This window comes from Chrysemys picta, chromosome 1 (genome assembly GCF_011386835.1).
Source record: "Chrysemys picta bellii isolate R12L10 chromosome 1, ASM1138683v2, whole genome shotgun sequence".
In the NCBI taxonomy this organism is placed as follows: Eukaryota; Metazoa; Chordata; order Testudines; family Emydidae; genus Chrysemys; species Chrysemys picta.
In genome coordinates, this window is record NC_088791.1 from 133,918,836 (window position 1) to 133,990,924 (window position 72,089).

Genomic DNA, 72,089 nt, shown 5'->3' on the forward strand with positions numbered 1-72,089 from the left:
ACAGCACAATTAGATGGTTTCTGCATTACAAGAAGTTCACCAACAGCTACATGCATACACAGACCAGGGCGACTGGTGCCTCAGAAATACCTAAAATAGAAATCTGAATAAGGACCATTCAAATGTTGAATATTTTTAAGCTATTAGGCTAGGCTGAAAGAAATGCAGCAATGTTTACAAAGTTTAGTGGAGACTGATTTACTTGGAGATGAAATGAGATCAGTTTAATTTGCAATGTCCAGCAAGATTTATGGGGGCAGCGGAGGGTTATAAAAGCTTGCAAATAGTGGCCCTAATCCTGCAATTCTGACACAAGCAAAATTCCCATTGGCTTAAATCAGCTCTTATTGCACCATTCCTACCATTCGGGGGTGAAATACTGCAAGGACAGTTCATGAGATTTCAGTGCTGTCAAATCCAAACCTGCCTCAAACCCAAACCCTGAACTTTACCCTAAACCTAATCCCAATCTGAATCCATATCCAAACACTGCACCTCTGTACCCCAGCTGCAGTGTCAGGGAGGGGCATCTGCTAAACCAGCTCATTGGTCATGTTCTGCAGGTGCTGTCACAACCACAAAGCTAACCTTTGTGCATGAGAACCCTACAAACATGGGCAGACAGCTATATGGACCCCACCGCCCCCGGACAGAATCACAATGTATGCCAGGAGCAATTGACCCAGCGATTGCAAAAGGAAGTTAGGACCATGCAATAGTTGTTTATTTTCTTCTTGACACCAATGACTATGAAATGTCAAAGTTAGACTCAGGACTCAGTTTGTCAGACCACTCTGTTTTATTAGCATAGCGCTCTGCTAATGACACTCAGATAATGTGAGCACCATGCAAGATTCAAACAGTCTTATTTATAGAGATAAAAGGGTGCGAACTAAACAAAGGGACAGAGAGAGCAAAATTGTAAAATTTGCCTGGGGAACAATATGCATATCCTGCTTCCTTATTAACTCTTATCGATCTAAGGCTAATGCTTCACCAATCACCCTTAAGTGGAGCAATTGATTAACAGTTAATGTCTGCTTTCCTGACAGCTGGATTGCAGCATTTCTCATTTCTACTTAAAGGTACATACAGCATTTTTAATTTGTTCTATTTCTTTAATATAATTCATTTCACTTTCACAGAAACCATGGGCCAGATTCACAAGTATGCCCTAATTGCTTTGCGCCACTCTGGTGTCACAAAATTGGCTCAGCTGGCCACTTAACCTGGCTTTACAGCTGTTTTGCATCAACAGAGCAGCAAAAACCAGGCGAAGAACATCAATGTTTATGGACCCAAGTTTCCAGACACATGCTGAAGCAGAAGGAAACAGGGGCACACTCACTGCCCACTACCATACATTGGGGGAAATGAGGTTAATTCAGCTGCTGTTTACATAGAGGTGCTGCTGTAGCCCACTGGCCACACACACACACAGCACAAATAGGACAATTCTACACATGCAGCACAGCAGACACATTGCTGCAGGAGAATGGAATTCAAAGAGTGGGAATGGCACTTTAAGGACAGTGCTGCTGTTCCATGCCCATGTGGTCATTCATTCCCAACTGTTTTTATGCAGCATGCCTGAGTGCAGCTCATTCAAGTCACTTAACCTCTCCGGTGGAGGAGGAAGTTCAACAACATTGGAAGAGCAATAGCAGCTCCACTCATCTGTTAAGAGCTGGACAATCCACCAGGAGAGCCTGGCCTTCCCTTTTCCCTGATCTCCTGCCTCAGTTCTATGGCTTTATCAGACACAGAGTGTTTCCAGACCAGTGGTCCTGCCTTGGCCATGTCTAAGCCAGAAGGCATGGCAATGCCCTCCATGGATCAACAGTAACATTCAGTGGTACTAGTGCAGCTTGTGCAACAGCACTATTGCAAAATGAGTCAGTGACATCTCCAGTGAACTGTGGAAGGTTAATCTTTCTGAGATCTGGGTCTTCAAAGGCTAGCAGGCTTGACAGCAGCTCCTCTTGGTGAGCCCTTAAGGAGACATGCACACTTGTAAGGTTCTTCTTCAGTTGCTGTTTGTGTTGGCAGGTATCAGTCAAGCTATGTGCATTCAACACATGAAAGTCACCCACAGCAGCATGATCACCTTCCTGGTGGTGTCTCTCAGCTTACCAGGCCCTAATTATTAGGTTTGTCTCCCAGAAGTTAGACCTTGTAGTCACAGTGCTGCTGTTAGCAGAGTGCCATGTGTCCCCATCACAACCAGATCACTTCTTCCTCTCCCTGATCATCAGACCTAATGTTGCTGCCAGGGCTCTTGCACTCCTTGGTGGAGCAAGTTGTGCCATCGGTCTGGTACAATTCCAAGGAGACATCATCAATGGTGCCAGCACTATTCCTGCCATCAAAGATGTTACCCCAAACCTTATCTTCACTCAGCACAAGTGTTGTAGGTCTGATCCCTCCTATAAAGCATGTGTCCCTATAATGCTACCAAGGAGATCAGATCCCATATTGGCCTACATGGATAATGACACCCACTAACACTATCATGGAACAGCACTCAGGTTATTGCTGTCAGGGCTATTGACCCTGATATTTTTGCTGGCATGACCTGAAGGCAAGGTGTGAGAAGTAGCATGCATAGTAGGGCATCCCTCAAGGCAGATGAAGACATGGCACTTCTTTTGTAAGAATCATTCCAAGTGGATTCATCATTCTACCCTTGGATTATTACTTACTATTAAAAGCAGATCTAACAATGGAACTCTACAATGTCTGGACACCCTACTGTATTAACCAATTGAGAACTCTGAGTATGAGAGCCATATGCAGGAGCATAAAGGTGAGACATGGTCATACTAGGCATGTTTCTACCAACTATCTCAATACAAGTTGTCCCACCTGATTCCTTCTCTGCCATCAGCACTGGATGGTGTCACTTGCAAGAGGAGGCTTTCATAGTTCTGGTGATCTCTCCTCTGGCATCCAGAAGACTGTGTTGAAATGGACATGAGACAACAGCTGGATGTAGCTCATGGACCAGTCACAGCATGAGTATCACCTAGATGAGAAACACAAATTAAATGCAATGCTTCAGAAGAAATGATTGGAGTACTGGGTGTCATAGGATTCTGGGAGCTTCAGGGGACACATTTACCACATATAGACACTGAACTGCAGGCCAGATTGCAGGAAACATGCAAATACCTTGCTGTTCCCCAGCACTCCCATCATGCAGCAATGGATTATGGATATACAACGAAAGGGAGTTAATACAGTACGGATGAATCTAAGGCCATATCATACCACTATGAGAGTGAGGTCAGAGTACACCATAAGAAGAAGTCATGTTAACCATAGCAGCCCCATGTAACTAGTGGTCAGAAACAAAATAAGTGGCAGCGTGCAGGACAGATAGTGCATCTTGACAACAGTATAAGGGAGGTAGAGCTGCATTACATGTGTAGCTATCTGTACATGGCCACTCAGTGAATGGAAAGGACATCACCGGTGACAAGTCTTTACTCACCAGACAGTGTTTCCAGGCCACAGAGGACTCCCACTATGCCAGGCTGCTTCATGACAATTGCCCCCTTGCGAGATGTCAGTGGTTGGCGTGGAATTGGTCTCTCACAAGTTACTTCTAAGTCCTTATAAGAGTTGGCCAAACCTTTTTCTTCACAAACCAGCTTGTGCTTCAGCAGAGTGGTCACAACCACCAAAGGCATTCATAGCTGCACAGGTCTCCTTCCATTTCCTCCTCTTTGCAGCCTGGCCCCTTTGTCTCTCACCCATTCTGTGCATGTGGCATTGTAAGATATCGCTATTTGGTTTCCTTCTTCAAGACGATTCACTGCTAAATCCCTAATAGATCTACCTCTGCCTGACTTGGGGTTGAGTGTAGATGGGGCTGGGGACACTTGGGGGCTGGGCTGCTATTGGAAATGATCCAAAACTCCTCTCCCTTTTCCTAGCCTGCTGCTGTTCACACTGGCCCTTGCACTTGCACCTACCTTTCAGCAGTTGCTTTCCCTGGAGACATGGGACTTGATTTTACTATGACTTTCTCTAGTGAGAACCAGGACTAACTCACACAAATCTGGAATTACGCCAGTGTTAGCCAGCGTGAAAGGAGAATCAATCCCAATGGAGAGAACATGCTCTGTAGACAGGGCACCTATCACTGCTCCATTGTATGTCTCACTTGGACCTCAACTGAAAGACCAAGATGAACTTACTATTTCTGGGCAAGGGTAGCAGTCAGTTAGAATGTAGGACATTAGCCTGTGATACCAACCATTCCATTCCCATACACCAGACCTTTCAGTGTTGCTTGAACTGCTGATCCAGACATTCCGAAAACACTTCATTCCCATTTTAGGCCTGATCTTCAGAGGTGCTGAGCCCCTGCAACTCCAAATAGATTCAATTGGAGTTTTGAAGGGCGAGCACTTTGGAAAAGTCGGGCTATATAGGCATACAGCCATACATTGCATCACAAAAAAGAGATTGTGGAGCACATAGCATCCTGAGTCCACACTCATGCCAGTGGCTTGAGTTGTGCATAGTTCACCATGATTGATCTTGGAGCAGATGCAAAAAAAAATTTGATTTCAGTAAAAATTATCCCTAGCATCATATGCTCAAGGTATGGTCAAACCATGTGCAGAGACACATATTCTCCTCTGACATGACTGAGTTGCATCAGGACTGCTTCTCCCAGTCTATGTATCAATTACAGCATCCACAGTGGTCTACACAAATGTGTGATTGTGTGTGCTTAGCATAGTATGTGTCAGGATGTGTGAACGGGGATAGGGGAAGTGTGTGTGGTGATGTGGGTAGAGGCAATGGACTTGTGGGTGTTGTGAGAAGATGGTTGCAGGCATGAGTGTGCATTTGAGGGGATTGTGCTTGTGGGTGAAATACTGGGGGTTGTTTATAGTACAAGTCTTAATAACTACAGTGGCAGGGCAGGGCTGTGCCTGTAGCTTGGTTGGCCTTGATGCCAACTAAAAAGGTTTCCTGTATGTATTCACATTGTATGTACTCATCTAGTTTTGTGACAGTGTGCAGCACAAGTGGAGCAAATACCCCGTGGTTAGCACTGAGACTTGGGCGGTGCCCCTGGTGTTGGGGGGTTGTTTTTACCAATGAGAGCAGGTTGAAATTTTTCAGTCAGAACTTCAGTTTGATGGAAAATGACTTTCGACAAAATGGCAATGTCCAGGAAGACAGAAACTTTTTTTTAAATATTGGATTTTCATTTTTAAAAAGCCCCCAAACTGAAAACTTTTTGGTTTCCAGTTATTTGACAAACTCCCCCCTTGCAAAATTGGATGAAAACAAAAATAACCTCAATTTTGTATCCAAAGTTTTGGCAGAGGAAAGAAAAAACCCCCACACAAAACCATATATTTCTTGACCAGCTCTGCCTAGACTATATCGGCCAGTGAGTTGCTCCCTGGTAACCAGCCTGTTTCTGTGCCTAAGTCCAGTATTTCACCAGCACTGATGTGGTGTCTGTAGCAGGGATGTAATCAGTGCTATGAATTTATGTGATTATTGATTGAACTCCATTCCTTCCTAACTGCAGAAGGTATTTGGGGCGTTGATCACATATTGCTTATGCAGCTTGCCACATGTGCATTCTGGGGGGTGATTTTTTTGCCTTGCTGGATTTTTTGCAAAAGAAGAGACATTCAGGCCCACGGACTATAAAAGAGAAGGAGGGGGTGGGGAGATGAGGGGGGTGGGAAGGAAGATTTGTAGTTTGAAGTAGAAATAGTGCTCTAGTTCTGCAACTGAAAGAATGAGGGCTTTGTAAGAGAGAGGGAGGGGACGTGTGAACCAGCCGCAGCGTGAGAAAAAAGTAGAGGCCAGACTTAAAGCAAGGGAGATATTGCCAAGATTTCATGCAAAGAGAATGAAGTGTGAGGCCTGGAGCAGAGACAAACTTTGGGTAGTGAGGGGGAATTGGGAGAAGAGAGGAATGCTGGATCAACACACAGATGATGGAATCCTGGCAAGACAGCTGTGTCAAGCATCCAGCTCCAGGAAATCTGACCTTACTTATCGCACAGCACATTTAAAATCGCCTTTGCTTTATTTCTTCCAAATTATAAACTAATCTATTTAGCGAGGGAAAGGGGCCCCTAATCTCTCCCCTTTTGTGGCCTCTTCACTGCATTCCAGCAGCATGAAGAGGCCATAAAGGAGGCAGAATGGCCCCCTGGGAATAAACCCCTGGGAGCATGAGGCTACATCTTGCATCATGTCGCTTTGCAGCCCTCAGTTCAGGATTAGGCATGTGTGTGAAGGGGCTGACTCACCACTAGCACCTCCTTGTGGCCAGGTATGGCTAGGCAGCTCTCTCTTTGTCAGGTATCTCTAGCCAATGCTTGCTCCACGCCTGCAGTTGTCTGCCTCTTCCTTTGACTTGGCCCTCCAACCAAATCACTTTAAAGTCTTTCCCCTCCCGCGGTAGTCAACAAACAAAAAACAAGAGGAATTAATGGAAATGAACTGAGTTTACAGGTAATAGTGGGGAATGGGTCTCTTGCAAGGTGCATGAGCATCCGGACATCCCTTTCTTCAGGGAGGGGGCATCAGTCAACTGGGGAGAGGACACCTTCAGCCAGTCCTCTCTTCAGGAGCTGAAGGTTAACAATCTGCTCCCCTCCCTGGTCTACCACCCACTGAGCTGGGGGGGTCTCCCTCTTAAGCTCCTCCCTCTAAGCCTGACACTGCTCACAGGTGCAAGGATGCACAGCCATCTGAGCCTACATTAGCTCATTAACCCCATATTGTCCCATCTGGGGTTTCTATATCCCATCTCAGAGTGGGAGAGTTGCATTCCAGCTAGCCTAGGCTAGTGAAGTAACCCAGAGATGAATGTCGGAAGCTGGTGTAATTTAGAGCTGTCCCTGAGGTGGCTTTAAATTGTGCCAGAGGCAAGACAGGTCTCCAGCAGGACCCGGACGATGCAAAAGTGGCTTAAAGGTACCTCACACTGTCCACCCCACGTGAGTTGAGCCCCCTGAGAGAGAGAACTCAGAATTGGTGCGGAGGCCTGAATTGAATATTCAGTGATTTTTTTTCACTTAAAAAAACAATGATTTCTGAAGAAATGCCTTCTGTGATTGCCAAATAAATAGTCCCTGAACTATTTCAAGCCTTGGTGAAAAGCTCTCTAGGGTTTTCAAGTTCCATAGGGTTACAGTCTAGTGTTGGACGGAGCTGGCAGAAGGAAGGGGTGAGCTCCTGCAGGTAAGTGGGCACGAGCAGACCACCATAGCAATATACTGTTCCTCAACTCCACTGTTGCCTCCACGTGGTCACTGCAGCCTAACATAAGTTAAAGCAGCCATCCTGCTACCCTAGCACAGTACAGAGGGAGTAACCAGACAGCCCCAGGAGCAGGGAAATACCCAAGTGAGATTTAAACCCCTCCCCTGACAGGTACTCTGTGCAGTATGGCATCAATGCAGCAGTTGGCCCCTCAGTGGGAAGTTTTTCCTCTGCAAAAAACTTGGCACTTTCCTAAGGAAGCTGCATCACAGTACCAAGGATAGAGCAAGTGTTTCCCATGCATATTATTAACTTCAGGAGCCCAGCCCATCTTTTGATAGAAAGATATCCATGATACTTTAAAATATATCATTTTATTCATATGTCCAGCCCATTTAACAGTGGATAAACTGACAAGAGAAATTCACAGATAGCCCACAACTGAGTTAATCGGCCCCAGGCTTGTGTGAGGTTGTGTTTTGATGAGGCACGTAGTTCAGAACATATAGGAGGATATATCGAGTGTGATTGTACAAAGCTTGGGCAAATCCCACGCCCTCACTGGAGCCCACCACTCCAATATCCTGCTCCCCCAACATGCGTGGAACTCCCTGCTGCGAGAGCTGGATTTCAGAACCAAGCTCTGAGTGCAGAAATTTGCCCCTCCCAGTGTACCATTAGCCTAAATTCCTGCCCTTTAAAGATAAATGCAATTAAAACATCTAGACACTTATCAACTATACTGGGCTGGATCCTTAGCTGGTATAAGTCAGTGTAGTTCCGATGACCGCAGGGAGCTATATTTATACCAACAGAGGATCTGGCCCACCACATTTCTCTAAAATCCTGACTTATAAGGCACCCTTGCAATAACATCTAGGAGCAAGATATCTGTTCTATCGGTACAAGCCAGGGAGATTCCAAGAGCCTTTTTGACTCCACCGCCCCAAATCTCTCTGGGCTCCATCCCTAGAGATGCTATGTACCAGATGCTCCAATTGAAGTCAGAGGGAGCTGAGTGTCCTCAGCACCTCTGAGGACTGAGTCTTCAGTCAGCAACCACTGGAGAAAGCTACAGGCAGGGAGTTATGCCTTTAAGTTGGCCTTTCCTCCACCCCTGCTCCCAAGATTCTGGATTGCTAGTCCCCTTAAATGTCCATCACATAAAGCTGTGGGGTGGGATTTATAAAGGGACCTATGGTAGTTAGGTGCTCAGCTCCTAGTAAGGTTCAATGGGAGTTTGAGACCTAATTCCCTTAGGTTCCATTGAAAATCCTAGCCATAATGCCTTAATCATTTTTTAAAAAAGCATAAAAAGCCCCGAAGAGCGCAAAGCCCTGCATTGGCAAAGGAAACTACCTTTCCCACTTGCCCCCTCACTCAACTTCCCCATATAAATCCACATACCCTCTTACCCACTCACACCCACCTCTACTGACACAGAACATTCATACCAGCCTTGGCCAGAAACCTTTAGTTGTATGGCTACATAGAGGAGTTTGCAATTGCCAAAGAACAGAGCACTATGGACGAGAGGCTCACTTTCCATCCTAGTCCTTTTAGTGCTATTTGGATTTTCTAAGTGGGCTCAACCTGCCGTATAATCACAGTCTTGACACTTTGTGACTCCTGGGGTTTGAAAAGCCATGACAGCATTCATCTCAGCTGAGCAATGAAAGGAGGTTCCTAGTAGTTCCCAGATGGACTGCATGTAATTAAATTACTTTTGTAAAGTATTTGGATAGTGTGCTTTCAAGGTGTGCAATAAATGGTGTTATATCAGTGGAACTCTCCAAATTCACTGAAGCCCACTATAACCCACCTCCTTTGAAACAGGCACTGGACTACACATATATAATGGGCATGGACTTCACATAGAGTGAGACAACTTGTAGAAGGGGTGTGAAATGTCTGTACATTGTACACAGCCCCTAGATATCATAGCTATTCATCACAGTTTTAAAACAATTTATAGGATACTAATACTTCATGGTTTTTGTTACCATTTAACTGAGTTATGAAAACATAGTTTATAAATGCACAGTGATCCAAGAGAGAGAGAAAGAGAAAGAGAAAGACTTAGGCTGATTGGCCAGTTTTCTAGAGAACAGCTGTACTATTGTTCTTCTTATGGCTGACCTTAAGCATTTGCCAGCCCTGGGCTCTTCACTTCAAGGAGGGCTTAAGAGAAGGGTAGTTATCAGAGTCTTGTGGTGATGAAGGAGTGTCTGTTTCAATGGTCCCAGTTGGATTTTAGACCCCAGTCTGAACAGCCTACAAGTTGCCACTGTTCTCAGATCTCATTACTAGAATTTGAGTGTTGTTCTGGTTGGTTTTCTTGTGCATCACATCCAATTTGTACTGAAATCTTGCCGATTTCTAAAGGATTTTTTCGCACATATTTTGCTCCGGTTTCCTGGAATCCAAGAAAAAGAAATGCACTAGAGCAACCTTTTTAAAAACAAAAAACAAAAAACACCCCAACAAAGTAAAAGCCTGTTCCCATCATTAAGTGCTGCATTCATGCTGCATACAGTAAAACCACACCCACTCTATACTGATAGGCTGCAACAAAACCCACTGCAGGATAAGGATTCTGACACAGCAGCCTTGCAGCGGCTAAGAACCAGCATCCAGCACCCCTTCTAGCGAGAAAAAAGTGGTAAGTGTTTAAAAAAAAACACCAAAGAAAATGTTTTATTTTCATGAATCAACTGCATAGCTGTGATGTGTTGACTTACAGGCTTCTTATAAAAATGTTTGCATAGTGTGGAATCATGAATGCCTAGCCAATGTAACTCTGCAACTGGCTCTATCTGATTTGTACTCAGATTAACTGGAAAGCGTTACTTACTATTCCTTACCTGAACACCTACTGGCATTTGTTTGTCAACGTTTGGGGGCAAGCGGCATCTTTCCTTACATCTGCTGATACTTACCACAGATCACTTGTGAAAGGTGAATTCTGCATGTTTTAGTGATGCATAGTTTGGCAGGGTACTTTCCAGCATTATATTGCTATAGAGGATTCTGATTCTTCGAAGCTCAGAATGAACAAGGGCATTGACAGACTGAGAGTAAATATAATCAGGGCCCAGGGCTTTTAATCACTTACTTTTCATCTATTTTCTATCCCTTCTAAATTAAGTTCTGTTTTTGACAACAGGCATTCTCCTTTGAGCAGGAATATCTGTCAGAGCTGGTGGTACTTTTGATCAGAACTGAAAACATGTTTAGGAGAATAAACTTGAAGAAGGGACAAGTAAATATCTTTGGTCCCAGTACAAGTGAGGAGACTCTTAAGTGCTCTTCTTCACCCAGAAGACATCTATATTTTTGCATGCTGATGCAGTCACCTCTAACTGCACAGGTTACGGAGCAGGTCATGTGCCTCAGTTCCACAGACAAATTTTAAAGAACCATTTCCATGATTTCAAAAATATTTCCAGTGACTAGTTACAAATGAAAGGACCAGCACAAAGTGAACAGACTGAAAGCAGCGTTTCTGACACTTTGTTACCTCTTAATTGGATCAGAGATTTCAATCTGAAGAGCCTCAAAAAAGTCACGCGTAAAGCAAAAAGCAAATGGTGCTGTTATTGCATACTGCAAGTACATGATATGTAACTTGATTTCTATGAGTCTAGCATGCACCTAGAATTTATCTTACTGAACTATCCCTTATGTTGGAGGGGGTCTGTATTAGGTATGGTCCATGACTGCTCAACTGTGATGTTAAATTAATAGATTTGGGGCTCAATACTGCAAGATTATGAACACCCCAACCCTGATCTAGCAAAACTCTTAGGCCTATACTTAACTTTAAACACATCAATAGTCCTATTGAGCCAATGGGACTGCTCACATGCTTGAAGTTAAGCATGTGCTTAAGAGCTTTTCTGGATTAGAGATTCAGTTTGTAGATAATTTGCACATTTTTTATTTTTACATATTTTTCAACCAGATTGTCCTACTTCCATATTGTTCACCAATTATAAGCAGTTTGGAGTAGCATACACCACTGTGCAAAACACCCAGTTCCAGACCCTCAAGCTCCCTCGACCAGTATTGCTCCAGGTGATCCATCTGGCCAGTTAAGGAACAGCAGCAGTGAGCTATGGAGAGTATGATGGTGAATCCACCTGGCCCAGGAAGATGGCTCCAACATTGACATAATCAACAAAGGAGAAGGCAGTGCAGGAGAACTCAGAGGTGAGAGAAAACCGGCTTCCAAGCCCATGCTGGGAGAGGGGGAGGAGATGGAAATTAGGGGCTACATTTTTTAAATTATTGATGTAACAATTTTAAAATGCATTTACACCTCAAACAACTCTCTAGAAAAATGTAATTGTCCAATCACACATAGTTGTGTGTGCAACACCTCGAGCCAGTTCCTCAGCTACTGAAAAACAATGTAATGGAGCTAGGTGAATTTACCCCTCCAGAAGCTCTATCCCACTCTCTTCTCTGGCTTTCAGTTTACCCAACTGACTCAGAGCTCTGATCTTGTGGGTTGAACTTCTGCTGACTCCCAGGAAACAATATGGGACAATTTCCATAAGGTTCCCCTCACTGAGTTTTCCTTCCCATAGGTCCCTTCCTGCAACTTTTTCAGAGGGAAGGGGAAATCTGGCCCAGGAATCTCACAGAGTAAACTGAGACTAGAGAGACCCACACTGACTTTTTTATGTTCCTACAATTCAAGAGATAATCATAAGATACAAGTGATTTCCCAGAGTTTGGCCAGTCAAAGAACCCATATCAGGCATTTCACAGCTTTCAGTTTATTTCAGGGAGGGAGGCGGGGGGGAGGGGAGAAGACAAAAAACCCAGAAGACCCACAGTAAGTGGACTGAGTGATTGGGGACTGCATTTCACTATTCAGTAAGAAGTAGGAGGTTATAGTTTGATCATGAGCCTGATGCTGCGGTCACTTTTAAAATGGTGTAAATCAGGAATACCCCCACTGAAATCAATAGAATTCCACCAGTGTAAAAGTAATGTAAGTTAGAGGAAGATCAGATCCTACATATTAGCTACCTGGCATCTCCTTTTCAATACTATATATTAATAACCCCCCAAATAATTTTTTTAAATAGTAAAATATACTAAACAATTATGGGCCTAATCCTGTAATCTGAACTGAGGGTGACCCCCATGCACCAATATGGAGCCCCACTTACTTCAATGAGATTCCACACCAGCATAAAGGTTCACTTGCATGGAGCAGATTTCAGGAGTGTTTTCTATCTGTAGGGCCAAAATTCAGAGGTGCAAATATTAATAGGAATGTTCGCATTAATTACACATAAAATCCAGTGAAAACAGTTTTTGTTAGGTTGTTTTAGTCTTGTAAACATTTAACTGTTTTCAAACCAAAGCGCCCAAAGGGGGTCTCTTCTTGACTTTGATCAGAGTTTTGCATAAAGCATGATTGCAGGACTGATCTCAGACCTTTCACGTGGCAAATTCCCACCATGTATGTTCTCTGATTTGCCTCCTAGGTTTAAATACCTAAGGCCCTATTCTAAGACAGCAGAAGATGAATAAACTCTCACTGATTTCAGTGGGGAAGATTACGTGCATCCTCTAACAAGAGAACAGGAAGCCTGCCATCAGGTCTTCAACTGGTGTAAATCAGTGTATCTCTACTGAAGTCACTTTTAAAGAACCATTATAAACAAGGGGCTAGATCCTTAGCTGGTGCAAATCAGTGTAGCAACAGAGTTATGCTGATTAACACCTGCCTACGATCTTGGTTTTTTAAAAGTTGCAGTGGAATGTTACACCCAACAATGCAATGGAATATATTTGGATGGGGTCGGGGAGAATGAATAACGGACTGTACCAACTAAAAGGATTTTTCTATCTCTGACCTCTGTGATTCCATAAGAAGTAAAAGATCTAAAAAGGTCTGTCTAGTAAGAAAGCTACTGCTGAGACATGAGACACAGGAAAAAATGAACGTGCTGTTTGTGAGTGTTTTGGCTGACATAGATTCATAGATTCATAGATTATAGGACTGGAAGGGACCTCGAGAGGTCATCGAGTCCAGTCCCCTGCCCGCATGGCAGGACCAAATACTGTCTAGACCATCCCTGATAGACATTTATCTAACCTACTCTTAAATATCTCCAGAGACGGAGATTCCACAACCTCCCCAGGCAATTTGTTCCAGTGTTTAACCACCCTGACAGTTAGGAACTTTTTCCTAATGTCCAACCTAGACCTCCCTTGATGCAGTTTAAACCCATTGTTTCTGGTTCTATCCTTAGAGGCTAAGGTGAACAAGTTCTCTCCCTCCTCCTTATGACACCCTTTTAGATACCTGAAAACTGCTGTCATGTCCCCTCTCAGTCTTCTCTTTTCCAAACTAAACAAACCCAATTCTTTCAGCCTTCCTTCATAGGTCATGTTCTCAAGACCTTTAATCATTCTTGTTGCTCTTCTTTGGACCCTTTCCAATTTCTCCACATCTTTTTTAAAATGCGGCGCCCAGAACTGGACACAATACTCCAGCTGAGGCCTAACCAGAGCAGAGTAGAGCGGAAGAATGACTTCTCGTGTCTTGCTCACAACACACCTGTTAATACATCCCAGAATCATGTTTGCTTTTTTTGCAACAGCATCACACTGTTGACTCATATTTAGCTTGTGGTCCACTATAACCCCTAGATCCCTTTCTGCCGTACTCCTTCCTAGACAGTCTTTTCCCATTCTGTATGTGTGAAATTGATTTTTCCTTCCTAAGTGGAGCACTTTGCATTTGTCTTTGTTAAACTTCATCCTGTTTAACTCAGACCATTTCTCCAATTTGTCCAGATCATTTTGAATTATGACCCTGTCCTCCAAAGTAGTTGCAATCCCTCCCAGTTTGGTATCATCCGCAAACTTAATAAGCGTACTTTCTATGCCAATATCTAAGTCGTCGATGAAGATATTGAACAGAGCCGGTCCCAAAACAGACCCCTGCGGTACCCCACTCGTTACGCCTTTCCAGCAGGATTGGGAACCATTAATAACAACTCTCTGAGTACGGTTATCCAGCCAGTTATGCACCCACCTCATAGTAGCCCCATCTAAATTGTATTTGCCTAGTTTATCGATAAGAATATCATGCGAGACCGTATCAAATGCCTTACTAAAGTCTAGGTATACCACATCCACCGCTTCACCCTTATCCACAAGGCTCGTTATCCTATCAAAGAAAGCTATCAGATTGGTTTGACATGATTTGTTCTTCACAAATCCATGCTGGCTGTTCCCTATCACCTTACCACCTTCCAAGTGTTTGCAGATGATTTCCTTAATTACTTGCTCCATTATCTTCCCTGGCACAGAAGTTAAACTAACTGGTCTGTAGTTTCCTGGGTTGTTTTTATTTCCCTTTTTATAGATGGGCACTATATTTGCCCTTTTCCAGTCTTCTGGAATCTCTCCCGTCTCCCATGACTTTCCAAAGATAATAGCTAGAGGCTCAGATACCTCCTCTATTAGCTCCTTGAGTATTCTAGGATGCATTTCATCAGGCCCGGGTGACTTGCAGGCATCTAACTTTTCTAAGTGATTTTTAACTTGTTCTTTTTTTTATTTTATCCGCTAAACCTACCCCCTTCCCATTAGTATTCACTATGTTAGGCATTCCTTCAGACTTCTCGGTGAAGACCGAAACAAAGAAGTCATTAAGCATCTCTCCCATTTCCAAGTTTCCTGTTACTGTTTCTCCCTCTTCACTAAGCAGTGGGCCTACCCTGTCTTTGGTCTTCCTCTTGCTTCTAATGTATTGATAAAAAGTCTTCTTGTTTCCTTTTATTCCCGTAGCTAGTTTGAGCTCATTTCGTGCCTTTGCCTTTCTCATCTTGCCCCTGCATTCCTGTGTTGTTTGCCTATATTCATCCTTTGTAATCTGTCCTAGTTTCCATTTTTTATATGACTCCTTTTTATTTTTTAGATCGTGCAAGATCTCGTGGTTAAGCCAAGGTGGTCTTTTGCCACATTTTCTATCTTTCCTAACCAGCGGAATAGCTTGCTTTTGGGCCCTTAATAGTGTCCCTTTGAAAAACTGCCAACTCTCCTCAGTTGTTTTCCCCCTCAGTCTTGATTCCCATGGGACCTTACCTATCAGCTCTCTGAGCTTCCCAAAATCTGCCTTCCTGAAATCCATTGTCTCTATTTTGCTGTTCTCCCTTCTACCCTTCCTTAGAATTGCAAACTCTATGATTTCATGATCACTTTCACCCAGGCTGCCTTCTACTTTCACATTCTCAACGAGTTCCTCCCTATTTGTTAAAATCAAGTCTAGAACAGCTTCCCCCCAGTAGCTTTTTCAACCTTCTGAAATAAAAAGTTGTCTCCAATGCAGTCCAAGAATTTGTTGGATAGTCTGTGCCCCGCTGTGTTATTTTCCCAACATATATCCGGATAGTTGAAGTCCCCCATCACCACCAAATCTTGGGCTTTGGATGATTTTGTTCGTTTCTTGAAAAAAGCCTCATCCACCTCTTCCACCTGGTTAGGTGGCCTGTAGTAGACTCCTAGCATGACATCTCCCTTGTTTTTTGCCCCTTTTAGCCTAACCCAGAGACTCTCAACACTTCCATCTCCTATGTCCATCTCTACCTCAGTCCAAGTGTGTACATTTTTAATATATAAGGCAACACCTCCTCCCTTTTTCCCCTGTCTATCCTTCCTGAGCAAGCTGTACCCATCCACACCAACATTCCAATCATGTGTATTATCCCACCAAGTTTCAGTGATGCCAACAATGTCATAGTTGTATTTATTTATTAGCACTTCCAGTTCTTCCTGCTTATTCCCCATACTTCTCGCATTTGTATATAGGCATCTAAGATACTGGTTTGATCTTTCCTCCCAGTTTTGTCCTGACTCTCCTTTCTCTCTGCCAATATAGCCCACACTCCCTCTCGTTTCCGACCCATCTCCCCGGTCTCCATGTTCCCCACTTACCTGTGGGCTTTGCTCACCTGTCCCCGTCGAACCTAGTTTAAAGCCCTCCTCACTAGGTTAGCCAGTCTGTGTAATAGGGTCTTTCCTCTCCTCGAAAGGTGAACGCCATCTCTGCCTAGCAGTCCTTCCTCAAATAGCATCCCGTGGTGTAGGAAGCCAAAGCCCTCCTGGCGACACCATCTTCGCAGCCAGGCATTCACCTCCATGATGCATCTGTCTCTGCCCGGGCCCCTACCCTTGACATCCTAGCCACTGTTTTATACATAATGTTTAATGAAACATAAAAAATTAGGCCAAGATTCTTAAAAATGGCCCGTGGTTTGGGATGCCTGAGTTTTTGGGTGCCTAACTTGAGAGGTTTTAAGGGGGCTCCTTTAAGGTGTCTCAGAGTGCGTACCCAAAGCCACTGGCCACTTCTGAAAATTTTGGCAGACATTTCAAAAATGAATTGGAGATGAAGTCTGAACTGTGGCCAAACTGGTCCAAGGATTCCATGTCATGTGAAGGGTATGATGTCATGTGTATTGGTAGGTCACACCATATTCATATTGTATTACATCCAGCATGTGGGCAGTTACCTTAATATTTTTGCTCTCCTATATCAAGAGATATATATCCTATAATACGCTACAAAGTTAAACGTAGCTTTTGGAATTAGCAAACATAAATCCTGTCAAAGACAAGATACATGACTGACCTGCCTTTGATACAAGTTTAGGAGATGGCTTCACCTCACGCCTATTAGTACCTGGAATGCTGTGTCCAAAACATCAGAAGGGTGCATCATGTTATCAGAGAAACAAGTTGAAGTTGGTTGGTTGAATCTTAAATGATGTATAAAGGGTTTTAGCTTGTAAACATCCCTATTATAAATAGAGGTGATTTTTAGGGTGCACCTTGGAAGCTCACTTACTGTGTAAGGTGAACATGCTGCAAGATAAGAATTGCTTCTCAAAAGGAGGGGTATCCATGTCTCTTTTTCGTATCATACAGTTTTTTTCTTTAGGCAGTAAATTGGCTATGCTTGGTTATTTGGTCTCTTGCACAATTTTAATAACAAACCATGAGTGTAATGAAGTACTTGGCTACACTTATAGAAAAAGTATGTAGCTTTTTGTGTATGTAGCAATCCAAAATCCCAGTTCTGAAAGGATGAGGGGACAATTTTTTAAACTGGGCTGCCTAACATTAGATACTTAAATCTGTATACACCTAACAATGGGGAGAAAATGGATTGACCTTCCCCATTTTCCTCAAGCAGAAGGGAGATTAAGGTGGCTCCTAACATCTTTGAATATCAGAAAAGGTTCATTTCAGGTGTCGATGGAGTTTGGGAATTGTACATGTGCATGTGTGGGAGACAGAGAATTAATTTTTCTGAACTGATTTGTCTGTCACTTCTGCTGTGATCATTGCTTATATGAGTTTGGGGGTTATTATTTAGGGTCATATTCTGACTCCCTCACTCACACTGAGGTCTGGTCAACACTACAAAGTTAGGTTGATGTAATCCACCTTGCATCGACCTATTTGTGCACATATCTACACTCAAATTTGTCTCCGGATGCCTATTACAGCAATACAGTAAAACCACCTCCCCAAATGGCATTGAGCCATGGTTGACCTACTGAGGTCAACACAGACACTGTGTGACCTATGTTGATCCTAAAAGTCCTCCAGCAGCTGTCCCACAATGCCTTGTTTACTGTTCTGGTCACAATTTTAAACTCCGGACTCCTGCCTGAAGTACTCAGAAGGTACTGGATCTCCTGGGCCTTTGGGGAGAAAAGGTTGAGCAGACACAGCTATGGACCAGCTGTAGAAACGTGGACATCTATGAAAAGATTGCACAGGGGATGCAAGCGAAGGGGTATGGCAGGGATCAGCAGTGGTACCGCATTAAAGCAAAGAAACTGTGGTGGACATACGACAAGGCCAACAATGGATCTGGTGCTGAGTCGTAGACCTGCCGCTTTTACAACGAGATTCATGTCATACGTGGTGTAGACTCCACCAGCCTGTGCAGTCCACTGTGGATACCTTGAAGGAGCCTAAGAAAGAGACCTTAGGTAAGCCTGTGTATGTATTTTTCCTTACAATGTTTAAATGTAAAGCTGGCACTCGGCCCATCCCTAAATTAACAGGACACAGGTATTGACTTTTCATTGTTTTACTTATCAAACACAAGAACCGGGGTAGAGTTGTTATCTGCTTTTCATTCCCCTGTAGGATTAGGTGGAGGTGACAGCACATGGGGAGCAGTTTGTTTATGTGCATAAGGATGTCCCTTCTACCCTCTTAAGAGATCTTGATGAAACTTTCGTGGAGATATTCTGCAGTCCTCTCCTGAAGGTCTCTAGGGGTGGCAGCCTTATTTTCCCCCCACAATAGGACATTTCCCATACCAGTCTTTGGCAGGCACCATTGCAGTCAACAGGCTAGTGGCATATGGGCATGGATGGCTTTAGGATGCCAGCAGTACCTATGCTCTCTGTGCCTTTGTTACCCTCAGAAGTGAGATATGAGCTAAAATCATCACTGGTTGTAGAAAATAGTGCCAGTATTCAGTGCCATTGCCCCATACTCATACCCATGCAAATAGGAGGCAAAGTTTTGTTGTGTCATACAACCAAAAATCTTAATTCTCTCCTCTTCCCCCATCCCTCTCCCACCCCCCGCCTGTGGCAGGCCATAGTCACCATGGCTTGGGCTGGAGAGTGGTGATCTGCAGAGGCACTCCAAAGCTGAAGTGCCAATAAGCATGTCTCATTAGAAAATGCTATGGGAATAAGGCCATGTCTACACTAGCGAACTTACAGCGGCACAGCTGTACTGATGCAGCTGTGCCGCTGTAAGGTCTCCTGTGTAGCCACTCTATGCCGGTGGGAGAGAGCTCTCCTGGCGACATAATTAAACCACCTCCAACGAGTGGTGGTAGTTGTCCACATGGGCGCTTCTGTCGGTGCAACTTATTTTGCTCGGGGGAAGGAGGAGAGGGTTCACACCCCTGAGCAACATAAGTTATACCGACAAAAGTGCTAATGTAGACATGGCCTAAGACAGTGCTTCTCAAAGTTGGGCCGCTGCTTGATCAGGGAAAGCCCCTGGTGGTCCGGGCTGGTTTGTTTACCTGCCGCCAGGGCCTGCTCTAACTTTTTTGCTGCCCCAAGCAGCAAAAAAAAAAGGCCCCCCCCCGCGCCGCCCCCCCGCCGAGCGCTGCGCCGCCAGAGCCCGCCCCCCCCCCCGAGCGCCGCCGGAACACCCCCCCCCCCCGAGCGCCGCCGGAACACCCCCTCCCAGCGCTGAGCCCCGCGCCGCCCCCCTGCCGAGCTCCGCGCCGCCGGAGCCCGCCCCCGCCCCCCCCGCCGAGCGCCGCCAGAACCCCTCTCCCCCAGCGCCGCCTCCCCCCGCCGAGCCGCCGGAGTCCGCCCCCCACCCCCCGCCGAGCGCCGCCCCTTACTAGGTGCCGCCCCAAGCATGTACTTGGTTGCCTGGTGCCTGGAGCCGGCCCTGCCTGCCGCGTCCACAGGTTCAGCCGATCGCGGCTCCCACTAGCCGCAGTTTGCTGCTTCAGGCCAATGGGGGCTGCAGGAAGCGGCACAGGCCGAGGGATGTGCTGGCCGCTCTGCCCGCACTGGCCTAAGAGAAAGGAGTTTTGAAACCTCTCTCTCCCTTTCTATTGTGACTGTAAATCCAATGATACACCCATCTGTTTTATCTGTAGATGCTGCTATTAAGCCCTCCATGCCTACAGAATGCCTGACCCTGAGAAGGAGAAAAAAGAGGACTCAGTGTGACATGTTCAGTGAGATCCTGCAAGCCAGTGCTACATCGGACCTTGAACAAAGGGCCTGGAGGATCAATATGGCAGACAGCATGGAGAAGGAAAGAGCAGACAGGAGAAAGGTCAAAAAGACCCAACAGGAAACAGAGACGGAGGTGCACCAGGATATAATGGGGCTTCTCAGGCAGCAAACACAAATGCTGCAGACACGTTTTGACCTACAGGTCCAACAAGCACAGATTCACCATTCTTCTCAGTCACTGGAAAACTCCCGTGTAACAGCTCCCTATACTCCCCAACATTCTACATGTCCTCATGGGCCACGTCCCTCCCCCTACCACTTCATGCCAGAGGACTGCACGGAAAACCACACCTTCACATATGCTAACCTGTGAGAGCCACGGCTGGTGTGTGTGTAGCCAAAATGGACTCCATTTGTCCACTGAAATAGACAGAAAACATTCCTGTCTGTCTAATATTAAAGGTCCGTTCCATTAATTTTCGTTAGAAGATTGTACTGTATGGACTTTTTTTTATTTACACATTGGTTTCCTCACTGTTTTTGCTATGCAATTTTTTTTTTAAATAAACTCATCGTTATTAGTTCACAACACATGCTGCACAATGCATAGTGGTACTCAAAGCACCCACTCCTTGTAATTGTACGGGACCACAGAACTCAGAGGTTCAGTGAAACACACATTGTAACGATTATAAATATACAGCAAGCAACGCATACTTCATAGCTTCATCAAAAGACACCAGGGTAATATCTATACATGTACAAGTAGCACTGTACTACAATATTCCTAACAGCCCCCAAAACGTCAGAGCAAGAGCACAGCCCAGCCCAGCACATTAGTGGGACTGACTTGAGAAGTGCTCTTTCAAGGCTTCCCTCATCTGCATAGCTCCATATAGAGCTCTTGTAATGGCCCCTGTGTCTGGCTGTTCAAAGTCAGCAGACAGCCGCTCCGACCCTGCCCACTACCCTGGCGGTAACTTTCCCCCCTTTGCCTCACAGATAGTATGCAGGACACAACAGGCAGCTATTTTTCTGAGATCCAGTTTTGTTCATAAACACTGCCAATGTCTCGTCAATGTACCAAAAGCACATTCAAATGTCATTCTATACCTGCTAAGATGGTAGTTGAGGCTTTCCTTGGTGCTGTTGAGATGGCTGGTATATGGCCTCATGAGCCAGGGAAGCAGTGGTAGGCTGGGTCCTCCAGAATCATTATTGGCATTTCATATCGCCAATGGTAATCCGCTGGTCAGGAAAGAATTTCCCTCCCGAAAGATGAGAGTGTCATGCACTTTCCCTGACCAGCTCACACTGATGTCAGTGAAGCATCTCCAGTGATCCACCAACACTTACATAACCATAGAAAAGTAGCCAGTCTATTGATTTACTCTGTGGCAAGATAGGCTGGTGCCACAATAGGGATGTGTGTCTATTGTCCCATCTCAGTTCAGGAACCCCACTGCAGAAAATCCATCCAATATGTCCTACACATTGCCAAGAGTCACAGTCCTGCATAGCAGGATATGATTAATGGCCCTACACGCTTGCATGGCAACATGCCCCACTGTGGATTTTCCAGCTCCAAAAGGATTTCCCACTGACCGGTGTAGTCCAGCGTTGCAAACTTCCATAGTGTGATCGCCACTTGCTTCTCTACTGTCAGTATAGCTCTCATTCTGGTGTCCCTGCGCTGGAGAACCGGGGTGAGCTCAGCACACAGATCCAGAAACATGGCCTTTCACATCCAAAAGTTCCGCAGCTGCTACTCATCATCCCAAACCTGCAATACGATGCAATCTCACCAGTCAGTGCTTGTTTCTCAGGCCCAGAAGTGGCACTCAACTGTCTGCAGCCATCCTTTGAATGCCACCAACAACCTTGAATTGTTTTTCGCTATGTACATCAGCAATGTGTCCTCAAAGAAGTTGTCACGTCCCGTTGTTGCAGTTTTTCAAATACCAGAGGATTGTGCATCCAGTATTTGCAATATTCATGACAATAGCGCTGATCTCTGTGGGCACCACATTTCTATCAGAGATGGTAGACAGAGAAAAGTGCCATGTGAGTTTATGGGATTTTAAAAAAGGCACAAAAATTATGGGATATGGATGGCATCATGGGGTGGAGAGAGTTGCATGATGGGAACTTGACCCCTTACTCCCAGTCATCCCTAAGCAACACATTTCTACCCCACAATGCATTGTGAAAGTTTCCCAAAAGCCGCTGCACCGGATGGTGATGCATGGCACACTGGAAAAACCTACCCATGGCGCACTGCACTTTGCATTGACACAAGCACTGCTGGTGAGTACGTGTAGCGCCAACACAAGCGGCCAAGTATGCCTGTGCACAGCTGATATACTAACTGCGGCAGTCATAGACAGGCATCACTTACGTCAACCAAAGCTTGTAAATGAAGACATGGGCTTGAGTGGATCCTTATTCCTCAAGAAGTCTCTCTGAAATCAGGGGGGGCTCTAGATGGAGGAAGGTACTGTTCCACATGAGCAAGGGCTCTTCAATCTGGCCCTTAGTCTGCAGTGATCTTTGGAATAACACTAAAAAAATCAAGCACATTCTACGTTTACGAAGAGCAACCTTAAAAATGTAAAATGTTCTTCAGAGCTTAAAGGAGCTACTTCTTCCTGACCGCAGGAAGAGCCATGAGTCACTCAGAAAGATGTTATGTTGAGTCACTTTCAAACAGTTCAGCTACGTGGTAAGTCTACAGATAAGAAGTCACTTGGGAGTGAGGAAATTTAAGGCACTGAGGCCTGGATACACAAAGGGATTTATGTTGCAACACTCAGCATCACAGCGCCTGACTTTTAGGCACCTAGAAAATCACAGGAACAAAACTGTGACCCACAAAGCCTGAGTGAGGCACCTAGGTTCCCTATACAATCAATGGGGGAAAACAGGCACCTTAGAATGAGATCCACAAAAGCCAGCTAGCTAGGGAGATGCTGATGAGAGAGATGTGTCCGAAGCCCTGCCCCCTCACAGAGATAGGCATCTAAGTCTGGGCTGCAGGGAGGAGCCTATTTCTGCTTAGTTAGCCGGGAAGGAGAATCCCTTTCTTGGAATCAGGTGGCTCAGGCACCTAAGGTGTTTCTTGCAGGAATGAGTTAGGCGCCTGCCTCATTCCACCCAAAAATGGCCAGAGGAGTAGGTGGTGCTGCACATCTTATAACTTGTAGCCCAGTGGTTAAAGCACTTTTCTAGGATGTGGGAGGCCCAGTTACAATTCCCCTTTATCTACCAGAGGGGGAGAAGGGATTTGAACAGGGTTCTACCACCTCTCAGGAGAATGCTCTTATTACTGGGATAAAAATTATAAGGTGGGCACCACCACTGCCTCCTCCACCTATGGTGATCAGATGTCCGATTTTATAGGGACAGTCCCGATATTTGGGGCTTTGTCTTATATAGGCACCTATTGCCCCCCCCCACCCCCTGTCCCCAATTTTTCACCCTTGCTATCTGGTCACCCTACCTCCACCTCTGGCTGGATGGATTCTGAATGGAACCTGATGTGGTATGCAATCCCTGACCATGCCTACCAGATCAGGTCCCACACATGACTTAGGAGGATGAATGCCATCTTCTCCCAGTTCATGAATCATTCTGGGATTTAGGCAGGAGACAGGTGTTTGGAGGCCTACAGTGAGGAATCTGCATGCACACCCAGATGCAGAAATACAGACACATACAGGGTCCAGCAGGAGTTCTGTAGATCAAACTGGGACATAAGTGCCTAACCCAAGACTTAGGCACCTGAATACCTTTGTGGATCAGGGCCTGAATAAATATTCATAGCTGAAGAATACTGGAAAGAATGAAGAGAAGTTACATGAACTGTGCTGAAAACAAAAGTCTTCATGGTAAATTTTAATTCTTCCATCTAACATAAAAAGGTGCAAATGTGACAGCTAGTCTGCTATAGTGTGAGAGAATGAAAGAGCAGTGATCAGATAGATGGATCAGATCTAGCTTTCTGATCGCGTCTAATATGTCAGATAGCTAGAAAGATATCAATCCAAGAATGGCTCCTGTTGTCTTCAGATTAAAAAGAGTGATGCAATTTTTGGATGATTAACTCTGTCTCAAATGAGTTTATGAAGCTGTAAATCCCTCTACCGCTTTTCCATTGGTGGCTGGCATAGGCAGAGTGAAACTAATAGGAATGGGGAATCTGTGGACATGACATTATAGCACAAATGTCCAACGGCAGTCTTGCCCAGAGAAGGGATGGTAGGTTTTGTCAGATTGGGTGAATAACAATCTGGGGGGAAGACCCTACTATGCCATGTGCCTTCCTGAATTTAACTTCCCTAGGTGGCCACATTCTGTCCTCAGCTGTGCTTGTGTGGCTCCCTCTGACCTTCATGGGAGCCCTGTGTAGTACTCTTGAGGAAGCAAAGAATCTTTGGTTTCAGTAAGAGATTTTATTTAATTGTTACCACAGCAATTAAATGGATGTGACTGGATGCAACGTCTTATTCGGAGAGGGCTTACACTGCCCCTTTCTCCTTCTCTCTCTCACTCACTAGATATCTACATGGTCCACAAGATGGCATTATGCCACCCCCAACAAAGCCATCTCCAGCCTTTGGCAGTGTGTTCTGCCCATACTGGGATGAGATGCACTCTGTCAGCATCAAAAACAACAAGGAGTCTGGTGGCACCTTAAAGACTAACAGATTTACTTGGGCATAAGCTTTTGTGGGTAAAAAAAAAACACTTCTACAGATAGATGCATCTGTAGAAGTGTTTTTTTACCCATGAAAGCTTATGCCCAAATAAATCTGTTAGTCTTTAAGGTGCCACCAGACTCCTTGTTGTTTTGTGGATACAGAGTAACACGGCTACCCCCGATACTTTTTGTCAGCATCAGAGAAATTCCTCAGTAGTTTAGTTGAGTCACATTTTCTCCTTTGTTTAAATTACCATTCAACTGAATTCTGCATGTTCTCCCTGTTCCCTTTTACATAACTCCTGATTCTGCTGTCTGCATTCCTGGAGGAAAAAACACTAATTTCTATGAGTATTTTGATTGAATATGCACGGTAGGATGTGGACGAGTCTCGCTAAAAAGGGTTAAGATGGTAGTTACCGTGGAGTATATGGAGTGACTGTGTCTTTGTATTGCTAAGAAATTACAGCTGGTAGGTCTCAAACTAATTAATAATACTTATCATTTATAAAGGGCTTTTTATGTTCTAAATGTTGTATAAACAATAATTAATCTAATTAATGATCTTACTAATTAGCTAATTACCATATCACTTGCATTCTATTTTAGAAGATTAAAATAATTCATTTAACTACAGCTACATGGTACAGATGGACCCAAGCCTTAAAATTCACATCTGGTTTGTGCTGCAGATTTTGAAGCCCTCCCATCAGAGTTTGTAGTTGCTTGGCTACGGGGTTCAGGTTCACCCCAATATTACATAGTACCCTGTCTTTACCTAATATGGAACTCCTTTAAGCCAAGATTCACAAGGTACTGCATAGATGATAAATTGTAAACTACAACAATACAGAAACATCAAAGATGTAACAAAATATTAGTCAGACTGGAGGGCTGTCATAAATTTCACAAGAAAAAACCTTTGAAAGTGGAATATTTTCCCCAAAATGGGGAGAGGTCGATGGAGGTAGGACACTATAGGATGGTGAAGTTCCACACACCAAGAGGCACCAGTGTAACCATGTTCTGCAGAATGGGGGCCTGATCCAAAGCCCACTGAAGTCAATGAAAAAACTCCCATGGACTTCAGTAAGTCCTGGATCGGGCCCCAACTACCAGCTGATGGGGATGAGGGCAGTCTAGCCTAGTGGCTGGAACAGCCATTAGGACTAGTGGCTGGAGCAGGCATCAGGAACCAGAGACTAGGGTCTGAGCTGGATTCAGTAGTCTGAAGCCAAAGGTCAGGAGCTAGATACCAGAGCTGAGCATCAAGCTGCTGGAGCCAGCAGTCAGAAGTCAAAGCTTCAGGTCAAGTAGAAGGTCAGGAATTGGAGTGAGCAGGGTAGCAGGGCAAGGAGAGGTTCAAGGTAGAGGCAGGACAGAAGCAAGGCAGCAGCAAGAGGGTCAAGGAAATTCAGGTGGGAATGACAACAGAGCAGCCAATCAGGTGGCATGGCCAATTAGACAGCTTGCTGCGGGCCCTGACTCCTGACAGTACTCCCCTCATCGAGGGCTCTGTCTTGGGACCTCAGAGGCAGGTTTCTCAAGGTAAGTGTGGTGAAAGGCACACACATGATCTGGCACATGAACATGGTCTGCAGGTAGCTTTGAACGTTACCCATCTCAGTCAATTAGATATTGTAGTTTTCCTCAGACCCAACAAGAATCTAAAATCTGCTGAACCACATATTCTTTTTGGCCCCAAGCAATGATAAGCAGAGGAAGGGGAGTAGTATGGAGTGGGAAGGGATTCTTGACTGATGGTTCCAGAAGAGACACATGGAAGACTGGGTGGATCTTGAGAGAGTCTGGTAGCTGTAACTTGAATGTGAATAGGTTAATCTGTTTCATGATCTGGAAAGGTCCCAGGTACTGATGGTTCAGCTTCACAGAGGGCCAAGTTGATTGCAGATTCTGGGAATACAACCACACCTTATCCCCTCCCCCAAAGCCAAGTGTTGGCTGGCAGGACTGGACAGTGAACCATTTGTAGGTTGCTTTGGCAACTTCTAACTGCCTCTGGAATTCTTGGTGTACCTGCTGGATGTGGGCTGTGAGTTCAGTAACAGCAAACATCAATAATTCAGAGGGGATCTCTGGATGAGCACAAAGATAGAAGCTATAGTTAGCAAAGAAAGGAGTCTGCTTGGCAGAGGCATGTGGCAGTCTTGTAAGCAAACTCAGAATGAAGGATCAGGGACAGCCAATCATCTTGAGGACAGTTTAGAAAGCAATATAGGTACTGTTCAAGAACCGAACTGACCCATTCCGCCTGCCTATTGGTGCTTGGGTGATAGGTTGTTGAGGTTAGGGCATCAATACTCAGATGGCATAGAAATTCTCACCAGAAGTAGAAAATAAACTCAGATCCTTGGTCAGATACCACGCCTGAAGGCAAGCTGTGGAGACGAAAGATGTTGCTCACAAACAAGCCATCTCCTGAGCAGAGGAAAGTGTCTGGCATGGAACAAAGTGTGCCATCTTGGTTAAGTGGTCAACCACCACTAGAATGGTACTATGGCCTTGGAGGTTGGTAATTCATAAGACAATAAGAAGGGCCATACTGGGTAAGATCCATCTTCCCCAGTATCCCGTCTTCTGACAGTGACCAATGCCAAGTGCTTCAGAGGGAATGAACAGAACAGATAATCATCAAGTGATCCGTCCCGTCACCCATTCCTAGCTTCTGGCAAACAGAGGCTAGGGCTACTCATTTCTACAATAAAGTCCATGGCAATGATGAACCAAGTCCGAGGCTGAGTGGGTAAAGGCTAGAGGAGACCCAGCAGTCTTGAACGGGGCATCTTGGCCTGTGCACAAAGATCACAGGAATCTATGTAGGATGCAACAGAGGTGCGTATGGCAGATCACCAAAAGTTCCTGGAAACTAGGTCTTGGAATGACTGAAGTGACCATTCTTCAAAGGGTGCTTTCATGGTCACAGTTCTTTATCCAAAATTTCATAATTCATCTCAGCAAGAGTGAGCCTTTTGCAAGTAAAAAGCATGCAGATGAAGGTGATCATCAGGAGCAGTGGGTTGGGACAAAATTTGAAGTCTCCGCCTCTACCGTAAATGGTCTGGTGGGGTCTGGGTGGATAAAAGTGGGAGTTGTGATGAATATCTGTTTCAAATTATCAAAGGCAGCCTGTGCTTCTGGGAACCATAAAAAACAGACTCCTTTTCACAGCAAAGCTGGCTGAGAGAACTGACTAAAGCAGAGAATCCTGGAGTAAATACTCTATAAAAAACAGCAAAGTCAAGAAGCGTTCGATTCCAGAGACATCCTTTGGTGCCACCCAATCCATGATGGCCACTTTGTTGGGATCCATTGCCAGTCCCTTGGGTGAGATGACATATCCAAGAAATTCAAGAGAGTGTTCTGGGCAAACTTGCATATCTCTGGCTTGACATATAGATGATTCTGGCATAGTCTTTCAAGAATGCTACACACATGCTGGTCATGAAGAGCTGAGTCTTCAGAGAAAAGCAGAATGTCATTAAGGTAAATAATGACCAAGTAGTCCAGCATATCACTGAATATACCATTCATAACATGTTGAAAGGTTGCTGGAGCATTGCATAGACTGAATGGCATGACTAGATGGCCATATGAAAGGTAGTCTTCTATTTGTCTCCCTCATGCCAGCACACCAGATGACAGGCTATGCACAGATCCAACTTTGTGAAAATACAGGGTGTAGGTAGGCGGTTTAAGAGCTCACTGATTAAGGGAACCAGGGAGCTCTACACCTCTACAGTCATCTTGTTCATGGCTTGATAGTCAATACATGGCCAGAAAGAGCTGTCCTCCTTCTTGACAAAAAGATGAGAGGGCCTGCTGGGGACGTGGCTGAAACCCTTCTGAAGGTTCCCTTGCAAGCACAGGTGTACAGCCTGAAGTTCAGGTTCAGAGAGGGTGTATATCTGATGGAATGGGATCTTGGTTTCAATCTGGAGATCAATCAGACAATCGTAAGTCCTATACTGGGGCAGGATATCTGCCTTCACTTTGTCAAATATATCAGTGCAGTCACAGTATTTGTGGGGGATCTTGGACAAAGCACACAGAGCTGTGGGGAACACTGAGGGTCCTGGTCTTTCAGTGGGTGGTGTGAACCTCAGAGTGAACCAGATCGTGGGAGGCAGGATCCTGGGAGCCAGAATAGCTGGCAATACCAGGAGTTAAAATGTAGGTTCCCCTCTGCCAGTGAATTTGGGAGTCATGGGTGGTAAGAGAGGGCATACCTAAAATGACAGGAGCATGAAGGGCCCAGATTAATCCAAATTGGAGGGTTTTCTGGTACCCTTGAGAGTAATAAATATAACTGGCAAGGTCTGGTGGGTTACTGCTCCCAAGAAGAAGAGAAGAGACCCATCAATAGTGTCGACCAGATCTGGAAAGTCCTTGCATATGGTGGTAACTGTGTAGGTCTTAGCAAAGTTCAAGTCCATAAAGTTAGCTGAGGCCCCAGAGTCGACTAGGGCCTTTAGGTGAATTTTACTGGTAGTTAAATCAATAGAGGTATTCAGAATTCCACTGGTAGCTCACTCAGGGGTCCTGCTGTGATGACTGTGGTCCATAAGTGCTGGGAACTCCCAGCTGGAGGAGATTACCAGCTCTTCCCAGAATCACTCCTACAGGCTATGGACCAGGTATTTCCCAGCTCCAGTTCTGCCCACATCTTCACTGGACATGTCAAGGCAACACGACCGGTTTCCCCACAATATAAGCATAAGCCTAACTCCCGGCATCAGTATTTCTCTGAATCAGAGAGGTGCAGGTGAACCTGGTTGGCTTGCAAGAGCCAGGGAAGACCTGTGCATTTGGGGTGTCATGAGCAGGGTAAATGACGGCCTCTGGAAAATCAAGGTACACTCATGATGACAATCCATGAGGCGATCATCAATTCTGATACACAAGTCAATCAGATTGTTCAAAATGGACACAGGCTCCATGCATGCAAGCTCATCCTTTATACCCTCATTTAACCCCCAGTAGAAATGTTGCTGTGCTGCCTCATTCCACCTGGTCAGAAGCCAAAACAATGAAATTCAGCAGTGTATTTGGCCACATCCTTTCAGTAAGGCCTGAAGGATTATCTCACTGTTCCACACCCGGCTAAGGTCATCAAAGGTGATGGACATCGTTTGAATGAATTCCTCTAATTGTCGCAAAAGGAGGCTGTACTATTCCAGGAGCAGGGAAGCCAAGGCCAAGACCTCCCCAGGCAACAAACAAGCTAAGCACCAGACAGGCCTGGTCCACTGGGAATGATTGAGGGCATAGGAGGAACAGGAGCTGACATTGGTTCAGGAACCCCCAAAACTTGTCCCCATCTTTGTCAAATTTGTCAGGCAGAAGAATCTGTGGCTCTGGGGAAGATGAAGTAGGAGGAGCCAGCAGAGCAACCTGCATCTGCAAGGCTGCATTTTGCGATTGCACAGCAGTTACTTGCACCTGAAGGTTCTGGATGCCATCCATTACTTCAACTAGGACCTTAGTAGGGTCCATGCTAGCCCTGAGGACCCCGGGCACTAATTTTAAGGTCTGCTCAATCTCTCAGCTGACTGGGATGAAGGTGGTTTCCTTCATCTTAGATTTCCAGAAAGACTTTGACAAGGTCCCTCACCAAAGGCTCTTATGTAAATTAAGTTGTCATGGGAAAAGAGGGAAGATCCTTTCATGGATTGAGAACTGGTTAAAAGACAGGGAACAAAGGGTAGGAATAAATGGTAAATTTTCAGAATGGAGAGGGGTAACTAGTGGTGTTCCCCAAGGGTCAGTCCTAGGACCAATCTTATTCAACTTATTCATAAATGATCGGGAGAAAAGGGTAAACAGTGAGGTGGCAAAGTTTGCAGATGATACTAAACTGCTCAAGATAGTTAAGACCAAAGGAGATTGTGAAGAACTTCAAAAAGATCTCACAAAACTAAGTGATTGGGCAACAAAATGGCAAATGAAATTTAATGTGGATAAATGTAAAGTAATACACATTGGAAAAAAATAACCCTAACTATACATACAATACGATGGGGGCTAATTTAGCTACAACTAATCAGGAAAGAGATCTTGGAGTCATCATGGATAGTTCTCTGAAGACGTCCACGCAGTGTGCAGCGGCAGTCAAAAAAGCAAACAGGATGTTAGGAATCATTAAAAAAGGGATAGAGAATAAAACGGATAACAACTTATTGCCCTTATATAAATCCATGGTACGTCCACATCTTGAATACTTCATACAGATGTGGTCTCCTCATCTCAAAAAAGATAACTGGCATTAGAAAAGATTCAGAGAAGGGCAACTAAAATGATTAGGGGTTTGGAACGGGTCCCATATGAGGAGAGATTAAAGAGGCTAGGACTTTTCAGCTTGGAAAAGAGGAGACTAAGGGGGGATGTGATAGAGGTATATAAAATCATGAGTGGTGTGGAGAAAATAAATAAGGAAAAGTTATTTACTTGTTCCCATAATATAAGAACTAGGGGCCACTAAATGAAATTAATGGGCAGCAGGTTTAAAACAAATAAAAGGAAGTTCTTCTTCACACAGCGCACAGTCAACCTGTGGAACTCTTTGCCTGAGGAGGTTGTGAAGGCTAGGACTATAACAGGGTTTAAAAGAGAACTAGATAAATTCATGGAGGTTAAGTGCATTAATGGCTACTAGCCATGATGGGTAAGGAATGGTGTCCCTAGCCTCTGTTTGTCAGAGGGTGAAGATGGATGGCAGGAGAGAGAGCACTTGATCATTACCTGTTAGGTTCACTCCCTCTGGGGCACCTGGCATTGGCCACTGTCGGTAGACAGGATACTGGGCTGAATGGACTTTTGATCTGACCCAGTATGGCCATTTGTAAGCAGGCGCAGACTCACCCGGCAGCTCCTCCTGCTGGTCGTCCGTGGGAATTAGCTCACCAGCCCTCTGGAGCGCCCTCTTCAGGCTGGTGTCTTGCCATGACTGCTGGCCCCCATGTCCCTCCCAGGTCCCCGGTGCCCCTTTAACTGGGTGCTGCCCCCTGGCAGTACCGCCACAGTTCTGGGTCTCCTCCTCCCAGGGGAACTCCCACCCACTATCCCCACTTCGCCTCAGTCTTGGCTACTGCCGAGTCTCCATCTAGCCCCCGTTCACTGGGGCAGACTGCTGTATAAGCCATTCATCGCAGGCAAAGGGGTTCGGACCTGCTGCCTCTGCCTACCCATGGGCTGCTCCGTTGTAACCCTGCACCTATTCAGCCTATAGTCAGGCCTGCAAACTGGGGCTTTCCAGGCCGGAGCTCCCAGCTCCCCTGGCCTTTCCCCAGCCCTGCTCCCAATCTAGGTGTCTTGCTTAGGTCCCTGCAGCCAGGCCCTTCGCCCTCTACAAGCAGAGGGAGACTTACTGGGCCCTGGCTCCCAGCCTCTTAGAGGGGCCAGCTGAGCCTACTTTCCCCAATCAGCCCAGGCTTCTTACCCCAGCCACATCCCTCTCCTGGGCTGTTTCAAGCCCCGCAGGGCAGGAGCAGGTAACCACCCCGCTACACCGTTCTTATGTATGTTCTTATGGTCTAGTCTATTGGTTGGAGCAGGCATCAGGCCTAGTGGCCAGAGCTGCCATCAGGAACCAAAGACCAGGGACAGAGCCAGAGTCAGGAGTCGGAATCTGGTGCCAAGGATCAAGGGTCAGGAGCTAGATACAAGAGCTGAGGGTCAAGCTGGAGTCAGTAGTTAAGACGGAGGGCAGGAACTGGAGTGAGCACGGTAGCAGTTGCAGGCAAAGCTGGGTGCAAGGCAGGAGCAGCAGGAACCAGGTAATGCAGGAGCAGACACAGTGCTGGGGCACTGAGCAGCCAGTGAGCTGCTGCTGCCTATGGCTTAAGAGCCAGCCTGCTGGTCCCTGCAGCCAATCAGGTGGCATGGCCAATCAGACAGTCTGCTGCAGGCCAGCTTTAGTGAGGAGACTGCCTGGATATTAGCTCTGCTGCAGGCCCTGACTCCTGACACCAACTATGAGATGGTGGGGCCACTAAGAGGTGGATGGTGTTGAAGCACAGAGGCCTTCTTTCCTGTTTGCTTTGTGTAAATTGCTAAGAAAACTTAGCATGTAAGAGGGGGATTTTCAGAAGTGCTCAGAGTTAACCTAATTCTGCTTGCACTGTAGTCAACAGGACTTTTACCACGGACTTCCAAGGGATCAGGGTTAGGCCACCACTGACTGATGACTTTTGAAAACCTCACTCTAAATTTCCAATGCACTTTATAAAGATCAACAAACTAATCCATAAAGAGTGCCTGAGAGTCAGGTATATATTGTATTGTGGGGCTAAATGTAGCCCTTACCTTCTTTACAATAAACACATTGCAATGGGTATATAAACAAAACAAAAACCCACTCACAACCAAAGCAAGACACTCCACTCCATGCTCTTCTCCTTTTGCAGAAATGTGAGAGAACAAACAACATGTGACAGATGTCAGCCATGCTGCTTGACACACTTAAACCTGGGTGTCCCATGTCTGAGGTGAGGTGAGGCCTAACAACTGGGCTATAGAATCAGTCTCACCTATAAGAACTGTTCCACTTTGTATAACTAACTAAATTTTGATTGGGCAAGAAAGAGTGCCCTAACCACTGGGGTACTGACTATTCTGGGGTGGGTCTCTCTCTTTTTGACCAGAAATTCCATCTTGGACCTGAGAAAATTTCTTGATGAAAATTTCATTTAACTAGTATATTACTACAAAACATTTTGTTTTTGACAAATCAGCATTTTCCAATGAAAAAACATTTCATCAAAACATTCCCGACTAGCAATACTAATGGGAACTTCAGTGGGCAAATGGCCATTGGCCAGAGTACAGCAGCATAATTCCTCTGGTGTCAGTGGAGCTATGCTGATGTACACCAGATGAGGATCTGGCCCATATACCGAAAACCAGACAACTGTGTGCGTAAGTCTTTTTGAACTTATGCTTGACACATCACATCTGGCACAGAATTGTGTAATGCCACCCTCCTTCCCCATCCCCACCCCCCAAAGAAAGATTTAGCTGAATCAGGCCCATAGATCTTGGTATTTTTTCATAGCAAGGAATCTGTCATCTATTGCAACTTATCCCTTTCATGTACATTTGTTGCTGAATCACTAATATGTGGCTAAATATAAAGTACAAGGAGCCATAATTGTCTGTACTGTAGCTTGTACTCCTGAAAAGAGTGTAAAGGCATGAACACCAGCAGAACATTACGGAGGATCAGACACTAGGTTTTTTAAAGATGCCATTAAGAATATATGAGAAAACAATCCTGCCAGATTTGAAGTGCTCAGTACTGGTGTGATGCAGGCATCTGAGTCACATTAGTGCTTGAAGAGCTAATACAAATCTGTGACAGAAATAACTGGTGAGCTATGCTTCTGTCTTGTATGGTTGTATTCCTTCTCACTTTTAAATCTTTATCCCAGAGTGAAAAACCTTTCATGGATTTTGATTTACTTCTTCCAGACAAGCTGTGAAAAAAAATCAACAATCTTTTGCTTACTTTCATTGTATGTTATGCCAGCTTTCAATTTACCCCAGTAATAAGTCAGCTCTGGGCTTTGTTCACTAGCCCTTAATCACAGGAGAGTTTGCACAAGGAACGGAGGTCACAAGAGAGTGGGCTGCAGCCTACATCCCTCGGGGCTGATCCTGTGAGACACAGACACCCATTGACTTCAGCACATCTAAGGTACAGGCCCCTAGCCAACACAAAGCCAGCAGTTACCAGAACTTGGGCTGGACATTTAGTTACACAACAGCTCTGATCCTAACAGCCAAAATGCCCCTCTCCACTCTATTTTCACCCTCGCTCCCCACATATTAATGATTTGTAGCAGAGTAGTACCTAGAGGCTCCAACCATTTGTACTTGGGATTGTACAGATATTAGTAAGGGACAGTCCCTGACCCAAAGAACTTATCACTTAAATAGAAAAAAAGACAACAAATGAGAGAAAGGAAGGATGGGGAACTGAGGCACAGAGATTCAGGAACTTTTCCAAGCTAGAGCCAGAAACTGAAGCCAGAACTCCTAGTCCAATATCTTAACTACAAGACCATCCTTCTTATTGCTCTTATTACTCACATATAGTCTCTTAGACTGAGGGGGGACCATGCTCTTAGGATACTGATGCATTTTCCTGATGGTCAACACCAACTCGGGCATTTTCTAACTGCAACCCTAACCAAACATGGTCAATATGCAGGGAAGAATTACTACTTGTCTGCTACAATAACCAGGTAGGTGGATACCTTTGGGACCTTTTTGAACCTCCTGCTCTGAACCAGGCATAAGGACATATCTATCTAAGGAACTCATATGGACCCCCTTATTATAGCATCTGAGTGTTTCACAATCATTATTGTATTTATCCTCAGAACACCCCGCTGAGGCAGGGCGGTGCTGTTATCCCCAGTGCACAGATGGGGAACCGAGGCACAGAATCACTTAGGCTTGGTCTACACTACCCCCCTAATTCGAACTAAGGTACGCAACTTCAGCTATGTGAATAACGTAGCTGAAGTCGAAGTACCTTAGTTCGAACTTACCTTGGTCCACACTCGGCAGGCAGGCTCCCCCGTCGACTCCGCGGTACTCCTCTCGCCGAGCTGGAGTACCGCAGTCGACAGCGAGCACTTCCGGGTTCGACTTATCGCGTCCAGACTAGACGCGATAAGTCGAACTCAGAAGTTCGATTGCCAGCCGCCGAACTAGCGGGTAAGTGTAGCCAAAGCCTTAGGGTTGAATGTTCAAAAGGAGTTAGGGTCCTGATTTACACTGACACTTCCATTAATTTCAACAGAAGTTAGGCTCCTAACTCCTTCTAAGCAATCAGCCCTAAGCGACTTACCCAAGGTCACACAGTGTGTTTGTGGCGGACCAGAAATCGAGCGTGGGTATCCCACAGCCCAGTCTAGCACTCTAATCACTGGACCAGACTTCTTACAGGAGATAAACAGTAGTGGGAGACTGAATGGCACTACAAATGCCACCTTTCCTACTAGACACACGGCACTTTCCCCTGTAGCAACCAGGAAATCATTGGGGCTGTATTTTTTAGAAAAACCTTCTTGTTAACACACGTTACTAGCAAAATGCTGAGTGAAGACAGCAAACCTACAGAATTCATGGGAATTATATATTCCATCAAGGCACACTGCACTGCAAAGCAGTCTGGATTAATTAACCAGCCTTCTTACTCAGTATGGATTTTACAGGGGCTGTGGCCAAGAATGAGACGGCATCAGAATATACAAATTCTCTACAGTCCCACTCAGAATTTGTCCTTCAGCATCTGCATACAGCCACCTCCCCTACCACTTCATCCATCTCAGACCATTAGAATGCCATGGTGATATGTGAGGAAGACGGAGACATCCAGGGGCTACCCTGGTTGTTGTCCTGGACAATCAACAGTTGTAACTACAGCTAGTTGAAAAATTGATTTTCCAGTCTGTAAAAAATTTCAAGATGGGGGGGGGGGAGGCAATGGTCCCCAAACTGGGGTGCAAAAACCAAACTTTTTTACAAAAATGAAATTTTAAAAAATTGTTTCGGGTCAATTGAAATGTTTTGTTTCAATAAATTCAAACCATCTTTTTGTTCTGTGTTTGGAGAGTGCCTAGCACAATGGGATTTTTGTCCATGTGTGGGGCTCCTACGTGCTACTGCGATACAAATGAAAATTAAGAATTACACCCACATTTGCTCCTGCTTCCACTGATGTCAATGGGAGCAAAAACAGGCCCAGAAATAAATTCAACACCATTTTCCTAGTATATGTTTGGAAGAACCACATTCCTTAGCTGTCTAAACAATTGTTATAGCAGAACTATCCTATACGTGCTATAGAACCATAAGTGCTGCTTATGGCCCTCATTCAGGACCACTCTGAAGCACCTGCTCAACTTTAAGCAGGTGCTTCAGTCCCATTGAACTCAATTAGATTTATGTGCTTAAGTCCCGTTCACTCCAACGGAACTTAAGCATGTGCTTAAACTTCAGCATGTGCTTAAGTGCTTCCCTGAATTGGGATGTATATTGATGTGATCAGCCTGAAAAGGACTGGTTTAAGTTTCACAAAAAGTTTCTCATTCGCAAAGTTTAAAAATGTAACGAGTTCTCGCCAAGCCACTCCAGTCCCAAACACAAGGCAATGGCTTTACTGCAGGATCAAACAGAAATGAGCTGTAAGGAGCATATCCTTTTACAGACAAAGGACTAAATTCCTCCTAGCTCTTACATGGGTACATAGAGCTGGGGTAAGTTCAGGAGAAAGGAGCCTCCCGCAGTTCACATAGCCTACATTAGTGGTGGGCAGAGGGGTGCTCTCTGAGCTTAGGGGATTGCTTTGTTACCCGCTCACAGGATCACACTGTCCCTAAGGAGGTGGGAGGGCAGAAAGCAGAAGGAGTCATGGCTGCATCCTCTCTGTGCCACAGAAGGGTGTTTGGGAGAGAATATAGATTCACAGATTTTAAGCCCAGAGGGAACCATTATGATCATCTAGTTGGACCTCTTGCTTAACACATAGAAGCCATAGAATTTCACCTATCACCATTCATTCCAAAACCGTATCAGTGTAAAGTAAGTGCAGCATCTCGCCCTGTCTCTGTTTCCTGAAAATGGATGCCATCATGCTAATTGAACAACAGACACATTGAAAAGCAGCAAGAGGAGACACCGATGTAGCAATTTTCCTGTCAAATGCCATTTCATTTCTCTCCTGAGAGTGTACGAGAATTAGCCCAGCTGTACTCTAAGGACCAGATCCTCAGCTGGTGAAAATCAGCATAGCTGCTCTGCTGATTCACACCAGCTGAGGAACTGTATTCTAAATACTTGTGTTTAGAACTCTGCATAAGTGTATGCACAGGAAATAACAGCTAAGGTTAAAGAGATATTGGGCCTGATTCTCCTCTCATACCCAGTTAAATCAGGAGTAATTTCATTTAAGTCAGTGGGATTACACCTGTACAAAATTGGGGTGAGATCAGAATCTTGAAATGCATGTGGGTCGTAATAATAATTAGTGTTTTGTGTATCTCCAGTACTTTTTAGCTGACTGTCTTCACACAGGACTTATGCCCATTTAACAGATGAGGAAACAGGAGAAAACTGGTGAAGTGACTTGCTCAAGGCCATGCTACACTTCAGTGGCAGTTGGGGCTAGAACAGAGATCTCCCCTCCCCCTCAGTCCTGTTTTCTAACCACATTGCCTCTGGCTGCTTAAGTAAGCTAAGTTGCTCATGGAAACATGTGTGCCCAAATCTCTCCTCAAAAATCACCACAAAAAAAGGCTAAATCTATTCCTTCCCCTTCTGTTATGCAGACAAGGGAACATGTGGACATTCTCTCTAACCTACAGGAACCAGCAAAATGCTAGTGTCGTAGCAATTCTAAACTCACAGTTAACATGCTGCTTATTTGTTCACAAAATCATAAAAAAAAAAAAAAGAAAAAAAGGACTGACCTAAAACATCCAGGCCCTTCTGCCCACCTAACAAACCCCAGTGTGGCCTCTGCAGGGCCAGCGCAACCCATTAGGCGACCTAGGCGGTCGCCAAAGGCACTACAATTTGGGGGGCGGCGACCGCGGCGGTATTTCGGCAGCGGGACCTTCCGCCGCCTCTGTGGGGGTCGGCATTTCGGGGTGGGACCTTCTGCCGCCTAGGGTGGCAGAAAAGCTGGCGGCGCTCCTGGGCCCCTGAAACAAACAAGCAAAATTCATAGTACAGCCAAGCCTTACATAACTGTCAAGATGTATGCCTGGATCACAAAAGCAAGGGCATGACCTTACTGCTGGAGCCATTGTATACCTTCCCCATGACCTCTCCCATGTTTGTGCCTAATCCTTCACAGGACTGAGCTCCTCCTGGAAATGGCTTCATCTCCCATTGACTTTGGTGGTAGATGAGGGTACTCAGCACCCTCTGGGAGGTGTTCATTATGTCACAGGATCAGGACCTTAAGCCATGATCCTGCAAACACCTGCTTCCATGCTTAACTTTAACTTCCAGGGGATTTCTCACATGTGGAAAGTCAAACACATACATACGTGTTTCCTAGATACAGACCTTAGACTGTAAACTCTTAGGAGAAAGGACACTGAGATCAGAATCTGATCAGAGTTACAACAGTGTAAACAGAAGAACAGGAGTACTTGTGGCACCTTAGGCCTGGTCTACACTAGGCGTTTATGTCGAAGTTAGCGCCGTTACATCGAATTAACCCTGCACCCGTCCACACTGCGATGCTATTTAGTTCGACATAGAGGTCTCTTTAATTCGACTTCTGTACTCCTCCCCGACGAGGGGAGTAGCGCCAAATTCAACATGGCCATGTCGAATTAGGCTAGGTGTGGATGGAAATCGACGCTAATAGCTCCGGGAGCTATCCCACAGTGCACCACTCTGTTGACGCTCTGGACAGCAGTGCGAGCTCGGATGCTCTGACCAGCCACACAGGAAAAGCCCCGGGAAAATTTGAATTGGAATTCCTTTTCCTGTCTGGCCAGTTTGAATCTCATTTCCTGTCTGGACATCGTGGCGAGCACAGCAGCACTGGCAACGATGCAGAGCTCTCCAGCAGTGATGGCCGTGCAGTCTGTGAATAGAAAGAGGGCCCCATCATGGACTGATCGGGAAGTCTTGGATCTCATCGCTGTGTGGGGCGATGAGTCCGTGCTTTCCGAGCTGCGATCCAAAAGACGGAATGCAAAGATCTACGAGAAGATCTCTAAAGACATGGCAGAGAGAGGATACAGCCGGGATGCAACGCAGTGCCGCGTGAAAATCAAGGAGCTGAGACAAGGCTACCAGAAGACCAAAGAGGCAAACGGACGCTCCGGATCCCATCCCCAGACATCCCGTTTCTACGAGGCAATGCATTCCATCCTCGGTGCGGCCGCCACCACTACCCCACCAGTGACCGTGGACTCTGAGGATGGGATAGTGTCCACGGCCGGTTCCTCCGACATGTTAGGGGATGGGGAAGATGAGGAAGGAGATGAGGAGGGTGAGGCAGTCGGCAGCGCTCACAACGCTGATTTCCCCGACAGCCAGGATCTCTTCATCACCCTTACAGAGATCCCCTACGAAGCGTCTCCAGCCGTTACCCCGGACACAGAATCTGGTGAAGGATCAGCCAGTAAGTGTTGTAAACATCTAAACATTTATTTTTAACAAAACAGGAATATTAACAATTAAAAGAATGGGTTGTTCATGATTAGTGTGCCCTATGCGCTTAACGGTTTAGTCATGGGCAGTGCAAGTTTTGAAAAAAAATCTAGCAATGTCCGGTTTTCAGTGATTGTCCTGCACAAGCCGCTCTACTGTTTATTCCCTGCTACTGCAGCTACAGTAAAATGCGGTCTATATGTCCGGGGATAGAGCAGTAATCCTCCTGGGATATCTCGAAGAAGCTCTCCTGGAGGTAATTTGAAAGCCGTTGCATGAGGTTCCTGGGGAGAGCGGCCTTATTGGGTCCTCCGAAGTATGACACGTTGCCGCGCCACGAGACTATCACGTACTCGGGAATCATTGCTCTGCATAGCAGGGCGGCATACGGCCCTGGTCTTTGGAGGCTTTCCCGGAGCATTCTCTGTCTGTCGCTCTCAGAGATCCTCATCAGGGTGATGTCGCCCATGGTGACCTGCTTTTAATTAGGTAGGGGAATGTTCGTGTTGGGACTGCTTTCCCGTTCCTTGACAGAACTGTAACCGCTGGTTTGTAGCCATGCGGTGGAGGCGGGAGAGGGGCAGCCGAAAGGGATCGTTCCCGGGGACAGCCGCGAGGGGGTGGGACAGGGGCAGAGTTCCCGCTTGCCGGATTGCTGGCTGCAGGAACTGACATAGCTTTAAATGTGAAATGAGGCCAGTGGTAATATAAAAGTTTTAAACTGCCACAAGTGTACGGCTTACCATGTCTGCCTGCAACAGAAATTCCGTTGTGCTGCCCCCGCTTCTCAAATGTGCTGTGCAAGACCCCAGGCACTGAATGCGAAGGCCGAAAATTCGACCTTGTGCTGAGTGCGCATGTGATAGGTGCTGTGCATGGTCTTGTTCACAGAGAAAGACTATGTTCTTTGTTCACAACTACATTTTTCTTTCTGAGGAATTCACTCCCTTTTTCCCATTTCCACAGCCCCATCTGCGACTGTCTCACAACCTAGCCTGGAATCACACTCCCAGAGGCTAGCGCGGATTAGGCGTAGGAAGAGGAGGACACGGGAGGACATGTTCTCTGAGCTTATGGCCTGTTCCCAAGCCCAGGCAGCACAGCAGACCCAGTGGCGGGAGAACTTGACCCGAATGCACCAAGCCAACATGGATCGGGAGGAGAGGTGGCGGCAGGAAGACCAGCAGGCGACTCAAACGCTGCTTGGACTACTGAGGGAGCAAACGGACACGCTCCGGCGCCTTGTGGATGTTCTGCAGGAACGGAGGCAGGAGGACAGAGCCCCGCTGCAGTCCATCTCTAACCGCCCTCCCCTGCCACCAAGTCCCATACCCACCTCACCCAAAGTGCAAAGAAGGAGAGGCGGCAGAGTCCCTGCTAAGTCTCACTCCACCCCTGCAGAGAGCTCTAGTAGCAGAAGGCTCTCATTTCCCAAAATTTGAAAAGTTCTTTCCTTCCCGCCTGACACAAGCCCCCGTCCAAGTTTCACCTCCCAATGCCATGTGTAGTTGATAATAAAAAATACGTTTCTGTAAACTACTGTTTCAATCATGTTCTTTTGGAGGAGGATGGGAAAGGGGGTTGGTAATTGTACAGGACAGTCACCTTTGGCAGGGTACATAGTCGGGGGCAGGCACAGCAGCAGGGCACATACACAGTGCAGTGATGCAGTGACTAGTTACCCTGGTTAGTCTGGGAGGTTGTTTTCATGTTATGTGGTGGGGGGTGGGTTGCTCTGTTACTTTGTGGCAGGGGAGGGCAGTTACAGATCTTAAGCGGCGGTCCTTAGGCAGGATCACAGAGCCACAAGCAGGGGATCTGTAACCGTCCTCCCCCTGCCACAAAGTCACATAGACCCCCCCATACACACAGTCCCGATCAGGAGGGGTGACAGGCTCCGTTGAAACAACCATCCCACCGCAGCGGAGCCTGTCAATCCTTGAGTTTAGAAGCTGCATTCGCGTCACTACACTACACCCGCTCCGCACCACAGTCTGCGTCCCAGTTTTTAAAAATTCCCGCGAAAACAGTATTAAAGAAAACGGTGTGCTTTAACAAAGTTGAACTATTTTTATTTCGAAACGTGTGTTGGAAGGGGGGTGAAGGGGGTATGTAACTGGATAGGATAGTCAACATTAACTGGGTAAAGAAACGGGGGCAGGTTTAGCTTCTCAGTACACAAACTTTAAAGTCACAGGTTACCCTGCTCACTCAGGAACTTTGCTTTCAAAGCCTCCCGGATGCACAGCGCTTCCCGCTGGTCTCTTCTAATCGCCCGGCTGTCTGGCTGTGAGTAATCAGCAGCCAGGCTATTTTCCTCAACCTCCCACCCTGCCATAAAGGTCTCCCCCTTGCTCTCACAGAGATTGTGGAGCACACAGCAAGCTGCTATAACAATGGGGATATTGGTTTCGCTGAGATCACAGCGAGTCAGTAAGCTTCTCCATCTCCCCTTGAGACGGCCAAAAGCACACTCCACCACCATTCTGCACTTGCTCAGCCGGTAGTTGAAGAGTTCTTTTTCAGTGTCCAGGGCGCCAGTATAGGGCTTCATGAGCCAGGGCATTAGCGGGTAGGCTGGGTCCCCGAGGATGACTATAGGCATCTCCACATCCCCAACAGTTATTTTGTGGTCCGGGAAGTAAATACCTTGTTGCAGCCGTCTAAACAGACCAGAGTTCCTGAAAACACGAGCGTCATGAACCTTGCCCGGCCATCCCACGTAGATGTTGGTAAAACGTCCCCTGTGGTCCACCAGTGCTTGCAGCACCATGGAAAAGTAGCCCTTTCGGTTAATGTACTGGGTGGCCTGGTGGTCCGGTGCCAGGATAGGGATGTGAGTTCCATCTATGGCCCCACCGCAGTTTGGGAATCCCATCGCTGCTAAGCCATCTATGATCGCCTCCACGTTTCCCAGGGTCACTACCTTTGGCAGCAGTACATCAACGATTGCCTTGGCTACTTGCATCACAACAACCCCCACGGTAGATTTGCCCACCCCAAACTGGTTCGCGACTGACCGGTAGCTGTCTGGCGTTGCAAGCTTCCAGAGGGCTATGGCCACTCGCTTCTGTACACTCAGTGCAGCTCGAAACCGGGTGTCACTGCGCTTCAGGGCAGGGGACAGCAACTCACAAAGTTCAAGGAAAGTTCCCTTCCGCATGCGAAAGTTTCGCAGCCATTGGGATTCATCCCAGACCTGCAGCACTATGCGGTCCCACCACTCAGTGCTTGTTTCCCGTGCCCAGAATCGCCGTTCCACGGCATCAACATGACCCATTGCCACCGCGATGTCCTCGGCGCTGGGTCCCCTGCTTTCTGACAGGTCCGTGCTACTCTCAGACTTCAGGACATCACCGCGGTGCCGTAGCCTCCTCGCCTGACTTTTCTGCATCTGCCTCAGGGAAACCTGTATGATAAGCTGTGAGGCGTTGAGAGCGGCCACAACTGCAGCGATGGTCGCAGCGTGCTCCATGCTCGCAGTTCTGTGGCGTCCGCGCTGTCAATGACTGGAAAAGTGCGCGAAATGATTTCCCGCCGGCGCTTTCAGGGAGGGAGGGCGGGAGTGATGGACGGATGACGACAGTTACCCAAAAGCACCCTCGACACATTTTCTTACCCAGAAGGCATTGCCGGCTACACCCAGAATTCCAATGGGCAGAGGGGACTGCGGGAACTGTGGGATAGCTGACCACAGTGCACCGCTTCGAATGTCGACGCTTTCACCGTTAGTGTGGACGCACAAAGTCGAATTACTGTCCTTAGTGTGGACACACACGTTCGACTTTGCAATATCGACTACAAAAATTCGATGCAAGTAAAATCGAACTACTCTCGTAGTGTAGACAAGGCCTTAGAGACTAACAAATTTATTAGAGCATAAGCTTTCGTGGACTACAGCCCACTTCTTCGGATGCGAAGTGGGCTGTAGTCCACGAAAGCTTATGCTCTAATAAATTTGTTAGTCTCTAAGGTGCCACAAGTACTCCTGTTCTTCTTTTTGCGGATACAGACTAACACGGCTGCTACTCTGAAAAGTGTAAACAGAGTTTCTCTGGATTTATACTGATGTAACTGAGATCAGAAGCTGTTCCAGTCTTTAACTTAGCTGTAAACTGTCAGGAACATTTCTGGCATTGTATAAATAATTCTGTTCTTATTCATGCCAGTTTAAATCTGGGGAGATTCCACTGAATTCAATGGAATTGCTTCAGATTTACATAAATGTAACTGAGAAGAGAGCCTGTGGGAAACCTGTGGCTGACACCTGTTGCGAACCACAGATTATTTCCCTGATGTAAACAGAGCATCTATATTATAGGTTTGGGGTAGGGGGAACCCTACATTTTAACAAAGAATATTTTTTCCCTTGATTAAAAAGATAGGGACAGATTCAGGTGCAAATCAGTGTAGCTGCGCTGAAGTTAATGGAGTTATGACAATTTACACTAGCTGAGGATCTGCCCCATAATTTATTTTTGTAATCTATAATCTTTCTCTCTCTCTTCATCTAGGATAAGATTCTCCCAGCAGGCTTCAAATCTTAATTGGAAGTTCCTTCTCTTTAACTGGAAAGAAATCAGGGGTTAATTTCATAGATGGAAAGGGAAAAACCTTACCTAGTTCTTCTGCAACAGCAGGTGAGGTAGCTGTCTGCACCTTTCCTTTTGAGGAGGACTCTGTGTTCTCTCCAGCACACTGGAGAAACACTTTCCCCCCTGCCCTTGTTCTTGCTGCACTGAATTCCCTTTGACTCGCTCTTCTTTGTTGCCACAGGAAGCTTTCTACATTAAACTGATGGGCCTGGCAGAAGCTTCCAGTCAATTCACTTTCACCACCACAGCAGCAGTGAGTCTTCTCCCCAGCTGTAGATACTAACACAAAGAGCAGGACACAGGGGAAAATGCTTGAAAAGCCTGAGTTGTAACATTTCAATAGGAAAGAAATAAAATTTTCCTCTCGGGGGGTGTCTGTGCATTAGCTCCCAAGAGTTCAATGTCTTTGGAACATTATAAAACAATTCTTTGTGCATTTCCAAACTGCTGCAGGGCAAAAGGAGGCAAAAAAATAATTGTCATTAGAATTCTTCCGCCCCTCCCCCAGACAACAAAAAGGGCTCTGCTCTGGCTTGATTTCGTACAAAAATATCCCTTAGGGAAATAGCCAGGGCTACAGTATTCTCTTCGGCAAAAGGGCTTGGAAAGAATCAATAGTCTCTTCAACAGCAAGATTCTTTTTCTGCTGAGATAATTGAAAGTTTTGTTACTCTTATTTAATTCATGGCTTTAGATTTCAGGGTTCCTGTCAGGGGGCATCCAATTGATTTCAAATTCACAGGCCTTTGTCCCTCCAGCCATTTGACTGACAGCCTCAGGATGCCCTTCCCATGGCTACTGACCTCTCTGTTTGCAAAGATTTACAGATTGAGTGTCTTCCCATTTCCTGTATTGTCTGCTTTCAAATGTTGCCTTCAAATATTTGTAACACACATCAGTCTTGAGCTTGATGTATTTGGGTGGGTAGCAGACTTCTTTGGTAAGCACAGGGACTCCCCCACCCCCACCCCCACACACCAGAGCCTTTTCCAGACAGCTGTAATAGTGGGATGTTTGTGTCTGGGAACTTGGAATATTTAGCCAGTGTTTTTGCTTGTAGCCAAAGTCACAAGGTACAGAGAAACAGTCTGGGAGGTTGTTATGGAAACAAGTCCCTGGAGATTCCTACTTTCCACAAATGCTTCACAAAGATGTGCTCTGACTTCAGAAGGAAAATAGCTAGATAGACAGAACAACAGCCTCTTATATCCCAAATGAAGGCCTAAAGTCAAGAACTTGGGTGTTTTCAAAAATCCCACTCTAAGTGATGTGAGAGCACAAGTCCTATTGAAAGCCAATGGGATGTGTGCACCTAAATCACTTAGGCATTATCTTAACTCCCACCCATAATTCCCAAATAAAAGTGGCCCTCTGCTGAGAAGTGCCGAGCACCCATAATAATTGCAAATGCTCAACAACCCTGAAAAATCAGCCCACATTCATTAAGGTGCTTAAAATACTGATTTTGGATGCCTAACTTTAGGCACCCAAGTTTGCATATTTGGACCTTTGTGTCCTTTTTGTCCTTCTCTCAGTTATGGCAAAGGACATCCATAAAGTCAATTTCACTCTTTTTTCATAGACAGTTTCATCTGCAGGTTCTTCTCAGTGTTGAAAAGTTTGGGAGGCAAACACTGCAGGGAGTTGTTTGTTTGCAGCAGACTGCTTTCACTAGCATGTTTCTTTGTTTTGTAGAGGTATTTCTATTGACCACCAAACCTACACATGCCACAAAACCCCCACATTTCAGTTGAGAGCATCCCTTAAGCAAACACAATTCCAGGATACCTGGACAACACCTTCATGCTGGAGTTAGGTTACTGAGATTGTCCTGCCAGCAATTTGGTGTGAATCTAAATGTCTTAGAAAACAAGGGTTTCTGCCAATCAGTGATGCCGGTGTCAGTTACCCAGGGAAGAAATGGGCAAAAGAATTTAAGCTTCTGATGCAGATAACAGTATGTCTTGTCTCTTCTCCTGAACTTTTGTTTAAGTTGAGTTTTTTATATCTCAGTTTAGGGAAACTTTTAGCAACTAGTATACACATACATAAAAACAACCCCAAACATAGCATAGGCTGTGCCCTAGATACCTCGAGCGGTGTCTCTCAAAAAGAAGGCCATTCAGCAGAGCTACTGCACACCTGCTGGTACCACAAAGAGTCTGAGCACAAACAGTCTCTGCCATAGAAAAAAAATCATAATCATAATTCATTATGTAAAACAGTCTTCCTGAAATACAATCAAACAAAATAGCTTTGTGCTGAACTATCAGCTATCATCAGTTTCAATTGGAGTTTATAGTACACCTCTACCTCGATATAACGCTGTCCTCGGGAGCCAAAAAATCTTACCGCGTTATAGGTGAAACCGCGTTATATTGAACTTGCTTTGATCCACCGTAGTGCGCAGCCCCGGCCCCCTGGAGCACTGCTTTACTGCGTTATATCCGAATTTGTGTTATATCGGGTGGCGTTATATCGAGGTAGCAGTGTGCTCATCACATCTCACAATCTGGCCTAAGGACTTGATCTTGCACCATGGAAATCCATGGTAGTTTTGCTACTGACTTCAGTAGGAGAAGGATCAAGGTCTAATGCTTTGATCCTCCACTAAGAACTTGTGGAGAGATCACTGCACCCAATACAGAGCCCCTTTGAAGTCAGTGGGACTCAGGGTGAGCACAAGTGTTGAGGTTTGCCCACGCAGTTCTCAGTGCAGGATCAGGGCCTAAATGAGGAAAGACCATGATAAAGTCAGTCAAGGTGTGGAACCAAATCTCAGAACAGGAGGGAATTAGTAGGGTCACAAAGGTGCAAATCTGTGCTAATTGCTCCTGTCTCACAATCCTGCTGGTTTTGTCTTAAAACCTGGTGGGGGAGCAACACATTTAAATAAAGGACACTCCTTTATTTTATCTTTTTTCTTATTCCTTAGGACCCTGCTTTATGGCTTCAGCACATAATACACATAATATGCAGGAAATGTATATACATTATGTACACTGTTCTATGTATTACACATGTTATATGCAATATGTAAAACAGGTAATACATATATAATATAGCACAATGCATTAATGGCTGCCTCTCTCTCACTCTCTAATGCACACACATGCATGCAAAATATACATTTAATTTTAAAAGACATTTCCTTATCTGTGGATTCTGTAAGCATCAATTTCCCCTTCCTCCCCACTTGCTCTCCAACAAGGAAGGGTGTTGAGTAATTATTTTAAATCAGAAAAAAGGCAGAGTTATTTTAGATAGTGAGATGATCTGGACACAGTAGATGCACCTTGAGTTGTAAAATGTGCTCACTGATAAGCATAATGCTTCAGACCAGAGTGTGCCTTTTGCACTGCTGACAAATGTTGCTCTCATAAGAACCTGGAGTATGTGAACCATCTTGGTGTGCCTTCCATCTAAACTTACATTTTGGGTATTTCTTGTTAAGACAGCAGCACCTTTCCAAGATTAGGCCTTTAGGTCTTTTTCCTCATTCAAAAGATCCCAGTTATGCCTTTAGGGTTTATCTAGATAGATTAGAGAAATTTGCACTGGTGGCAATGCATACCCCTAAATGACACAACTATACTGGTGTGATTGACCCCGGTGGGTTGGTCATACCAATGTAAGCCCCATTTTGCACTGATGCAGTGTGTCTACAGCAGGGGTCTGCAGCAGTGTAAATACACCATTGCAAATTTCCCTAATCTATACAAGCCCTTAAATTCAGAACTGCACACCCCAATGAAGTCAACTGCTCCCATGGTTCTAAGTACAGAACTGGATACTTGTAGTATAAAGTACATTTCATTAAAACACTTATGTGGTACATGTCAGAAGACAAAGGAATTAGCCCAAACGTGCCTTGCATAGGAAGACACTTATAGGAACAAAGATGGTGTTGCTATGATAAATGCTAATTAACACTAGGGTACTGATGGAAACAAAAGTGAAATTTGTTCAAACACAATGAATAAGAAAATAATTACTATAAATTTAAAAAAACAACTGTTTCTGCTATGCCACAGATGGCAAATATTGGTCACGACTTCTATCATGGCAACAAGTTAAAAATTAAAGTGCTTTTAGATCTGAAAATCTAATAACAAACAGGCCCTTACATGCACACTGCAGTGCAAACCCAGGGAAAAGTGTCAGCGGAAGGACACTCGTTGATTTTCCCTATATCTGCAGAACACAATGCAACACTGGATCCAACATTTCCATTCTCCCAAGGCAACCGCATGGCAGGCATGACTGATCCCACAACCAAGGTCACTGCACCAGCACAGGAATTCACCAGCACAGCTTGAGACAGATGTTAGTAGCCCATTTGACCTATTCCCTGCCTGATCTTTTAGCAACAAATGTGGCCTGGGCTTTTCTTTTGTCGATGTAGTAGAAAAATTAGTCTTCAAAGTTACAACTGGAATAAAGCTCCGCCCCACGCCAAAAATAAAATGGAAGGGGAAGGGGACAACAAGTGGACCCCCTTGATCTATAGAGTAAGGCAAAGGAATGTCCAATTGCACAAGCTAATGAGACATAGCAACCAAGGACAAGAGTGTCCAGATCACAAGCAATTTGTTTTCAGCATCACAATTCGCAGTCTGGTGTTTTGTCTTAAACGTATGCAGCTGCTACTGGGAGAGAGAATGTGCAGCAGCTTGTGGCTATACATTTGGGATCCAGAAGAACGGGGCGAGGGTAGTAGAACTGTAAAAGTCCAGTCTTGTTCCACACCCTGTTAGAGAAGCTGATCACACTTCTGTCAGCATTTTCTTCCCTCTGTAGCCCTGATTGCTGGCTGGAATGAAGTTGGGATATTTCATAGATTCTAAATCTTCTGCCTCCAGAAATTCTGATTTACTGAGGGACTGATTACTGCTCCCCTTTTTAGGCTCCGAGAAAGGAGATTGCTGCTCGCCACAGGTGACATGGGTGTACTGGCACTGCTCCTCCTGCTCAGTTTCTCGGTGGTAGAAGTAGTTGAAGTTGGACACGATGACAGGTACGGGCAGGGCTATGGTCAGCACGCCAGCGATAGCACACAAGGAGCCCACGATCTTGCCCCCGATTGTCATAGGGTACATGTCCCCGTAGCCCACAGTGGTCATGGTCACTACTGCCCACCAGAAAGCATCTGGGATACTGGTGAACAAAGATTCTGGGTCATCAGTCTCAGCAAAATACACAGCGCTAGAGAAAAGGATCACACCGATGAAAAGGAAAAAGATGAGGAGACCGAGCTCTCTCATGCTGGCCTGGAGGGTTTTCCCCAGGATCTGCAGCCCCTTGGAGTGTCTGGAGAGCTTGAAGATCCTGAAGACCCTGACCAGGCGGATGACCCTGAGGATGGCCAGGGACATGGCTTGCTGCTGGCCCCCGTTGTTGTTAATGGCGGTCCTAGGCTGCTGTTTTTGCTGCTGTTCCTGAGCCAGCTCGGTGCCCAGGGTGATGAAGTAAGGGATGATGGCCACGATGTCGATGATGTTCATGATGTTCCTGGAGAACTCGGGCTTGCTGGGGCAGGCGAAGAAGCGCACCAGCAGCTCGAAGGAGAACCAGATGATGCACAGGGTCTCGATGAGGAAGAAGGGGTCGGTGAAGAAGGGGTTTGCCCTGGGAGAGAGGTGCATCGGAGACGGGGTGCCATTTGGCTGCTCAGCGTGCAAGAACGTCTGGTCCTCCCGGTGCGCGCCCTCCGCAAAGCCCGGCGGTGCGCCCTTGCTCTCCTGGCGGAACTCGGGCAGGGTCTCTAGGCAGAAGATGACTATGGAGATGAGGATCACCAGCACCGAGACGATGGCGATGCCCCGGGCCGGCCCAGAGCTCTCCGGGTACTCGAAAAGGAGCCACACCTGGCGTTGGAAGTGCTGTTGAGGCAGGGGCTTCTCCTCCTCCTGGATGAATCCCTCGTCCTCCCGGAAGGTCTCGATGGCCTCCTCGCCCAGCTGGTAGAAGCGGATCTCCTCCATGAAGATGTCCAGGGGCACATGGACCGGCCGGCGCAGCCGGCCCCCCGACTGGTAGTAATAGAGGATGGCATCGAAGCTGGGCCGGTTCCGATCGAAGAAGTACTCGTTGCGCAGCGGGTCGAAGAAGCGCATCCGGCGGCTCGGGTCCCCCAGCAGCGTGTCCGGGAAGAGCGACAGGGTCCGCAGCTGGGTCTCGAAGCGCAGCCCGGAGATGTTGATCACCAGGCGCTCGCTGCTGCAGCAGCTGCCGCTCCCGCTCCGGTCCTCCCCGGCAGCCTCCGCCTCTCCGCAGCCGCCCCCGGCCCCTGCGAGAGACAGGGGCTCCTCCGCCCTCATGCCAGCTGCACCGCCTGGCCAGGGGAGCCAAGCCTGGCGGGGAGGTGGCGGGGCAGCCCTGGGTCTGCTGCTCTGCCCAGCTCAAGGTGCGCTCTCCCTCCCCCCGCTGCTGCTGGGGTCTGGGTCCCTCTGTCCTCCGCTCTCCCGACTGGGATCTGAGTCTGTCTGTCCCTCCTCTCCCCCACCGCTGGGGTCTGGGTCAGTCTGTCCCTCCGCTCCCCCCCCCCCGTCCCCCGCTGGGGTCTGTCTGTCCCTCCCCTTGCTGGAGTCTAGTTGGGTTCGTCTGTCCCTCCCCTCCCGCCGCTGGGGTCTGGGTCTGTCTGCCCCTCCTCGCTGGGGGCTGGAGCTAGCGGTCTGTCCGGCTGTCCCTGTTTCACCTCCCGGAGGCTGGCTCGCAGGCTGTCCTTCCCTCTCCTTCAGGAGCCGGGGTGTGTCTGTTGCTCCCGCTTGCCAGTTTCTCTCTTCCCCTGGGTGGGTCTGGGTCTGTCCGTCCCTCGCGCTGCTCCGGGGCTCGGGGCCGCTCAGTCTGTCCTTTCTGCCGAGGTCCGGCTGCCCTCTGCCCTCCGCCCAGCGCTCCGCCTGTTGCTCCTTCTGCGCACCGGCTCAGCCTCTGCCGGTGCCTGGCTCTCGCTCTCCAGCGCGGGCTGCGCCCCGCTCCTCCTCGCCGGGCACCGGCTGGGTGTCTGGGCGCCTGCCCCTCGCCCCGGCCTCTCGCTGCTACCGCAGCTCCTCCAGCTCCGTCCTCTCTCCTTCCTACACACACAGCTAGACGTGGAGCGGAGAGTGGTGCCTGCCTCCGCCTTCCTCCCCATACCCCCGCCCACCCAGCCGGAGGATGCAGCCACAGTAAACTCGGGGGAGGGGGGCGATCGGTGCCCGCACTGCCCTCCCCATCAGCGGCCCTACAAGCTCCCAGCGGGAAGGTGTAATTCGCTACGGCCCTCCAATCCTAACGGATGGATGCACGACCTTCCCCCGCGCGAACTGCTTTGGAGCCAGATGCTCCAACTCAGGGGCTTGCTCTGGAGGTAGCAGCTCCCCCTACTCGGAATGACACAGTTTTGTTAACCTAAGCCCCGGCGAATGATAGAAAACAAGGCAGCATGATCCAGTGTTCAGAGCAGGGAACGTGGCTCCAGGAGAACCTGGAGCGTGCTCCCTTCTTTGCCCATGACTATCTGACCTTGAGCAAGTCTCTGGGTGGTTTTAAACAGCCTCCAGAGCCTCACTTTATATGTATGATGTGATCACATATATTAAAAGAACAACATTTGTTACCCTTAGGAAACTGGCTTTGTGAATGGAAATTACGGGGAGTCAGGAGACCTGGGCTCAGGAGGGATAACCGAGTGAAATGTTGCGTCCTGTGTCCTACAGGAGATCACACTAGGTGATCTAACACTAACCGTCCCTTCTGGTCCTAACATCTATTACTAGTTCCTTCTATCATTTAATCTCACTGTGGCTCAGTTTCTCCATTTGTAAAAGGGGGCTAATGCGCCTTCCACTCCTTGCAAAGAACCATTAGATCATTTGATGAAGAGTACTTTACCAGTGCTAAGTATTATTATCTAGGCTTTTATCATTGTAGCATCTGATGACTTTGTTGGCTTCCAGCCATGTCCTCAGTCCAGCCATCCCTAAACAGCATACAGTGTAGAAGCAAAGCATTCCCTGAACTCTCTCCCTTTCCAGTCTAGTTATCTGCCAAGATTCTTGGTTGTTAAGGCCTGGAATGCTTTTGACCAGTTGGTTGCTGCTCTTCTTGGTTCTGTTTTCAGAAAGGAGGTGAGAATCAGCTATTACATTATTTTAACATTGCCTAGTTCTTTTTCCCTCCTCTTGTTTTCTGTGCTAAATCAGCAAGTCTGCTGCACTAGGAGGTGTGGTTTCTGTTTACATCATGCATAATTAGGCAATTTATGCATCACATGACAAAGTTTACCAAAGAATAGATCCTTTTAAAAAAATCAACATTTATTTTGTGATGGTAAAAAGCAATTTACTATGATTCATTTTTCAAATCTTATTATGAATTATTCATTCATATGGTTACTTGAATCATCATTATTATGATTTATTCATTCATGTCATTACACATTCAGGATATTTCTTTTAAATTCTTTTGGGAAGGATGGGCAGGCTCCTGCAGTTTGTAACTGGATACACAACCTTTCACCTCTAAGGCTAGTGGGGCTGAATCAGACCCAGGGCAGTAGGGATCAAAAGTCACTAGTACAGGACAGGACTTCAACAGTCTGTATGGAATTGGCTAATGGAGCTCAGTACAGTTCTAGTGGACAGGTATCTCACTCATCCTTGAGACAATTTGGTAGTCTCAACAGTCCATTCCTATGTTTGACACAAGAATGGTTGGGGAGAGGGAGCAAAACTAGCTTTGAACACCTCATATTTTGAGGCAACTTGGCCCTGGCCTCAATTAGAGCAGCATTCAGGTTGCTCTAACTTAAACTCTACCTTCCCTGGTCCTCTGTGGGCTTGGGCAAAGGGAGAATAGCCAGCATACTGCTCTGGTAATTCTCTCTCCCTCCCAGCTCCAACCCTCAGCTAACACCTGACTGCTCCCCTTCACTGGAGGCTGGAAGCAGGACTCTGTGTCATTGAGGGAGCACTCTTCCATAGGAGTATTTTGAGGAGGCTTCTTCACTATGAGAGTGGCATAGAGGAACATTAGGTAAAAGGAGAACTGGCCCTAGGCAGCCTAAATAATGAAGGTAGAGACTGAAATATAGTTTCACAACTCCAGTTGCTCTAGATCAGAGACATACTGAAGGGAGAAGCATGAAGAAGTTTGAAATCTGTTGCCCTGGCTTCCTGTGGATAAAAAGAGGAGATCAGCCTCCAGGGTCGTGAATGTGGTGGCTTTTGCCAACACCAAACTCATTTTTAATACTGTTGTTAAAAAGGGAAATAATTAGCTTATACATAATGCAAAGATGAACAACAGCTAGCTGTTGCAAGTGTTTAGCTTAGAGAATTGTTAAAATACTAAGAATTCACACAACTGTTTTGTTCATAAACATATTCTAGGCTGCCAGTTGATTGAAGGGAAAGCTTGAAGAAGGAAAATAAGAGCCGCAAAAGCAATTTGCTTTATATGGCAACATACTCATGTACGAAAATTTCTAATGTGCAAAAACTAAATTGGAAGGTTAGGGGCCTGCCACACAGTTAGATGTGCACTTCTGGTGAATTTTGGGTGATTTTTTCCCCACAGTCTGTCTCAGCTACTTACACGACCCACATTAAATGTGGTATCTGAGCAACTCACAAACTTTAACGTATTTATCTGCAAAACATGCCGGTGAAGCAGGACGATGCTATTATTCCCATTTCACAGATAGGGAACTGAGGCAGAGAGACTAACTGACTTGCTCAAGATCACACAGGAAGTCTGTAGTGGAGCAGGGGCTTGAAGCTGGGTCTCCAGCTACGAGAGAACAAATAACTATTTTTTTCCTGAATGTGCATTAAGATTGACATTTTTGCAGTATGAATGGATTTGGAGACCTGATTCCCATTAATTGTCACAAGAACTGGACATCCAGATCTCTTAGGCAACTGCCAGAATCCCAGTCTAAAACCTTTACATTGCTTATTTAGACCAAACTTCACCAAAGTGGCCTCTGATTCTGGGTGCCTGTTTTTGGGCGCTCAGGTTGAGACACCTCAGACTTGATTATCCGAGGCACTGGGCACCACAGCTCCTGTTGACAGCAGCTGGAGTTGTGGATGCTCAGCACATTCTGAAAAATCTGGCCCATGATGTTGCAACCTGAGCACCCAAGAACTGGGGTTCCCAAAATCAGAGGCTACTTTGGAAAATTGTGCCCCAAATAAGTAGTCTTTGAAAGCCTGTTACTCCCTTATGGGTTCCTCTTTTCATTCTTTGTCGTCCTATCCCCCTATGGCTTCCGTTTCCCCCTTCTGTAACTTTCCTCTTCTCATCCTTCCTGGGTTGTTTTCTTCCCTCCTGCCTTCCCTTTCTGTCCTAGGACTGGCCTCTCCTCTGGCCCCTATTGGCTTCCTCTCTAAACTGCAGATAGCTTTCTCCCAATATAGCAAGCCCCCCACACTCCTGCAACTGCTTCTAGAGCTGGGCTCACCTTAGCAAGGCTGGAGGTGGCAGCTGGCTGCCAAAACTGAGAGAAGAAGTTGGCAGGGGACAGAGGAGGGAGCTACTGAGCAGCCAGGAAAACAGCTGTTTAGTTTTTTAAAAGGCTACACAGACCCGTAGGCAGGACTACAAGCTCTCAGAAGTTTCCCCGCCAAACCAGGGCAGCTGACAACTATGCATGCACAAGTAAGGAGAAATTCACCCCAAGGCAAAGCACCCACAACTAACAGTAGTCACTGGAGTCAGTGTATACAGCTCCTTGTCATATGACCTTTTGTAATCCTGCCCTGCATCAGGTGACTGGAGCCAGATAATGAAAAGAAGAATCTTACCAGCACTCATGTCTACCAGACCTTTAAGCCCTGCTTCAAGTCTTAATGCAGGGCTTAAGTGCATATAGGCTTTAGCTTTTATTCTGCACTAAGGTGAAAATCACCCACAAGGAGCCAAAATGTTAAATGAATCCAGATGGCCTAAAAGCAGTAATAGCCACCGAAAAGTTTGCTAGCTGGGAAAATGGCCAGAAAAGGGTCAATCACTTCAATTTATACACAGAACTCAGTTACAGCCAACTTGACCCCTCCCCACTTCCTAACAGTCATAAATCCACAGATGGGAGTGGTAAACTGAGACGGGAAGCAAAAATTAGCTCATGCTTTCAGCCGTAACAGCACCTCCAAACACCAGTTCTCCAGTTTCCCTCACCACCACCCCTCAAAACAGCTACAGGATCCAGCCCAGCCCACTAGTAAACAGCCTCCAGTCTCCAGAGCACTAGCCTGAAGTGGAACTAAAAACTAGTGGCCAAATTTCCCATTTTCTTTTTATTCCTGGGCAAAGTGTGTGTAAGGGCTGGTCCCCACTTAGTCCGGACTTCGGACTAAGGTACGCAAATTCAGCTACGTTAATAACGTAGCTGAATTCGAAGTATCTTAGTCCGGACTTACCGGGGTCCAGACGCGGCCGGAAGTCTCCCCCCGTCGACGCTGCGTACTCCTCTCGGAGAGCTGGAGTACCGGCGCCGATTGTGGGCACTTCCGGGATCGATCTATCGCGTCTTAACCAGACGCGATAAATCGATCACAGAACATCGATTGCGTGCCTCCGGACCAGCCGGTAAGTGAAGACTAGGCCTAATATACAACCATTCTGACCTGCCTTTTCCACACACCTAAATAACCATACATGATGCAGACAGTGAAGAATTAGCCCTGGGTTCCAATTCTGGTTCTGTCTGGAGCTCTCTCTACACTGGTATCTGTGTGTGTGTGAAAATCATATATCAAATTCTCAGTCAGTGCAGCTCCACCAGTGCTAGAAACTGTGGATGGTGTAAGGTAAAAATATACCATAGGTATTTGATGACCCTTTAAAAAGATTCTTGTACCTTGTCCACATTACAGCTTCCACCATTGCTAACACTGATGGAGCTGCATCAGAGAAGAATGAAAGGTCCAAATTTTCCTAATACAGAAATGCCCTGAGTGGTCACTAAACTGAAAATCTCTCTCGAAATTCCCCTTTGAGCTCATGGCTCCATCTTATCCAAGTTGTCCTCAGAAAATTGTGCAGCTTTCATGTACCAGAGTTTCAACATTGTCATTGTGAACCAAACACTATGGCTCCAGCCCAGTCCCCTACAATGGCCCCCATACACCAAAGCCAAGACTTTCAAATGTGACTAGTGACTTTGGGTGCCCAACTTGAAACATCCGGTCCAACCCACACAGCTGGTCATACCCTGAACCTTATCTTCTGACTAGTATCAAGACAGAGGAATTACAACCGGCCACTGTCTTGGACAGACTATTACCTCATGAAAGCAGTGTAAGACCTCAGGCAACAAGCTCAATTATCCTGATTTGACCACGAAGGCTCATTAATAAACTCCAAAGCCTGCTAAAGGACAGCAGCACTCCACTCACAGGATAAGGAATTGATGCCCTACAGTGGCCTGGGCCATTGACATGCTGGCTCCCAGACAGCTCCTTCTTTCCCCTTGCCCACACAGATCTCCTCAGGTTTTTGATGCTGGATGAAAAGAGATGGGGTGGAAATTTGAGTAGGGTGACCAAATTTCCCTATGCTGAATATGGGACCCCTGGTAAAATTACTCATATTCATAGAATCATAGAATCATAGAATCATAGAATATCAGAGTTGGAAGGGACCTCAAGAGGTCATCTAGTCCAACCCCCTGCTCAAAGCAGGACCAATTCCCAGCTAAATCATCCCAGCCAGGGCTTTGTCAAGCCGGGCCTTAAAAACCTCCAAGGAAGGAGACTCCACCACCTCCCTAGGTAACGCATTCCAGTGTTTCACCACCCTCCTAGTGAAATAGTTTTTCCTGATATCCAACCTGGACCTCCCCCACCGCAACTTGAGACCATTGCTCCTTGTTCTGTCCTCTGCCACCGCTGAGAACAGCCGAGCTCCATCCTCTTTGGAACTCCCCTTCAGGTAGTTGAAGGCTGCTATCAAATCCCCCCTCATTCTTCTCTTCTGGAGACTAAACAATCCCAGTTCTCTCAGCCTCTCCTCATAAGTCATGTGCTCCAGACCCCTAATCATTTTTGTTGCCCTCCGCTGGACTCTTTCCAATTTTTCCACATCCTTCTTGTAGTGTGGGGCCCAAAACTGGACACAGTATTCCAGATGAGGCCTCACCAATGTCGAATAAAGGGGAACGATCACGTTCCTCGATCTGCTGGCAATGCCCCTACTTATACAGCCCAAAATGCCGTTAGCCTTCTTGGCAACAAGAGCACACTGTTGACTCATATCCAGCTTCTCGTCCACTGTGACCCCTAGGTCCTTTTCAGCAGAACTGCTACCTAGCCATTCGGTCCCTAGTCTGTAGCAGTGCATGGGATTCTTCCGTCCTAAGTGCAGGACTCTGCACTTGTCCTTGTTGAACCTCATCAGGTTTTTTTCTGCCCAATCCTCTAATTTGTCTAGGTCCCTCTGTATCCGATCCCTACCCTCTAGTGTATCTACCACGCCTCCTAGTTTAGTGTCATCTGCAAACTTGCTTAGAGTGCAGTCCACACCATCCTCCAGATCATTAATAAAGATATTAAACAAAACCGGCCCCAGGACCGACCCTTGGGGCACTCCACTTGAAACCGGCTGCCAACTAGACATGGAGCCATTGATCACTACCCGTTGAGCCCGACGATCTAGCCAGCTTTCTATCCACCTTACAGTCCATTCATCCAGCCCATACTTCTTTAACTTGGTGGCAAGAATACTGTGGGAGACAGTATCAAAAGCTTTGCTAAAGTCAAGAAATAACACATCCACTGCTTTCCCCTCATCCACAGAGCCAGTTATCTCATCATAGAAGGCAATTAGGTTAGTCAGGCACGACTTCCCCTTCGTGAATCCATGCTGACTGTTCCTGATCACTTTCCTTTCCTCTAAATGTTTCATAATTGATTCCTTGAGGACCTGCTCCATAATTTTTCCAGGGACTGAGGTGAGGCTGACTGGCCTGTAGTTCCCCGGATCCTCCTTCTTCCCTTTTTTAAAGATGGGCACTACATTAGCCTTTTTCCAGTCATCTGGGACCTCCCCCGATCGCCATGAGTTTTCAAAAATAATGGCTAATGGCTCTGCAATCTCACCCGCCAACTCCTTTAGCACCCTCGGATGCAGCGCATCCGGCCCCATGGACTTGTGCACGTCCAGTTTTTCTAAATAGTCCCGAACCACTTCTTTCTCCACAGAGGGCTGGTCACCTTCTCCCCATGCTGTACTGCCCAGTGCATCAATCTGGGAGCTGACCTTGTGCGTGAAGACAGAGGCAAAAAAATCATTGAGTACATTAGCTTTTTCCACATCCTCGGTCACTAGGTTGCCTCCGTCATTCAGTAAGGGGCCCACACTCTCCTTGATTTTCTTCTTGTTGCTAACATACCTGAAGAATCCCTTCTTGTTACTCTTAACATCTCTTGCTAACTGCAACTCCAAGTGTGATTTGGCCTTCCTGATTTCACTCCTGCACGCCTGAGCAATATTTTTATACTCCTCCCTGGTCATTTGTCCAATCTTCCACTTCTTATAAGCCTCTTTTTTGCGTTTAAGATCAGCAAGGATTTCACTGTTTAGCCAAGCTGGTCGCCTGCCATATTTACTATTCTTTCTACACATCGGGATGGTTTGTTCCTGCAATCTCAATAAGGATTCTTTAAAATACAGCCAGCTCTCCTGGACCCCTTTGCCCTTCATGTTATTCTCCCAGGGGATCCTGCCCATCTGTTCCCTGAGGGAGTCAAAGTCTGCTTTTCTGAAGTCTAGGGTCCATATTCTGCTGCTCTCCTTTCTTCCTTGTGTCAGGATCCTGAACTCGACCATCTCATGGTCACTGCCTCCCAGGTTCCCATCCACTTTTGCTCCCCCTACTAGTTCTTCCCTGTTTGTGAGCAGCAGGTCAAGAAAAGCTTTGCCCCTAGTTGGTTCCTCCAGCACTTGCACCAGGAAATTGTCCCCTACGCTTTCCAAAAATTTCCTGGATTGCCTGTGCACCGCTGTATTGCTCTCCCAGCAGATATCAGGGTGATTAAAGTCTCCCATGAGAACCAGGGCCTGCGATCTAGCAACTTCTGCTAGTTGCCAGAAGAAAGCCTCGTCCACCTCATCCCCCTGGTCTGGTGGTCTATAGCAGACTCCAACCACGACATCACCCTTGTTGCTCCCACTTCTCAACTTTATCCAGAGACTCTCAGGTTTTTCTGCAGTATCATACTGGAGCTCTGAGCAGTCATACTCCTCTCTTACATACAATGCAACTCCCCCACCTTTTCTGCCCTGCCTGTCCTTCCTGAACAGTTTATATCCATCCATGACAGTACTCCAGTCATGTGAGTTATCCCACCAAGTCTCTGTTATTCCAATCACATCATAGTTCCCTGACTGTGCCAGAACTTCCAGTTCTCCCTGCTTGTTTCCCAGGCTTCTTGCATTTGTGTATAGGCACTTAAGATAACTCAATGATCGTCCCTCTTTCTCAGCATGAGACAGGAGTCCTCCCCTCTTGCGCTCTCCTGCTTGTGCTTCCTCCCAGGATCCCATTTCCCCACTTACCTCAGGGCTTTGGTCTCCTTCCCCCGGTGAACCTAGTTTAAAGCCCTCCTCACTAGGTTAGCCAGCCTGCTGGCGAAGATGCTCTTCCCTCTCTTCGTTAGATGGAGCCCGTCTCTGCCTAGCACTCCTTCTTCGTGGAACACCATCCCATGGTCGAAGAATCCAAAGCCTTCTCTCCGAACTTGCTCCGACAAGCAAGTTCAATGGCAATCAAGAAGAACTATGCAGTACAGATGTTCAAATTAACATCAAGTTGACTGAGCCCCTCTCAAAAAGAAATACTGCATAGTTGGATTCTTTTTATTTACCTTCTTATCTTAAAGGCTTTAGGGTTCACACAGGGAGGGGTGACACACACACATCCTATCCCCCCCCCCCACACACACACACTCCTCTCTCACACTGGGGGGAGTGGGGGAACTGACCAACCGGACCTGCCCTACCCGGCGCTCTCTGCCAAGCATGCCAGGCTGGGCCCCCGGGACAGACCCACCTCTCCTGGTATCTGGCACCGCGTCTTCCTGAGGCAACACATGGGGGGGCACACAGGGTCACATACCCCCCTCCCCAGACTCCAGATTTCTGCCGGAGTTCACATTAGAATGTGGCCAGCAGCAGCCTTTCGGCACTGTGTGGGAGGGAAGGGACGGGAGCTGCTTCCAGCCACTGGGGAGGAGGAGTGGGGGAAGGGACGACCTGGCCTGTGTCTTTGCAGAGCTCATCTCTTCTCCCGCCTCCCTCTCCTTCCCACCCCATGGCTGGAAGCAGCTTGTCTCTTCCTGACTGCACAGTGTTGAAAAGCAGCTAATACCTCCAGGCTGCTGCTGGCCAACGACATAACCCAGCCACCTCCTGTCCCCTACAGCATGGGCAGGAAGGGATTAAGCCCTAAGGATGCACTGTGCACCAGGGCCCAGGGAATCTGACTCCAGGGGCTTCAGCGACCCAGCCAGAGAAGTGGCTCAGCAGGGGAGTGTGCCTAGGGGACAGAGCAGCCCCAGGCTTCCTAGGGAAGGATCCAGGATGGGGGTGGGGGGGACAAGGGATGAGTGACGAGTGAAGAGGGTGTTAAGCCCCTGCCCAGGGGACTGCTGTGGAGCCTGCAGGTTTGGGGTGCAAACAGGCTGAAAAATCGCTTCCCTTCCCCCTCCCCCGCCACTCCAGAGCTTAGCTGAGGGGCAGAGTGGCTTCCTCGTCCCAGCACCGTGTGGGGCTTTGGCACACATAGGGCTTGGCTACCCCTGGCCAGGGCCCTGGGACAGAGGGTCTTGGGCTTTCCCGGGGTGCCGGCCCAGTCAGAGGCAGTTGGGGAAGGAAGGAGCCTGCCAGACAGCTGTTGGTGAGCTGATCACTCCGACCAGGGGCTGTTCACCACACAGCACTGGGAGCGAGACGTGTTTTGCTGGAGGGGATATGAAGGAGCAGTGGGGCTGCGGGTGTGTGTGGGAGAAGGGGCAAAGCAGGGAGAGAACAGCGAGAGGGGGAGCATGTAAAGGACCGATGGGTGGGCAGCAGAGCCGACACGTAACCGGCTGCTGACTGGTCTCTGCCCGTACACACCAGCTTCTGCAGCTCGCAGTGCACAGCCAGTGATAGCCGGAAACGGGGCAGAGGGTGGAGCCCTGCTGGTCAAGAGCTGGCACACAGTGGGGGCTATGCTGATGGACCAGCAGAGGGAGAAGTTGGCCCCGGGCTCTGCATCTTTGTCTTGCCACCAGCTTTGCACATCCACCTCCATCGTCGGCCACTGGACCCCCCAATCACTGCTGGTGGGCAGGCAGCTGGCAAGTAGGGATCTGGCCAGCAGCAGGACCCACCAGTACTGATGGGGGGCGGGAGCCAGAAAATATGGGACAATTTGCCCATTTTTTGAACATGTCAGGACATCTGCAGGTGGGCTTAAACACAAGACTGTCCCTTTAAAAATGGGACATCTGGTCATCCTAAATTTGAGCACTGATGGCAGAAAACAAAAGGCTGATTCTGACAGGATGAAATATAATGATTTCTTTAAAAACTATTGTAACTCAGACAGACCAGCTCAGTGTGATGCTGACAGACCAGCTCAAAACAAAGCCATAGGCCAATTCTCTTGTGTTGGATGGCAAAGAAATGTTAAGTGGTCCAGTAGGCATAGGTCAATTCACTTGTTAGAAAAGAACAGAGGATGTTATCACATTACATTTACATGGCATATGCCCCAGTAATTCTATAAGAATGAACTCAGGGGTCGATCCTGTCTCACTGAACTATTTTGAATTCTAACAGGGTAGAATACTGAACAAGTGGACAGAGATCCCCAAAATTATTTTGTGTTACTCTGAAAAGACTTATGGAAAACTAGTAGATCACTACACTTCTGCTATCATTTTGGACTTATGATCTTTATCTCACCTGTTAATGTATTTTACCTGCTTTAACCTCTCAATAACTCATTTCTTTTCTTAGCTAATAAACCTTTAGGTTAGTTTACTAGAGACTGGCTACCAGCATTGTCTTTGGTGTGAGATCGAGAGTATCCATTGACCTGGGGTAAGTGGCTAACCCGCTGGGGTTGAGAGTAACCTAATATAATGTGGTATTTGGCATAAGGGACCACTAACACAAAGTCCAGTTTGTCTGGGTGGCGAGGTAGGCTGGAGAGCCTAAGGAGACTGTCTGTGACTCCATGGTAAGACTAACATAGTGATCCAGGAGTGCACATTTGTTATTGGCTTGGTGAAATCTAATTACAGAATATACCACCAAGTCGGGGTGTCTGCCTTGCTTTCTGATGGTCTGACCTGAAATCGGTACTCACGGTTGTGAGCCACTCTAGACAATGTGACTACTATACCGGCCAAGAGAACCTTCCTATCAGCCTCCACTGAGGCTGCCAAATCCCACCCCGAGGAACTATCCAGAGTGATAAATAGCTTCATCGATCTTATATGCCTACAACTTGCATCAGAGCTGAGTGCCTACCACTAAGAAGAACTATTATCCTACTTGGCTGAAAAGACCATGCACATTCAGGGAGCCTTCTCAAACAGCATGGATCTCTTTCATCTGCACTCACCAACTGACAGCTCACCTACATTCCTCAAGCTGAATGAGTTCACTCATCAAGAAGTTCTGGACACCCTAAAGGAGTCCTGATCCAAGACTTGTGAATCCAACCAATGCCCTTAATGGCTGTGAAAGAGTATGAATAACTGGTGTCACTCCTGACCAAAATAGCCAACACCTTATTCAGAGAAGGAATCTTCCTTCCTCCTCCAAACATGCAATAGTCTGACCTACACTGAAGAAACTCACCCTAGATACTTCAGTCTTAGCCAATTATTGCCCAGTGTCAAACCTGTCATTCCTGAGAAAGCTCATAGAGAAGCTAGCCAAAGGCTGACTACAAGCTCATCTAACTGAAGCAACTGTCCTAGACCCAGAACAATCTGAATTTAGGCTAGGACATGGAACAGTAGCATGTTAGTGGAACTGATGGATGATCATCTTCTGTCAATGGATAGAGGGCAGACATCCAGTCTCAGCCTGCAGTATTTTATACTGTTGACCATGAGGTTTTGCTGCCTCACTGGAGAGAGGTGGCAGGAGTCCAGGGTACTGTGCTAAAACTATACATATTGACTGGGTAGTACATATCACCTCAGGATGGGATGCAGAGATAAAATCTCTAGCCAATATTAATGGCTGCTTCTTGTACCAGCTAGTCCTGGAACCCACAACGGGAGAGGCAATCTTTGACTTAGGACTAAGTGGCTCTGGCTTTTTGGCCGCCCCAAGCAAAAAAAAAAAAAAAAAAAAAAAAAAAAATGGGGCGGCCAGAATGGCAAAGGAAAAAACAAACAAACCTGCAGCGCGGCCAGAGCGCAGGTGCAGGGGGACCGGCTGGGGGCGGTTGGGAGGGGGAGGGAGCAGGCGGGAGAGAGGGGGGGGGCGGCCAGGGCTACAGCAGGGATGCTGCCACACGGCCCCTCCCGCTGCGCCGCCTCCTGCCGCGAGGGCTCCGCTCCGGTCAGCGGGGAGGGAAGGAAGAGGCCCGCTTGCAGTGCGCTCCGGTCCTCCACCCCCTACAGGGCGGCCGGAGTGGAACAGAAAAAAAAAAAAAAAAAAAAGCAGCCGTGCCGCCCTAGGATTGGGCAGAATGCCGCCCCGAACAATCTGCAGCCCCAAGCACCAGCTTGCTCAGCTGGTGCCTGGAGCCATCTCTGAGTGGCACACAGGATCTGGTCCATGAGGTGAATATAGCTCAGGGGCAGGCAAACTTTTTGGCCTGAGGGCTGCATTGGTTTTATAAATTGTATAGAGGGCCGGCCAGGGGAGGGGGTCGAGGGCCGGCCAGGGGAGGGGGTCGAGGGCCGGCCAGGGGAGGGGGTCGAGGGCCGGCCCCCACCTTCTATCTGCCCCCCAATATCCCTGCTCCCTGCTGCCCCATCCAACCCCCCCTCCTTCCTGACTGCCCCCATTCAACCCCCTGTTCCCCTCCCACCCCATATCCACACTCCTGCCCCCTGACCACCACCCTGAACTCCCCTGCCCTCTACCCAACCCCTGCTGATCCGTGCCCCTTTACTGCACTGCCTGGGGCACCGGTGGCGGCAGCGCTACAGCCATGCCACTTGGCTGAAGCCGGACCACGCCGCCGCCGCCACGCAGCTCAGAGCACCGGGTCAGGCCAGGCTCTGCAGCTGTGCTGCCCCAGGAGCTCACAGCCCCACCACCCAGAACATTGTGCAGAGCGAGTTGAGGCTGCGAGTGAGGGGGGACAGCGGGGAGGGGCCGGGGGCGAGCCTCCTGGGCCAGGAGCTCGAGGACCGGGCAGGACAGTCCCGCAGGCTGCTGTAGTTTGCCCACCTCTGATATAGCTGAACCACTTGGTAATAACCGCCATAATGCAATTAAATTTAACATTCTTTGAGGGGAGGAATATACCAAAGATGCCCTCAACAGTGGCATTTAATTCCAAAAATGAAAACTACACAAAAATGAGGAAGCTAGTTAAATGGAAATTAAAGGAACAGTCTCAAGAATGAAATGCCTGCAAGCTTCCTGAAAAGCTTTTTTAAAACCACTGCAACAGAAGCTCCAACAGTAAGAGGACCAAAACAATGCCACCATGGCTAAACAGAATAAAAAAGAGAGGCAGTTAGAGGTAAAAAGGCATCCTTTAATAAATGGAGCTCAAATGCTACTGAGGAAAATAGAAAGAACTATAAACCCTGGAAAGTCAAGTATAAAAGTATAATTAGGCAGGCCAAAAAAGAATTTGAAGAGCAACTAAAAAACCCCACAAAACCTAACAGCAAACAATTTTTTGAAGTACATCAGAAGTAGGAAGCCTGCCAAGCAATCAGCAGGGCCACTGGACAATTGAGGTGTTAAAAGAGCACTTAAGGAAGACAAGACCATTGCAGAGAAGCTAAATGAATTCTTTTAATGAATCTTCACTGCAGAGGATCAGAGGGAGATTTCCACACCTGAGTCATTCTTTTAGGTAACAAATCTGAGGAACTGTCCCAAATTGAGGTGTCAATAGATGAGCTTTTGGAACAAAATAATAAATTTAACAGTAATAAGTCACCAGGACCAGATGGTAGTAACCCAAGAGTTCTGAAGGAACTCATGTGAAATTGCAGAACTACTAATTGTGGTATGTAACCTATCACTTAAATAAGCTTCTGTACACCTGATGACTAGGAGGATAGCTAATGTGACACCAATTTTTTAAAAAGGTTCCAGAGGCAATCCTGGCAATTACAGGTCAGTTAGCCTAACCTCAGTTCCAGGCAAATTGGTTGAAGCTATAGTAAAGAACAGAATTATCAGACACAGAGATGAACACGATTTGTTGGGGGGAAGAGTCAACATGGCTTTTATAAAGGGAAATCATGTCTCACCAATCTATTAGAATTCTCTGAGGGGGCCAATAAACATGTGGACAAGGGTGATCCAGTGAATATAGTTTACTCAGACTTTCAGAAAGCCTTTGACAAGATCCCTCACCAAAGGGTCTTCAGCAAGTGGTCATGAGATAAAAGAGAAGGTCCTCTCACAGATCGGTACCTATTCATAAGTGATGTGGAAAAAGGTTGTAAACAGTGTGGTGGCAAAATTTTCTAACGGTACTAAATTACTCAGGATAGTTGAGTCCAAAGCTAACTGCAAAGACTCACAAAGGGATCTCACAAAACTGGGTCACTGGACAAGAAAAATGACAGATGAAATTCAATCTTGATAAATGCAAAGTAATGCACATTGGAAAACAGAATCCCAAATAGACATATAAAATGATGGGTCTAAATTACCTATCACCACTCAAGAAAGATCTTGGAGTCATTGTAGATAGTTTTTTGAAAACATCCACTCAGTCCAAAAGTCTAGCAGAATGTTAGGAATCATTAGGAAAGGGATAGATAAAAAAAATAAATATCATACTGCCATTCTATAAATCCATGATATGCCCACACAATGAATACTGACAATATTTCTGGTCACCCCATTCCAAAAAAGATAAATATATTAGAATCGGAAAAGGTAGAAAGAAGGGCAACAAAAATTACTAAGGGTATGGAACAGCTTCCATATAAAGAGAGATTGAGATGACTGGGACTATTCAGCTTAGTAAAGAGATGATGGGGTGGGGGGGTATGATAAAGTCATGAATGGTGAGGAAAAAGTGAATAGAGAAGTATTACTTACTCTTTCACATAACACAAGAACCAGGGGTCACCCAAAGAAATTAATAGGCAGCAGGTTTAAAACAAACAAAAGGAAGTATTTCTTCACACAACACATTGTCAACCTGTGAAACTCATTGCCAGGGGATGTTGTGAAGTCCAAAATTAATACGGGGTTCAAAAAAGCATTACACAAGTTCATGGCATATAGGTCCATCAATGGCTATTAGCTAAGATGATCAGGGATGCAACCCCACGCTCTGGGTGTCCGTAAGCCTCTGACTGCCAGAAGCTAGGACTGGATGACAAGGTATGGATCATTTGATAATTGCCCTGTTCTGTTCATTCCCTCTGAAGCATTGGCCATTGTCAGAGGACAGGATACTGGGCTAGATGGAATATTGGTCTAACCCAGTATGGCCATTCTCATGTTTAATGGTTTGAGTCCTTCCTAGACAGATGCACCCAAATAGTAGCAATTGGAAACTCCACCGCCACTGCTCAACCCCTCATTTGTGGGTTTCCATAAGGATCAATTCTCTCTCCAGTCCTTTTCTATATCTACATCAAATCACTAGGTGAACTGGCCAGAAGACATGAACTGAAGTGCCAGCAGTATGTAGAGGATACACAGCTCTACCTATCACCACATATGACCATGCCACTACCATCAAAATGGCCCAGCGCTGTGATGGGATTAGCTTTAGCCAGCTGTTTTTCATCCATGAGCTCAACTTGAGCAAGATAGAGGTGATGCTAGTGGGCAAAGAAAAGTATGTCTGAGGAGTTTGCAGTCACCTTTGATTGAAAGTTCACATCCACAATTGGTTAATTCATTCCGTAGTCTAGGAGTACTCTTGGATTCCTCACCGATGCTGAGCTCTCACATAGCAGCAGCCACGAATAATACTTTCTAGCATCTCCAGTTGGTGAGGAAACTCTGTCCCATCCTGGCAAACAAAGACCAAGCCTCAATTATTCATGGCTTCATCGCCTCTCAGCTGGACTACAGCAATGCCATACATCGGAGCATGAAGCCTTCAGCACTTAGGAAATGCCAACCAGTACAAAACATTGAAACATTTCCTCAACAGCACAGGCTACCATGAACACAGCACACCTGTCCTCCACTTTCTAAACTGGCTTCCCGTGGAATTTGAATTTAGTTCAAGGTGTAGGTCCTTCTCTTCAAAGCGCTCCATGACCTGGGCTCAAGATATCCGAAAAATTGCTTAAAGCTCTGCGATAAAGCCCATGGTTGACAGGTGCGCTCCTCTGGCACAATAGAACTCCCAACATTAAGAGCAAAGTTTATCTGCGTGGGAGACAGAACTTTCTCCAGGGGTGGTCTCAGACTGTGGAATCAACTCCCCCAGGAACTACAGACCATTATAAATCTCATCACTTTGTGATACAAGTACAAGGTGCATTTCTTTGATCTTGCCTTCTCTAGTATAAAAACATAGCAACAGGTCTATTTAATAAAAATCCTACCAAAACAAGACACTCCGCATGCTTCTTCCTCAAGAGTGGGAGGTAGCAGGGAAGGATGAGAGAACAAATGACAGATGTGAAGTCATGCTTAATGCACTACTGGAAGCTGCTCAGATACTATGAGGAGGAGCATGGTATGAGAACCTATATAGAATAGAAACACCTTAAAGGGTCCTGATTTTCAGGAATCGCTGCACCACCACCCTCTGAAAATTAGGCCCCTTCATAAGGCATACGACTTTCAGCACCCCTCAATCCTCTGACCATCCCCCAAACATCAGGGTTCAAGCACAGCTATGGGCCCCACAGAGCAAAGAATGTTCACAACACAAACCAATATTTCGGTCTCTTGAAATAAGGCTCTTTCAAGATGTGAATTTGAATGAATCTATATTGTGAGCAGGGCCACCCAGAGGATTCAGGGGGCCTGGGGCAAAGCAATTTCAGGGGCCCCTTCCATAAAAAAAAAGTTGCAATACTATAGAATGCTATATTCTTGTGGGGGCCCCTAATGGGGCCTGGGGCAAATTGCCCCACTTGCCCCCCCCCCTCTGGGCAGCCCTGATTGTGAGTAATGGAAGGGAATCATATTGTTCCCTCCATTTGATGAGATATCATAGCTGTTACTACACAGATATTTAATCCTACAGCCTTAAGTTAACAGATCAAAATGCAGTATGGTTTACTAGCAGTATGGTATTTCTTTCTTCCCCCCGAAATGTTACACATTTGTAGACATAACGGAAGCCTGGTCAACCTTGCAAGTTTGCTGGAAATGTTAATTGGTGTGCCACAGCTGTAGCCTTCTGTTCTCTGGTCTGTTGGTATACAACACGATTACTAAAACAAGGGAAAGGGGTTTTTTTGTTTGTTTTTTTTAAGCAAAAGATGCATCTATGCAAAAACAATGTCTCTGCAACATTAAGGCTCAGATTTTAATTTCAAAATAGTTAGAACATGCAGAGAATAATTCCTCCACAACAACATGCTTTACAATGCAGTCTACACATTATCACATTACACTTCACACAGAAACTCAGCGGCAATGTTAACTATGGAGGGGCTAGTAGCTGCTTCATCATATGTCACACACAACAGCCTTCTTCATCCCGATACATTCCCAGACCACCATCCATCCTGTGCACTAAATGAAGCAGAGGTTGTATAGAAAAATAGTATGTGACCATGTACTTAAAGACTGAATCAGAATGTATACATACAAGAGGGTGGGGGAGAGGATGGGAATGAACGTTTGCGAGGACAACCTTAATTCTGGCATTTCCTAACTTCTGTGCCCTTGACTTTGGAATCTTAATGTAGTTTCTTTGTATGTAATTGCCTACATTTTGATAAAACTTAAAAGATGAAAAAAAATGAAAATTTCATCCTGTGGAACCATATCAGCATCACACATGAGTAAGCCCCTTCATTTTCAGTTTAAATGGTTTTTTACTGAAAAATTCCTGGTTTTAACAAAAAGCATTCAGTTTTTTTCTGATTTTCATCTTACTTTTGTATCATTCAAATATATAAAAAATAACGTGTTTTATTAGGAAAATACAATACATTGCATGAGCTAGATGTATTCTGATACTATATTAGTCTGTGTGTATATGCAGAGCTGTTTGTTGAAATAAGGCTGTGTATTAGTCTAGAAGATACACACAATAAACAAAACAAGCATGCATGCAAGCTCTGTAGTGCATGAGCATCTGAACGTACTGATGAATCTCACACCCACCACGTACATATTTCAAGCTGTTATCTGTAAATGGTTTAAAGATTTGACACACTAAAATGGGAAGAAAATGAAAATCTGTATCAGATGTGACTAGGGTGACCAGATGTCCCGATTTTATAGGGACAGTCCCGATATTTGGGGTTTTTTCTTATATAGGCTCCTATTACCCCCCACCCCCTGTCCTGATTTTTCACACTTGCTGTCTGGTCACCCTAGATGTGACAGACCCAGATCAGTGGGGTACAGGAGTCTGGTCCTATTGGGATCCAGGAAGCTAAAGGATCCCCCCAGCCTAAGGGGGGGGGGGGTCGACAGGACCTGGAGACCAAAAAATTACGGGGGACAACTAATAAAAGAACAGGGACAGGAGTGAGGTCAAAGGGTCAAACAAAGCGAACCAGACGGGGACACCGAGCAAAGAACACCCGGACAGCGCCCACTGCTCCTCGAAGGCGTCAAGGGAGCCAGCAGACGCCACCCAAAGGAACTCTGCCCGGATACGTGAATGAACGGAGGACCGAAAATAGGCCCCACAATCACAGGAGACTCCATCGGCCAACCTCCTCACTCTGGTTTTATAGATGGCCAGTTTCGCTAAGGCCAGAAGGAGGTTGACCAGGAGGTCCCGCGACTGTGTGGGGAGACGGATAGGGAGTGCATAAGTAAAAAGGCGAGGAGAAAAGTGCAACCAAAATCTTAACAAAATATCCGTGAGGAGCCAGAATAGGGGCTGCAGCCTGGCGCACTCCAGGTAAACATGCGCCAGGGTCTCCCTCACACCGCAAAAGGGGCAGGTGTCTGGGATAGGGGTAAACCATGCCAAATACACGCCCATGCTCACGGCTCCATGAAGGAGCCGCCAACTGATGTCTCCAGTGGGCTTCAGGATCAGAGCAGAATAAAGGCTGGCCCACCGGGGCTCCTCACCCTCCAGAGGTGGCAGAAGGTCCCGCCACTTCGTATCGGCGCGGGACGCGAGGGTGAGGACATGAAGATCACGGAGCACGAGTGTGTATAGATGTTTCCTTGGCGCGGTCCGGAACAGAACCGGCTGCAGATGGTGCAGCCGGCTCATGGCGAAGGGACGGGGAGGGGGCTGGTTGGGACCACAGGGCAGGGGCCCGATGAAAAAATCTGGAGGGCTCGGAATGGAGGGTGGGCGGGGTGTGCCCTCTCGCAGGACCCGGTCGAGATAGTCCCGAGCAGCGCGTGGCAAAGCGGCCCTCACCTCCTGAAGTACGCGCCGGGGAGTACGAGGTCTGGAGAGCCCCATGCGCTGAGCGAGCGTCAGGGGATCCAGCCAGTCTCCCCAGTCATAGTCCAGGAGGTCTCCGACTTTGGTGACTTCTGCCAGGACCAACCTCTGGCGCACCATGGGGGTACTCCGCCACCTGCACACGAAGCTGGGGGTTGTGTAGCAGGGGCTCCGCGAGGAGATCTGCCCCCACGGTGGCCGCCATGGACCTGGTCACTGAGAACAGTTTCCAGGTCCGGAGGAGGTCCTGGTAGAAGACTGACAGCCCGGAGAGGCCTCGCGGAAGACCACCTCGGATGGAGACAAAGGAGCTGCCGGTCATATCGAAGCCCTCGGAAGCGGCGCAGGAAGGCGTGTGCCAATACGCTCCACGCCGGACTACCTGTACCATAAAGGAGCCTCTGCAGGGCCTGGAGGCGGAAGACGTGGACCTGAGTGTGCAGACACTTCAGGCCCTGCCCTCCCTCCTCCAGGGGTAGATGGAGAACCCCCCAGAGACCCAGTGCAGTCCTGACCAAAAGAACTCCAGAATCAATGTCTGGAGGGTGGTCAGGAAGCCCGGGGCCGGGACCAGGGTGTTGAGCCGGTACCAGAGCATGGACAGGACTAGTTGATTGAGTACCAGTGCTCTCCCTCAAAGGGAGAGACACCGGAAAAGTCCTGTCCATTTTCGGAGCCGCTCCGACACCCTGCCCTCTAAACCTAGCCAGTTCTCCAGCGGAGACGGATGCGTGGCAGAAAGGTAAACGCCGAGATAGAGCAGCGGACCCGCGCTCCACCGGACGGCCTGAAGCGCGGGTGGGAGGGAGCTCGCCTGCCACTCGTCCCCTACCACCAGGCCAGAGCTCTTGACCCAGTTG

The 72,089-nt window shown here is 46.8% G+C and overlaps 1 protein-coding gene across 2 annotated transcripts; it reads right to left on the reverse strand.

Moving 5' to 3' along the window:
* Positions 1-7,611: 7,611 nt before the first annotated feature.
* LOC101936762 (potassium voltage-gated channel subfamily A member 6) lies at positions 7,612-51,794 on the reverse strand. 2 transcript variants are annotated; one of them, XM_065570935.1, is made up of 3 exons: positions 44,547-51,794; positions 12,438-12,504; positions 7,612-9,670 (listed from the first exon to the last, which is right to left on the reverse strand). In XM_065570935.1, the coding sequence occupies exon 1, from the start codon at positions 50,840-50,842 to the stop codon at positions 49,289-49,291; it is 1,554 nt and encodes a 517-aa protein (XP_065427007.1). In that variant the 5' UTR covers positions 50,843-51,794; the 3' UTR covers positions 7,612-9,670; positions 12,438-12,504; positions 44,547-49,288. The 2 variants fall into 2 exon arrangements, with proteins under 2 accessions (XP_065427007.1, XP_065427010.1); XM_065570938.1 differs by lacking the exons at positions 7,612-9,670; positions 12,438-12,504 and adding an exon at positions 15,176-22,058.
* Between the last annotated feature and the right edge of the window lie 20,295 nt (positions 51,795-72,089).

Bases quoted from the DNA above. Each gene is read 5' to 3' on its own strand.
- LOC101936762 (XM_065570935.1), bottom strand. From the start codon at position 50,842: ATGAGGGCGGAGGAGCCCCTGTCTCTCGCAGGGGCCGGGGGCGGCTGC.